General features: G+C 37.5%; 4 protein-coding genes across 6 annotated transcripts in view; all 4 read right to left on the reverse strand.

Moving 5' to 3' along the window:
• LOC127649028 (protein phosphatase 1 regulatory subunit 7-like) overlaps window positions 1–4,879 on the reverse strand; it is a 13,160-nt gene extending 8,281 nt beyond the window's left edge. Inside the window, exons 1-9 of the mRNA XM_052133908.1 lie at window positions 4,799–4,879; window positions 3,958–4,053; window positions 3,789–3,844; window positions 3,634–3,699; window positions 1,132–1,262; window positions 776–938; window positions 550–666; window positions 361–465; window positions 1–39 (exon numbers count right to left, since the gene is read on the reverse strand). The exon at window positions 1–39 is cut by the window's left edge and continues 48 nt beyond it. Coding sequence (XP_051989868.1) covers window positions 1–39; window positions 361–465; window positions 550–666; window positions 776–938; window positions 1,132–1,262; window positions 3,634–3,699; window positions 3,789–3,844; window positions 3,958–4,053; window positions 4,799–4,838 — 813 coding nt within the window. The 5' untranslated portion in view covers window positions 4,839–4,879. The remainder of the gene's footprint in view (window positions 40–360; window positions 466–549; window positions 667–775; window positions 939–1,131; window positions 1,263–3,633; window positions 3,700–3,788; window positions 3,845–3,957; window positions 4,054–4,798) is intronic.
• A 302-nt stretch (window positions 4,880–5,181) lies between these two features.
• Window positions 5,182–27,214, reverse strand: LOC127649026 (putative glycerol kinase 5). Its single transcript, XM_052133907.1, has 16 exons — window positions 26,603–27,214; window positions 26,378–26,471; window positions 24,921–24,996; window positions 24,726–24,819; window positions 18,764–18,895; window positions 18,589–18,664; window positions 15,923–15,984; window positions 15,142–15,215; window positions 14,982–15,042; window positions 14,764–14,890; window positions 12,626–12,730; window positions 11,853–11,947; window positions 11,547–11,650; window positions 9,194–9,253; window positions 8,954–9,087; window positions 5,182–7,483 (listed from the first exon to the last, which is right to left on the reverse strand). The coding sequence occupies exons 1-16, from the start codon at window positions 26,729–26,731 to the stop codon at window positions 7,317–7,319; spliced, it is 1,590 nt and encodes a 529-aa protein (XP_051989867.1). The 5' UTR covers window positions 26,732–27,214; the 3' UTR covers window positions 5,182–7,316.
• Window positions 27,215–30,282: 3,068 nt separating this feature from the next.
• Window positions 30,283–60,080, reverse strand: LOC127649549 (5'-3' exoribonuclease 1-like). 3 transcript variants are annotated; one of them, XM_052134706.1, is made up of 42 exons: window positions 59,890–60,080; window positions 58,846–59,078; window positions 56,084–56,181; window positions 55,359–55,468; window positions 55,169–55,279; window positions 54,957–55,042; window positions 53,006–53,093; window positions 52,579–52,747; window positions 52,381–52,448; window positions 51,868–51,993; window positions 49,833–49,899; window positions 49,079–49,184; window positions 48,867–48,956; window positions 48,144–48,300; window positions 47,722–47,841; window positions 47,461–47,630; window positions 47,194–47,311; window positions 46,985–47,080; window positions 46,742–46,842; window positions 46,452–46,583; window positions 44,248–44,410; window positions 43,946–44,059; window positions 43,745–43,843; window positions 43,458–43,573; window positions 42,904–43,050; window positions 42,016–42,105; window positions 41,137–41,272; window positions 40,992–41,048; window positions 40,676–40,808; window positions 40,515–40,584; window positions 40,233–40,425; window positions 36,512–36,607; window positions 36,323–36,415; window positions 36,116–36,205; window positions 35,867–35,944; window positions 34,068–34,199; window positions 33,787–33,943; window positions 33,471–33,622; window positions 32,510–32,623; window positions 32,228–32,327; window positions 31,910–32,067; window positions 30,283–31,717 (listed from the first exon to the last, which is right to left on the reverse strand). In XM_052134706.1, exons 1-42 carry the CDS (start codon window positions 59,962–59,964, stop codon window positions 31,418–31,420), a joined length of 5,109 nt encoding a protein of 1,702 aa, XP_051990666.1. In that variant the 5' UTR covers window positions 59,965–60,080; the 3' UTR covers window positions 30,283–31,417. The 3 variants fall into 3 exon arrangements, with proteins under 3 accessions (XP_051990666.1, XP_051990665.1, XP_051990664.1); XM_052134705.1 differs by having other exon boundaries at window positions 36,512–36,604; window positions 49,079–49,190; XM_052134704.1 differs by having other exon boundaries at window positions 49,079–49,190.
• Window positions 60,081–64,561: 4,481 nt separating this feature from the next.
• LOC127649359 (uncharacterized) lies at window positions 64,562–68,389 on the reverse strand. The gene is made up of 6 exons (XM_052134414.1): window positions 67,890–68,389; window positions 67,527–67,697; window positions 67,179–67,445; window positions 66,031–66,123; window positions 65,841–65,855; window positions 64,562–65,367 (listed from the first exon to the last, which is right to left on the reverse strand). The coding sequence occupies exons 1-6, from the start codon at window positions 67,945–67,947 to the stop codon at window positions 65,234–65,236; spliced, it is 738 nt and encodes a 245-aa protein (XP_051990374.1). The 5' UTR covers window positions 67,948–68,389; the 3' UTR covers window positions 64,562–65,233.
• Window positions 68,390–72,089: the final 3,700 nt, after the last annotated feature.

Below are 72,089 nucleotides of genomic sequence, written 5' to 3' on the forward strand. Positions count from 1 at the left end.
TATCCTGTTTGCAGCAATGTCCAAAGTTGTCAGCTTTTTCTGAAACAAAATAAAAAACAACAACAAAAGGAGCAGGATGAAAGACATGGATATTCAAACAACAAAATATTCTGGGACAGATAAAAATAAAACCACAGCCAGACGTGACAAAAGATCAGAAAGCACAGAAATTCACTACGGAGTGAAGGTGCAGTGGAGCGGCAGAGCATTTCAGAATGAAACCACAAACTGTTTAATTTTGTTAAAAAAGTTATAAAAGGACAGAGCATCTGGACAAATTTAAAAGCATTTTATGTATAAATTTAGAACTGTCCCCAGAATAAAGCAAATGCATCGGTGGGCATCCATGTTAGGACTTACATTGTTCTCCAGGCCCTCTATGACTTCAATGCCATTATGACTCAAGTAGAGCTCACGCAAATTGAAAAGATTCTGAAGTCCCTCCAACTTTGTGATCCGGTTACTCTGTCAGGTAGGAACAAATGTTAACATTGAGGGAAAAGGTGCATTTGGCAAAAAATGTAAATCCTTTTTTAGGACAAAAGTTACCTGGATACTGAGAACGGTCAGACTGTGCAGTCCATCAAGGTTCTGTAGCCGAGTAATTTTATTTGTGCCAAGGAACAAACTATCCAAAGCAGCAAGAGAATCCAGATTCTCGATAACCTATAACAGTAATTACAATCATAAAATTCAAGTTTGAAAAGACGTCGACAGTACACAATGTTATAGAGTAAGAAATGTAGAATATGATACACTGCAGATTTAGCCTTACCCTGATGCGGTTAGAGCCCAGTTCAAGCATCTGGAGGCCCGTCAGTTGATCCAGATTGGCAATGCCTGATATCTTATTATGAAGCAGGAAGAGCTTCTTGAGTTTTGTGAGGCAATCCAATCCCTCAATCTTCCTCAAAATGTTGAATGATACATCAAGCTGCCTGCAAATCAACAAAGGAGAAGATTGACTTTTCTAATGACTTTCTTCAAGCTGCAAATCAAATTAATTGCAATTGTCCAAAATCAGAGGATGAAAAAAATAGAAAGCCTTTTGATAACAATGATTGCTCTCTGAAAATGTATATTACTGTGAACAGTAACATTTTATACACTGATAAATATGTCTGAACTTACTCAAGCTCTGTTAACGCCTGAAGATTCTCTAGTTTGCGGATCTGGTTGTCATAAAGGTCGAATTCCTTCAATGTGCCAAGACTTTCCAAGTTCTCAATACATTTGATGAGGTTTTGTCTGAGAGAAATTGTCTGGCGGAAAAAAAGGAAAGAACTTAAATGTTCATTTATGCTTTTTCAAATCTACAATAAGTTACTTGAATGCAAATCTTATATGACAAATGCTAGATTCACTCCTTGATAGAGAAGTGGATTTTACATAAACTGTAGGGCTGCTGTTTGCATAACCTGTAGGGGTGTGACCTTATTCACAGTAGCGCCATCTTTGAAGGGAATGAAAACGAGGCTGTGAAGGATAAGCCGCGCTCTCGTTACACAACTGTCACACTACCTGAATCTCTGTACTGCTCATGTTTCAACGTTTGTCAGAAAAACAAAAGAGGAGACAAAAACAGAACATATGGCAAAGAAATTATTGGTAATCTGCTCAGATACCACACGTGCATCTCCTAGGTGTCTGTTTTAGATCTTTTCATCTTGAAAGCATCACACAAATTAACATCTGCTAAACATCTTAAAAAGATTCGATTTACAAACATTCTAAATGTCTTTGACATCTGACATAAACCAGCAGTCACCAGTTAGCGGATCCAGATTGGTTCATTCCGGACCGTGAGACAACATGAAAACAGTTGTCCCATCTCACAGTTTCTACACTTTAGTTTTGTAGCAGCGCTACACAACAACGGAGCTGTGAACACAGCAAGCGCTCAGGGGCGCAGATAGCACAGATCTTTCAGCGCTATATCCTTGAATATTTTCCTCTAGCACCAAACGCGCTCCGCAAACATTGCCTCTATCCCTTGACCCGCGACATGAGGTGCCGCATAGTAGAGCTGCAGACGCGGTTATTTTAACAACAGTAGACCAAAGTGGAGAAAAACAGTGAGCAGGAATATAGATGGATGGATACTTGCATCTTTCGCTAAAATAAACAGCAGAAAATGAAGCAAAATTAAACAATCTTCATGTGTCTGAAATGACATAAACGGTTCAGCTAAGCAAAGTTTGAGACAGGACAATTGATCGTGGTTTAGACTAGAAAAAAAAACATTCCATATAAAATTAGCTTTATTAATCAACATGTTTCAAACCTATTGATTATAAACAGAGATTTTTGTTTACATTTTACATTCAGAAATAAAATAATTTCTAGCATGGAAGGCAAGAAAGGCAACCAAAAAGAGTTCTCTGCTGATGATGAAAAACATTTCCATTATTTGATTACTATATTATTTGATTTATACTAAAAGGTGCTATATGTAATATTTTTACTGTACTAAATCATAAAATGACCATAATATGTCCTCTATGCATATGTTTCTATGCTTGTTGAAAAGTTGAAAAACTGGCTTCTCCGATAACAAAGCTTTCCATTCCAGGCAGAAATCCTTTAAAACGGATGCTGAGTTACATGTCAATATTCGCATGAGCTTCGAGTCTAGGGTGGGGCAGACAACTCTCCAATATTTTGAAGTTGGGACTGCAGAACCCATTTCAAACACTTGTTGTCAATCTTACATATAGCACCTTTAATTATTCAAACAGTATTTTTAAACTGCATTATTTGCATACATGTACATTGATTTATAGATTTGCATTTTAAGGAAAATATAAAAATGGTTAATTAAGACTTTTACATTACCCACATTTTCTCTCAGGGGTTACACCTGAACCATCATACATTATCTTTCTTATGTACTGTACATACACCGATTAGTCACAACATTAAAACCACCTGCCTAATAATGTGTAGGACCCCCTTGTGCCGTCAAAACAGAGCCAACCCGCATCTCCGTATAGCATTCTGAGATTATTATCACCACAATTGTACAGACAAGTTATCCAAGCTACGTCAGGTTTGAGTATTTCTGTAACTGCTGATCACCAGGTATTTTACATACAACAGTCTCTAGAATTCACTCAGAATAGTGCCAAAAACAAAAAATATCCAGTGAGTAGGAGTTCTGTGGACAGAAATGCCTTGATGAGGGGTCAACAGATAATGGCCAGACAGGTTTGAACTGACAAAGTCTACAATAACTCAGATAACTGCTTTGTACAATTGTGATGAGAAGAATATCATATCATAATGCTATTTTGAGATGCGGGTTGGCGGTGTTTTGGTGGCACGAGGGAAACTACACAATATTAGGCAGGTGGTTTTAATGTTGTGGCTGATTGGTGTATAGACCTATATATAAATGGTAGAAGCTCCTCCATAGTCCATTACTTCGGTTGTCTTTGGGCCACAAGGTCCTCATTCTTGCACAGCTATTAAGAGCCTTTTTGACTATTGATTTATGTGTTTTTTATTTTATTTTACAAAGTAGGCTACTATTGCTGCCAACTTGGAAATGTAAAATAACTATTCAAAAAAATTTGCATTTTTGTTTTTAAATGTCATTAGTCAGAATGGCTACGATATGATCTATACTCTCACCTTTGCCTTCTTAAGAACCTCCAGACCCTCAATCTTCCCAATCCGACAATGGACCAGATCGACATCCTAAATGAAAAATTAAGACAAAATCAAAAAACAGTGTGTGGGGGGTGGCATGTCCATCCTTACTGAAAAACAAAATAAATTCAAGTCACCTCTTCATCTGGGTCTAAGGTTATTGTGTCCATGTCAACTGGTGATTCCTCTGGTACTGAAAAAGGAAGTGATCAAGACGAGTTAAACATTTAGAAAATAAAGATCTTTTCATTTATTGGTGTCTTCACATTGCCTAGAAGTCTAATGAAATGTCTGCAGTGGTCTCACCAGTTGAAGGCGCTTGTAGGGAGTCAACCTCACCATTGAAACTCTTCCTCTTGGTCTCATCATCCCCAGATTCCTCAGACTCACCCCTCCGGTCAACTATAAATACATTATATTAAATAGTAAGGACCCATAGCACAAATCTCACTGTGCTAATGCGAAATGAATCACCAACTTGCTTACAGGAAGCCATGAAACTCCTAATAATGAAATGACGCTGCTGATGCATCTGTCTGGAGCAAATAGTGCGTGATCACTTACTTTTCGTACTTATAGTATATATTAATCTAAAAGCACGATCAACCATTAAATGAACACAATTCTGCTGTTCAAGCCCATCCCACACACACCCTGATTCCATCAGCACAAGCATGCTAGCAAACTTTGCTGATCCAGCAGCTGGAAACAAATAGAAGCATCCAGAAAAACGCTAACATTCATGGACTTTTATAATTTACCCATCTGAACGTGACATTTTGACTGGTAAAGTGAGCTATATTAGCTCACCAGCAAGGTGTGTTGGCATTGACGCCCTGCACATTACTGTACACACTGTTAAAAAGAGATAAGTGGAAAAGAACAGGATTTAAAGACACGCAAAAGAGACTCTATGGCAGTACATTCAGCTTCAATCGCCATTTCATAGAAGTACACTGTTAGAATAGCTTCAGTTAGCTGTGTATGAAACGTAAACAATCACACACATTACAGTCTGAATGAATGGTAAGAGGAAAATTAATTTGAACAGAAAATAAATTATAACACCCCAGCTCGCATTCAAAGGCTGAAAGAAAAAAGAACAATCACTCCTTTACCGCGCATTAATAGAAAAAAGTGAGCTCACCTTCCATCTCTTGAGGCTCTCCGACAGATAAGGTCGCCATTTTTCCACTAGACCCGCCTACTTCACTGGATGATTGACACCTGCATCTGCCAATGGTGAAATAGAACTTTACCCTATGCACATATACTATAAATAATTATGATTACGGGAAAGGGAAAGAATAAATGTTAGCTTTGTCACTGTCTTGTTCGTACATATTTTATCACCATTTTAAATACTTTAATTCATGCTCGGCTTTAACCTATTGCACGTTATATAAAATTGAGAGATGCATTTTAATTCTTAAATGCATGGGAAATTTACCAAACACTCTTACATATACTGGTCTTTGGAGACCCAGCACGTATATCTATCAACTGTTCTACGGAATGCCCAGATAGTGGCAAAATTTCTAAATATTTTCAAGACAACTGGAAAATAATAGAATAAAATATATCTTGATACATTTTGATGTTTTTATTTTTCATATATCAAAGAGAAAATGCAACAAATCAGGGCAAATATAGAACAGGATTCATTAATTTCACACTGAAATTTCCTGAGATATAACTGGCTGTCAAACAAATATTGAGCTACACAACATAGAGACGTAAAAACACGTAAGCTACACGTAAGATACACACAATCTGCACATAAGCTACACAAGTATAATAAGTATGCGTATATGCATAATAATAATTCACCATTGTCGTCAATATTTTTTTGCACAGAAAATCAACATGATACAGTATTATCAATATAGTACTCATTCCTCTTGTAATAAACAAAGATATAGATATCGTGTGAAAAAAAAACTACAACTATTATTACATACCTCAGGTCTCAAATGACCCTATAAACTTACTTAAAGTTTAAACCATTAAAAATTTGTTGCAATTTTCCTTTTTTTTTAAATTTTTTTTTTACACCATAAGAGATTGAGGAATTAAAACAGGTGTGGGCAAAACCCCCCAAAATTAATGAGGTACAGGGGGTGGAATGAGGTCCCAGGTCACTAAAGACCCGAGGTATGCGTTTAAGTGTTAAAGGAATATTCCGGGTTCAATACAAGTTAAGCTCAATCGACAGCATGTGGCATAATATTAATTACCCTAAAAATGTATTTGGACTTTCCTCACCCTTTTCTTTAAAATAAAAATAAAAATCTGGGTTACATATAGGCACTGGAAAGTGAACTCATACAATGGAAGTGAATGGGTCCAATCCGTAAAAGTTAAAATACTTGCCGTTTCAAAAATATAGGCACAAGACATAAACAATATGCATGATAACATGATTTTAGTGTGATCAAATTACATACTAACCTTTTCTGTTTAAAGTTATAACCAATTTTACAACTTCATTGCCATGATGATGTAATATCACCAAACCATAAAACAACTGTAAAAACTCTACGAACTCAACTGGAACAACTTTACAGCTCAAATAATACATGAGTTTCAGAGGAATTAATGTAAGTGCTTTTATAAAATTATAAGCTTCACATTTCTGCCATTAAACGCCAAACAATTGGCTCCATTCACATCATTTTCTCTGTGCCAATTAAACGCCTTGTCACTGGCAGTCCAAATGTTATCTATTTGCATAACAAAACAAACAAGCTGGCACTGAAATGGCAAATTTAAAATGTATTTAAATTAACATGTTGACATCAAATGCGGCATGATGTTTACAGTACTTTCTGTAAGATAGTGATGACATTCTAGCATGTTAATAGTTTCACAGTAATTTATTTACTACAGTTGAATGCATAAAAATGTAAAACCATTACAAAATGTAGTCCTTCAGGTAACAAGTTCTCCATGATTGCAGTATTCTACAGTTGTTTTGTATTAAGAGGTACATTTGACAGTATTTTAACACATTTAACCTATATAAATTGCCATACACTACGAATGGGTGGACAATAAGTGTTAACTCTACAACAGCATGAATTAAAAAAAATGTCAGACATAGTAGTAAGCTTCATTTACTCGCATTTTTGTAAACACTGATCACATACCCTAACAATATTACTTTAGGGTGAGAAGAATTCATGTGGGAGATAACCGAGTTACCTCAGTGAGGGCATAACAAGGATCTCTTGTGTACAATCTCCCCAATAAGGCACACAGAAAGTTAAATAAAAACAATCATCCGTTCAACAATACCGTTAAAACAAATACAGTAGTTAGATATAGGCAGTGATTGATTTTAAGTGCCTAATTGATTGAATCAATGATTGGCAAAATCAAAAATACTACATCAACCTTTAGTTTTAAAAAAGAATGAATTGTGATGCATCCTGCCAGCTATTCATAATAACACCACTAGATTCACAACTTTCAGACTTAAATTTGCGAAGTTTGTGATCAGGCAAAATGTATAAACAATGACTAGCTGTTGATGTGCTCCAGTTAAGAAATTCATGCTATTCAAGAGTTTTTCTCAGTTAGAAACGTGCTACTCTTAAGAATTGCCCCACAACTGTGCACAGGGAGTTAGTCTTCTATAGAACAATGGCTTGATTTCTAGTTAATCAGGGCTGATTGTACCAGTGCATGGACCGCTGAAGAGCCCTCTCCCAGCTCTGTAGTACAACTCTGTATTGTCCCCCCTTGTCCCCTTCTGCTTTACTCCTTTGAGGAAGGAATAGTTGGTCAGTGTTCTGAAGCTTCTTGAGCTCATCTTGGTTCCTCCAGAAGCCTAAGACAATTCAGAATAGGACAGTAGAAGTCACTCCACATGTGGCACCTTAGAGAAAGATATTCTTTACTACACATCAGATTAATCTTAAAGTAGGACTAACTAATTAAATACTCTGTTGAAATATCTGCCTGAAAAGTATGATGTGTTTTGAATAATAAAGTCCTCAGACATATGTAATAAACAATAGGGATGTGCTACGGTTGTTGAATAATTGACTAGTCAATTAGTGTGGTTGACCACATTAATATTTTTAGTAGTGGTGTTTTTAACTGGAGACGCAATTCTCTAATTAATTGAGAGACGCAACTTCTTCAAGAGTGTGTATATGAATAATAGTCAGCAAGATTTGTCTCTAATGCTTTAGCCTTAGTCTTCATTTGCTGTTGTTACAGCAATCAAAGCGCCAATACATTTCAACAGGATCACTGTCGGACATGAAATCCTCTGCTGTGAGTAACATTCCTGTTTTGTGAGGTGCCTTATCGAGATTAAAGTCTTTAGCTGATTTTGTCTGAAATGACTAAATGTTGCTGTAAATGATTTTTTCATTTATAAAGGTATGCAAAATGATATTCAAGAGAGCGATCTCTTCATTACTTTTGGGAATGTAGACTATAATAGGCAATGCAAATACCAACAGAATGTGCGTTTGCATTCTAAATTTGACCACACTGTGCTTTTATAAACTACTATGAGTGTTTTTGCACTGTTGTGCCCGTTCGTGTGGACACACACATACACACGCTGTACAGATGTGCAGCTCAATTATAAGCACAATCTTGTGCCTCCTTCCTGGTTAGCTTAATATCTTTTTCAGTTGCATTACACTTACATGCGGTTAAAAGTCTAGTGAGTAAAAACAAAAATGTACAAGCCAATGGCGATTATTTCGCCAACGTGTCCTTAGAGGGTTGAAAGCTTTGAACTGATTGATGTAATGAACTAAACGTGTGCCCTCAATATTATCATACAGTTCTGCGCTTTTAAATGTGCTGAAGCACAGCGCTTACGTTGAAGCGTGTCATTCTGTGAACACGTCAACATAACAGAGCCTAATTGGGGCAGCTGTGGCTCAGGTGGTAGAGCGGGTTGTCCACTAATCGCAGGGTTGGTGGTTCGATCACCGGCCCACATGACTCCACATGATGAAGTGTCCTTTGGCAAGACACTGAACCCCAAGTTGCTCCCAATGGCAGGCTAGCGCCTTGCATGGCAGCTCTGCCATCATTGGTGAATTTGAATACCGCTAAGGTTAAAAAGGTGCCCATTTACTATTTTAATTATACATTTTTATCCTTAACCATTACTAGTCCACTAGCCGTTTAACCAACTAGTCGATTATGTAAATTGGTAGTTTTGCACATCCGTAGTAAACAATCAGTCGCAGTTGTTTTGGAACTTTGGACTGTGAGATGGACATGTGTTTTCCTGTATAATTGCTGCACTGTAATGTGACTTGTTACTTACCTGTTCCTAGCCCTGCAACAAAAGCAGCCCCAAGGCAGGACATGTCATAGTTAGCTGGACGAGCTATCTTGCGACCCAACAGATCTGCTGTCAGTTGCATGATGAAGTCATTGGTGCATACACCTCCATCTGCCCTATAAACACATGGACATATACACACAAGTGCAATTTATGTTGGGAATTCAGACAGGCAGCTTTAGTCCATGTCATAAGATATGCAAGATTGATTGAGATCCTCACCTGATTTTAGTGATGGGAATACGCGTTTCTCGAAGCATGACATCGAAGAGCTGCTTGTTCCTGAAATATATTACACAGAATTACTTTTATTAGAAAATGACACTCTTTATCCATTCTACAAGAAATCAAACAGGTACAAGGGAATTAATTTTTTTTAATCTTCGCTTGTATTGAGACCTATGAGAGCGGTCTCATCTACAAATTTCAGTAGTTTGTCTGAGTCACTGCTGACGTTATGGCGCTTTTCCACTGCACATCAATGTTGACTCGACTCTACTCGTTTACTTTTCTGAGCTTGCTTTTCCACTGCAATTTAGTGCCACCTCACCGTGGGTGGGATTATAGGCTGATCGTCATAGTTGTGCCACCTCTGTTGCCGTGACATCATCTTAAACGCAACACAAACATTACTGACCATAAACAATAACACGACCGCTAGCTGTTAGCTACTAACTCACTGTGCTGCATAAAGTAGTTGTTGCATGGTCATTTTACGCAAGTGTGACAGTTAATCTGGCCTGGTTGTTTTAGAGGCAAGATTTCCAGCAGCTGGTCAACTAAATAAAGTGATGCTTTCAAGCAGAGTATAGAGTTAATGCACCATCCTCCATCGTGGACTCCAACAACGCAGGGCACTCCACCTCCCATTGCTCGCCAGTCTACTGCCATATATAGCGTCCATTTGGTCGAACCACTTCCACTTTCTTCTGTTTGAACCACTCCGTCTGTTGTGGTCCTTGAAGGTGCTGTGGTCACTTTTACGTTTTTTTTTTTTACTTTTCCCCACACTGTTGGTAGCCGTGTGCATCCAACAGCTGAGACACTTCCTGAAAAACTTTTTCGTTTCACGTCGTTTCGTTCGTCGCTAAAAAGAGGAACATCTGCACCTCATTTATTGACCATGGCGTGGTTTTGCGCACAGCCATTTCTTTTCACAATTCGAAAGTCGCATAAACAAATGACACAGCTATCGCGGTTGCTAACTTTAAAACTAGCATGATTGATGTCCCGTGTCGCAATCCAGTAGTGACGATTCTCTCTGACCAATCAGTGATCTGCAGGATTTTGACATCACATTTATTATCGGCTCGAGGTGATACTAAAAAAAGTACCAGTTACTATCCACAGTGGAAAACCCCCAAAAAGCAAGCAGAGTCGAGCTGTACCTTACAGTGGAAAAGCCACAAGGATGACAGGGACTGGGAGAGCATGCACAATGTCTGGATGAGCCTATGCTGACAGTTTGGCAGGCAGATTGATAGGTGCTAACTCAAACATACTACCCTTTTATTTACTATTAAATCTGGAACAGTACCTAATGTGGAGCATAATTCCAAATTCTAGTGTAAGTGCCAACACATGTGTTTCAGGACAAAGTGCAAGCCCATATTTACACTATTGCCTTATGAGCAAACTGCAAGGGATCAAGGTGAGTAGTGGGGACAAACTTCATGTAGTTCAAACGGTCAAATGTATTAATTATGGCAGATCTGGACTACAGGATGTTATACTGTATTTTCCAAGAACAACAGAAACAATAAAAGATGATCTGAGGCAATCTGGCACAATACATCTGAGCAATGACTGAATAATTTGGCATAATTTTGTGTAGCTGGAGATAGACAAATAGGATCTGCTGGCTTTTTACAGTTAATAGCTTATCTCTTGTGAGGTTGGGTCACAAGGTTAGAGATCCTTAAGGCCCAGATATACTTAATTCTCTGTTCAGGGTTAAAAAGAAGTTCTAAACATCAGAGCAACAGTATACTGTTCCCAAACATTCAGACCACAACGTTGCAGGAGGCATTTAGTACATTTAGAAGTTGTTTTAACCACTTGATGATGATTTAAAGTAATATATATATGCAGTAGAATATGTGCCATTTGTCGTTTACATTCTGAATTCATTACGCTAACATGCTAAACGCGGCCATAATGCGCAGATTACACTCGGTTATTGTTATTTATGATGACACTGATACTACTGATACTGCTCTTGGAAAATGTCTCAAAGCCAATGTTCGTACAGATGTAGGTAAGTTTGCACCAGCATAAATGCATGCCAGTGTGTTCATGTTGACTGACTGAACAACATAAACAGAATTGGCTGACTGCCTCGAAGTAGCTGGAGCTTCAGGTCACACCTACCGATGGTGTGAACTAATGGCAGTAAGGTGTTTAGCAGAAGATTTGCAAAAATTGTTGTTAAAAACCACCAAAATGAACTAAAACCCACCTTCGTTTTGGTCAAAGTTTGTTCTAAATGACATCACATTCGTTCGTTCTTTGATTTTGTATTAAGAATATCGGTATAAGTGAAAAGAAGCTTACAAGAAGCTTCTTTTCAACTCACCTGAATGCTATAGACTCTAGAATGGCTCGAACCAGGTGGCTCTTGGTTGTAGAAGGTTTTAAGCCCATAAAAGAAGCACATGCTTTTGGATCATTCAGAGGGGCCTGTGGCACATTAACACAAACATTTAAATGATCAAATATTGAAAACAAAGTGAACTTCAAAAATGACATGATCACAATAAAAAATGCTGTTTGTCTTTGTGTAATTCCTTTGTACATTTGTCTCAGAAAACAAAGAGTGACACCTTGACTAAAACAACAACCTGTATAGCAGGTACAATGTTAAAGATAAGCACAAACATACCTGAAGACCACTGAACGAGGGCACAAAATACACTCCGTCTGTGTCTTCCACACAAGAGGCTATAGCCTCGGTCTCCTTCACATCTGAAAAGAGCTCTGAAAGACAGTATTTTACTGTCATAACCAATTATCAAAGACACTTTACTAAAATAATAGAATAAAAACAATATTTGTCTGTGCAAAATCTGCCACTACAATGCTAGATTGTTATGGGTTGGTGCTGCTTACTAGCCAAAAGAGCCCACAAAGATATGGCTCCAGTCTTTCCTTCAATGCAAGTCTATGGGATTTTTTGTGCCCATTTTATCAAAAAATCTGAACTTTTCTATGCGATCAAGCTTATCGCACATCTTTCCTTACCAGCCGCAAAATTTGAGGGGTCATTTATGTCCGTAGCACAAACTGTGCAGGACAAGTTATGTGCCAGAGTTTAAAACTTAGGTTCAAGGGTCCAATATCCTTATGTTCAAATCCCTAAACCTAGGTATGAGCATTGATAACAGTGATGCTTGCTTGCCTTAATAATACAGCTTGTGTAGACTGTTCTAATTTGGCTAGAGGTGTACAGTGTGCATGGAATATATGCAATGTCAATAAATAATAAATAAACCAAACAAGCCTTATTTTTGGAGATATAAGGAATATGTGTGGGCTTGTTATTTTACAAAGTATACTTTTGTCAGTGTATACAAAAAATAAACACTAGTCATTCCTAAATGTTCCTTACTGTTGACTCTCACTCAATAGCAGGTAAATAAACATGATCCTTCTCACCTAGATCCTGTGCCCATTTAATGGCAGCACCTGTTCCAGCAGCATTACCCTCAGCCAGATAAACAACATCAGTACCAATCTTCCAGCCCACCAGAGGATAAAGGCCTGTTTAGAAAACATTATGCAAAAGAGATGTCACTAAACACTCTAACTCATTGTTTCCCCTTTGTTACTCATAATGAATCAGTGCGATGAGTTATAGTCTTACAGAGCCAGACTTTTGCCTGTTATAAAGCTTAGTCCACACTGGAGCTCACTCTGGCCAGTAACCACCCTCTTAGACAGTAAATGACATATAAAATTATCAACCGCAGCTCAACGTTTAAAGTGCTGTTTAGGGGCGTGTATATCTGAAATCAATGATACCACTATAATACACTGGTGTGAAGCTAAGTGGATGCTAATTCACTTAATGGTGCACCAGTCTCAGGCGAATGGTTGTATAGTGAACACTGAGGAAATCAGCAAATAACCTGTCTTAAAAGGGAAAGTTCACTCAAAATTGAAGATTTCTCATCAATTACTCACCCTCATGCCATCCCAGATTTGTATGATTTTCTTTTTTCTGCAGAGCACAAATAAAGATTTTTAGAAGGATATTTCAGCTTTGTGGATCCATTCAATAGGGTTCAAAACTTTGAAGCTCAAAACCCATAGAAAGGCAGCATAAAAGTAATCCATAAGACTCCAGTGGTTAAATCCATATCTTCAGAAGCAATATGATTGGTGTGGATGAGGAACAGATCAATATTTAAGTCCCTTTTTTTTTTTACTATAAATTCTCCTCCCTGCCCAGTAGGTGGCGATACACAAAGAATGTGAATCGCCAAAAACAAAAGTACAATTCTTAGGAGAAAAGAGTGCATAGGACCTTCTTGAAACTGGAGATGTATAGTAAAAATAAAAATAAACTAATATTGATATTCTACTCACCCACACCTATAATATCACTTCTGAAGACATGGACAATGGAGTTGTATGGATTACTTTTATGCTACCTTTGTGTGCTTTTTGAGCTTCAAAGTTTTTAACCCTGTTGACTTGCATTGTATGGACCTACAAAGCTGAGAAATTCTTCAAAAACCTTTGTGTTCAGCAGAAGAAAGTAAGTCAGACACATCTGGGATGGCATGAGGGTGAATAAATGATGAGATCATTTTAAATTTTTGGTGAACTATTCCTTTAAGATGGTTCTTTAATATCTTCCTCTTTAGTGTCAGTATATGAAACATACATTTTAGATTTCAAAACATTACTTTTGCAAACAGAATAAAAGTGGAAAAGGAGTTCTGCAACAGATGGTTTGGCCCACACAGTGCCCGGATCTCAACATCATTGAGTCAGTCTGGGATTACATGAAGATACATAAGTATTTAAGGCAGGTAGGAGAATAAGTGCTGTTTAAAAGGCATAGTGTGGTCACACCAAATATTGATTTAGTTTGTTTACTGCACTTTGGACGAAGTTAATTGATAAATAAAAAAACATTAAATGGAATTATTTTTTGAAAACATCTTCACTATACAACATTTTGCACAGTACTGACAGAGGACATTGTGATCTGACTTTGTGTTCCGTCCAACCTTACAAACCTATTTTGAAGCCTCATTGCATCAGCCAGCTAATTTTAAATACAAATTAATCTCATGGCGAACTGATACTGTGCATCCTTACTCCTACAGAATTGTGCAGAAAACCAGGCAATCAGAATGGAACTTGCAATTTTAGAAAATAAAAACTGCTCCATTTCTGTGTCAAATATGCATTAAATGTTGTGTGAAAGTGCGTGCATGTGTGTGCATGTAATCTGAAATGCCACATAAATAATATATACGCTACCCTACAAAAGCAAAATGCAGTTACTACACCAAAACTGCAACTGTGAAAAATTGATTTTTGTTTTGGTGTGGATTGTGAGATTATAGCAACATTCACACTCCATTTTATCTGAATCTAAGCATACTTTAGCCAAACCTGTCTGTCACGGGACAGTTCATTGTCTAAGAGACCAGATTTTGACCAAATTTTTACTTATTGTGTTTTTAGTAGCCTTTGCACAACAGTATGGTTCTGTATGAAATTATAGCAGGTGTGGGATGTGTTATATCAAGATAAAGAATTTTTTGAAAGGCACATACCAGCCACAGACGTGTGTGGTTTATTCCCGGTATTGATGTCCATGAAGGTCCCTGTGCCCATAGTGATTTTCACGTCACCAGTGTCAAAACAACATTCTCCAAACATGGCTGCCTGTTGGTCCGCCATCTGTGACAAAGAGACAAATCAGGTTTTTGGAACAAATGTGCAATCATAAATTGAAATGCTTAAAATATCATGACAATGGTTATACACTTACAACAGACATAATTGGGATGGGCACCCCAAATATGGATGGATCAGATGAGCCAAAATTGTGACTAAAATAAGAAGAGAATGTACCATTTAGACAAAAAGGGACAAGCAGGTATTCTAGAAATTGCTGAGCAATTCAGGGTGCATGAGAGGAGACACTGTACCTTGTGTTCTGCACCCTAGGGAGGATGGAGAGAGGTATAGAGAGGAGTGAGCAAATAAATCCACTCCAGCACATCTGATGATCACACAAACACACACACTGTGAGCACAGACAACATCACATGAACAAGCATCACTTACAGCAACACATTCAAAGACACTATATTGACAAACACACAGATAAGCACTGTACATCCCACATGGGATGGCAGAGGTTTTAAAGCAATGTAGCCGGATCAAAACTAGTTAAGCACTATTGACAGAATATGTGTCATGCTGTCGATTATCTAGACAAGAATTTTGGCTTTGAAATTTTGTAAAAACAAACAAAGTGTTTACAGTAATGTACTTACAATGGAAGTCTATTGGGCCAGTGTTATGGAGGGTTTAAATATGAAGCTTATCATTTATTTTAAAGCATTTTGTTTAACGTTTTTTATCTAGTGAATTTTCAGTTTTTAGGCTAAACCTATAAACAGAAACTTTAAAAAACAATATAAGGAAATCTAGTTTAAGAAGTTAAAAGGAACGTCTCTGGTACTTCAGTATTATTGATGTGGATGTGGGGTTCCTAAGACCAAAAAGTTTGGGAAATAATGATATACGTTATGCCACAGATGTTTTCAATTATGCTTACATTGAACTTAACCCAGAACATTCCTTTAACTTTGTTTGTTTGTCTCTCTCAGTATGTGCGTGTTTGTACATCAGTCCACAATCCAAAGGTAATAACCAGATAAGATAAAAGCCACAAAAATATAATAATTGGAAAACTATAAATACCTGAAAAGAATCAAATATTGCTGTTGCACTGGCATTTGAATAGTCTGTAGCATGAACTGTCCCTGCAAAGAAACCAAATACAACAACAAAACAACTCAAACTTTGAACCAAAACCTGCAGAAAAATCTATACAATCTATACAAAATTATATATTTACACACACACACACACACACACGTTCAATATTTTTGAAACACTTTAATTTTTTAACGTTTTATTTTTTCACATTTTAGAATAATAGTAAAGTCATCAAAATTATGGAATAAAATACATTGGATATAAAAAGTCTACTCACCCCTGTTAAAATGCCAGGTTCTTGTGATGTAAAATAATGAGACAAAGATAAATCATGTCAGAACTTTTTCCACCTTTAATGTGACCTATAACGTGAACAATTCAACTGAAAAACAAACTGAAATCTTTGAGGGGGAAAACAAAAACACTCACAATAACCTGGTTGCATAAGTGTGCACACCCTTAAACTAATACTTTGTTGAAGCACCTTTTGATTTTATCACAGCACTCAGTCTTTTTGGGTAGGAGTCTATTAGCATGGCACATCTTGACCTGGCAATATTTGCCCACTCTTCTTTGCAAAAGCGCTCCAAATCTGTCAGATTGCGAGGCCATCTCCTGTGCACAGACCTCTTCAGATCACCCCACAGATGTTCAATTGGATTCAGGTCTGGGCTCTGGCTGGGCCATTCCAAAATGTTAATCTACTTCTGGTGAAGCCATGCTTTTGTGGATTTGGATGTGTGCTTTGGTCGTTGTCGTGCTGAATGGTGAACATCCTCATCATCTTCAGCTTTCAGACGCCTGAAGGTTTTGTGCCACAATTGCCTGGTATTTGGAACTGTTCATAATTCCCTCCACCCCGACTAAGGCCCTGGTTCCAGCTGAAGACAAACAGCCCCAAAGCATGATGCTGCCACCACCATGCTTCACTATGGGTATGGTGTTCTTTGGGTGATGTGTTTTTCATGTTGTTTTTGCACATAACTTTTGGAATTATGGCCAAAAAGTTAAACCTTGGTTTCATCAGATCATAACACATTTTCCCACTTGCTTTTGGGAGACTTGATGTTTGTTTTTGCAAACTTCAGCCGGGTTTGTGTATTATTGTTTGTAAGAAAAGGCTTCCGCTTTGCCACCCTATCCCATAGCCCATTCATATGAAGAATACGGGAGATTGTTGTCACATGTAGCACACAGCCAGTACTTGCCAGAAATTCCTGTAGTTCCTTTAATGTTGCTGTAGGCCTCTTGGAAGCCTCCCTGACAAGTTTTCTTCTCGTCTTTTCATCAATTTTAGAGCGACGTCCAGTTCTTGGTAATGTCTCTGTTGTGCCATATACCATGGAACACAGTGGAGAAAATATCTAATGCTTTGGAAATTATTTTGTACCCTTCTCCTGACTGATATCTTTCAACAATGAGATCCCTCTGATGCTTTGGAAGCTCTCTGCGGACCACGGCTTTTGCTCTGAGATGCAACTAAGAAAATGTCAGGAAAATCCTACTAGAACAGCTGAACTTTATTTGTGATTAATCAGAGTCACTTTAAATGATGGCAGGTGTGTAATGACTTGTATTTAACATGAGTTTGAATGTGATTGGTTAATTCTGAACACACCCACGTCCCCAGTTATAAGAGGGTGTGCACACTTGTGCAACCAGTTTATTGTAAGGTTTTTCATTTTCATTTTCCCCCCACGAAGATTTCAGTTTGTTTTTCAATTGAATTGTTCACATTATAGGTCACATTAAAAGTGGAAAAATTTCGGACATGATTTATCTTTGTCTCATTCTTTTACATCACAAAAACCTGGCAGTTTAACAGGGGTATGTAGACTTTTTATATCCACTGTAAATGGAACTATGGGAATTATATTGTGACTAAACAAAATCCAAAATAAATCAAAGGAGTCCCCATCTATGTTGGGCACTTATTGACTGCTTTTCTTAATTATTTGGTCCAAGTCATCAATTTCAAAAACTTTTTTTTAATTAAATTGTAGTTTTATAATGAAATAAATTAATATGGTGGCACAATTATATTTTTGTCTACAAAACTAATTTCAAACATTAAAGCATACACCTTCAGATCAAAAGAGTTTTAAGATCATGAGAAACATTTCAGTCAAGTGCTTCAAATCTTTGGACCACTACCGGTCAAAAGTTTTGAAACACTTGACTGAAAAGTTTCTCATGATCTTAAAAATCTTTTGATCTGAAGGTGTATGCATATGTATATATATATATGTGTGTGTGTGTATATAAATAAATAAATATATATACACACACACACACACACACATATGCATATGTGTGCGTGTGTGTGTGTGTGTTATATACGTGTAATACATTATTATCTAGTAATAAAGATTGGTGTTGGACCTCAACTTTGATAATGGTTGTGGGGACATTACTTTCTTAGAATAGAGACAGCTAATGATGTAAGCCTGTCAGATCTGAGGCATGCTTTCTCTGTGCTGTCACTGACCAGAACAATATGAAAAGTCTTTAAAGTTCACATTGGTTTCTTTCAGCAACATCTCTACCACCAACTCCACCAGAGATCTGATGGGTCGTGCTCAGTGGCCATATGTACAATACTTAGATATTCCCAGCAATTAGTGAGTTTATCATTAATAAATACACACCTTTAGTGAGTTTGTATAGCAGCCAGGTGTCTATGGTCCCAAAATAACAGGTGCCATCTTCAACTGCTTGCCTTAACTGAGGAAAGAGAAGGAAAGAAGTTTGGCTAAGAATGCCTGTCCTAAATTGCAATCCAAATGCTTATTCCCATATTTAAAAAAATGAGGGCTGGTTTACCTGAGGGATATTGTTCAAGGCCCAAACAAGGCGCAATGATACATGTTGGGTGGTAAAAACTACCAGACTGGCGGCAAGGAATCGCTTCTGTCTGGTAATAAAATGCAGCATCTTCAGCACACCATGTACCATCTGTCAACACACAAAAACAATTAAACTCAAATTTGAGGATTTTTTTGGTTTAATGTCCAGGTAGTTCAGATTAAATATTTTTACTGGTAGCAACATAAAAATTATTCATTTTATTTTCAGCAACATATCCACCTTTTTCACATGTACATTAATTACCCAATATGCTTAGGATGTTTTTCCAATGCAGATGCTACAGACGTCCGCTTTACAGCTTATTCACATTATCAAGCACTAAAATATCACTAACAAGAGTAAAAAACAGTAGAACAGTCTGTGTTTACTTAACGCAAATCCCTTTCTCACTAAAGGCTGTGTGTGGACATTCGTTTTCGACAGTAAACCGAATGGATATGTGCCGTCACATACACTCACAGCATGACATGAGATACGACCCTCGTAAAAATGATAAAATTACAAAAAGGACCTTGGTTTCAAATGTTTTTTTAATCTTTGTTATCTGCCAAAATGACGGACAGCATTTGGAATTATCAGTCAATATTGAAAAGAAAAAAAGGCAAAAAAGTTACAATTAGGTTAATGCAACCTCTGCTTATTACATCTGGTTCGATGCTAAATGTTTTGGGCATTTGAGAGCTTTTGGAGGGGACTTAACTATGTAACATTCATTTTTCAGTCGTTTTTAAGCCAACTGTAGTTGTATAACAACCTCAAAAGGCAAATATTCCTCCAGAGGTTCTGCTGCTCGCCATCACCAGTAACGTTAGTCTAGCTGATAACAACAACTAAGCGGAAGTGGACCATCCAAGAGGAAGCCTCTTGCCGTAATTATGCCGCCCATAAAGAAGTCAAGAAAAAGGTGGATGTCAGAAAAAATACACATTTATATTTTTTCATTAACCATTAAGTTTAATAAAGGAAATTATTGAATTAATATATATAAATGCAACTCCATGCCAGCTATCAATTTATAAACTAAAACAGGGCTCCAGACTGTGACTAAATGGTTGCACTATGTTTCCTAACAGTGCGATTAAACGTTGCAAGATTTCGTACTGACGCAACTACAAAATTGCCCGACTCTCTGATTGTGTGCTGAAAACGCTGCCGTTTTTGTTTGCGGATGAGAAATATCAAAGGCCAAAACGCGAAAGAAAAGAGCTCTACCCAGATCAGTCAGTGCGGATCAAGGCTCAATGGACAGATCAGCGCAGAGACGTGCATTTACAGGCTCACCCGCACAGATCATAAATGGCGCTGCCAGAAGTTCATAATGTGTCTTGGATTCGGCATTGATTATTTGTTTAAAACCTCTATGAAAACCCATAATGTGTTGATGATTAAACTAGTTTAAAACATATTAAATGGCCACAAAATTCTAAATAGCATTGGAAAGAAATAAAGGAGAAATCTGTACCATGCACAGACAGATATTGTAGCTTTCAGTCCACACATCACATATATTACAAAATATTTACCATGAGATTAAATCAATATATCGTGGTAATGAGGAATACAATTTAATTTCTGATGTGTTTTTCTTATGGAAAATGGCTTAATTTGTTTTATGGTTACTGTCCATGTTATCATGGTTTTACTTTTGTTAATATGATCTTATTGCAAATACCACATCCTGATGAAAAGAATTTATGAAAGAAAACTAATTCCCACCGTGTCACACCGTGTCCTAACCAGATGCGACGCGTGATCCTTCTCATAATAGTATTTAATTAAGCCGGGTTGATGCAGGCTTAATTAAATACACAGACAAGAGGATGTCACAGACCAATGGAATGTTGTGTTTGAGGTCTCGTTCTCTTCAACCGAAGCTGTAAAGATACACACACAGACACAGACGCACACACCAGCGGCTTATTTTGACTTTCTCTCTGCTCCCCAATCACATGGAGATCGACATAAAGTACTGCGTGAGTGCTCGAACATAAAAAATGTTTAAAAAAAAATATATATTTTATCTGACTGTTGTAACATCTGCTTTTATTGTCATTTATAATCATTTTAGTGTATGAATATAGCGGTATCACTTCACCCCCAAAATGCTGGTCCCAAACATTCTCACACTGGCACCAAACGCTCACACTGGCCCAAAGTCTGGGTCCAAAACTGTCTAACAATGTCCCCAAAAGCTCTCACACCAGCCCTAAAAGCTCTCACACTGGCCTCAAATGCTGGTCCCAAATGCCCTCACACTGGCCCCAAGCCCAGGTCCATAACTGTCTCACACTTGCCTCAAACACTGGTCCCAAATGCCCTCACACTGGCCCCAAGCCCAGGTCCATAACTGTCTCACACTTGCCTCAAACACTGGTCCCAAATGCCCTCACACTGGCCCCAAGCCCAGGTCCATAACTGTCTCACACTTGCCTCAAACACTGGTCCCAAATGTCCTCACACTGGCCCCAAACGCTGGTCCCAAATGTCCTTACACTGGCCCAAACGCTCTCACACTGGCCCCAAACTCTCTCACACTCTCTCACACTGGCCCCAAACTCTCTCACACTGGCCCCAAATGCTCTCACACTCAACCCAAATGCTCTCACACTAGCCTCAACTCTCTCAAACTGACTCCAAACAGGCTCCAAACGCTCTCATACTGGCCCCAAATGCTGTCCCCAACAGCTCTCAAACTGGCCCCAACTCTCTGAAATGCTCCAAACACTATTACACTTGCCCAAAACACTGTTCCTAAACTCTCTCATACCGACCACAAAAGCTGGCCCCAAACACTCTCACACTGGCCATAGGGTTGGGCGATATCTAAAAAGTATTTTTTGCAATAACTGCCATAAAAATATTGCGATATCCAAATACATCTTCAACCCTCCACATTTGGTGAATTTGTTTGCTTTATTGATTTCTTTACATGCGCTTGTACCACATGACAGACTCACGCTGCACGCCTCTGAACAAAGTGCAAATAAGGTGAATTGTTTTGCGTTACTGAATTGACATGAACATTTTTTACAAAAAAGACATTTCTAAATTCAAATTTCACTTTAAACTAAACAACAAAAAAAAGACATAAAAACAACAAAGTGATCAAAAAATCTTTTTTAACCACCTCCCCAAATCAAAACATTTACCAACTCCAATGGCTCCAATTGCATCTTGGAATCCACAATGCATTTTGGCAGCATTCTCATAGTCAACTGTTTGCAAGAATAATGTCTTCAGACGAATGAAACAGAAAAAACAAAAAAAGTGAAAAAATGTACATGCCCTTGTTCCACGAGACAGGCTTGTGTTGCACGCCTCTGAACAAACAGCAATTCTGACACAAGCATTGAAGGCTTTTCTTTTGTCTGTTATTAAAAATACAATAAAGTGTGTTTCTTCAATGTCTTTGTGACTAACAGCATTTCTTGTCATGTGTCAATACGAGACAGGTCGCCCACTTGTTGTGAGTAGAGGAGCAAAATTACCCATGCATGAAATACATTTGGAGGAGGAACTTGCAAACTAGTTTCAACTCTGGCCCTAAACTGAAAGCTCTTCACTGACCCCAAATGCTGGCCTCAAACTCTCTCACACTCAACCAAAACGTTGTCCCCAAATGCTCACACTTGTCCCAAACTGGCTCCAAACATTGTTACACTTGCCCCAAACACTGGTCCTAAACTCTCTCACACGGGCCACAAACTCTCTCACACTGACCACAAATGCTGTCCCAAGCAATCTCACACTGGCCCCAAACGCTCTTTCACAGACCTCAAACCATCTTACAATGAGCCTAAACTTCCCAAACTCTCTGAATCTGGCCCCAAACACTCTCACTCTCACTCTGGACCCAAACAATGGCCCAAAACTCTCACACGGCCCCAATCTCTCTGACACAAGTCCTCATAATAACCCAAAAAACTCTCACACTGGCCCTAAATTCTCTCACACTGTATTTATAATTTCCATTAACTATTTACTTATAATTATGCAGGTTGGAATGGACCAAGTAAAACTCATTTGAGTAACTAAGTGCTAAGTAACTTGCTCAAGGGCACAGAAGTGGTAGAGTAGCATTTCCATTGTACTGCAGTTTCTTAAATGACCCTTCAATATCACAGAGAACTGGTCAGATCCTTAACCACTAGACCACCATCACCTTCTCGCTTGACCTCTACCATGGGTAGATACAATTGCAAAAAATGTTCTCCATTGGAACTTGTTTAAAAAGAACCAGTTTTATCTCCTACTAAACATAAGTGTGACATGTGCTAAAACAACTTTCTCATTCTCACTCTAAGCCCCTTACACAAAGTGCCCATTATCAGCCCAGTAATCTTCTCTTGGACCTCTCTGTATCAGATTGCAAGACAATGAATATGCCAAACTTCTAGATTTAGATAGGTAGTTTTCTGCAAATCATCAAAATTTTAGGATACAATTTGAGTGGGGCCTGGGTAGCTCAGCAAGAATTAACGCTGACTACCACCCATGGAGTCGCGAGTTCGACTCCAGCCAGGTCTCCTAAGCAAACAAATTGGCCCGGTTGCTAGGGAGGGTACAGTCACATGGGGTAACCTCCTCGTGGTCACGATTAGTGGTTCTCGCTCTCAATGAGGCACGTGGATCACAGAGAATAGCATTAGCCTCCACGTGCGGAGCCATACACAACAAGCAACGTGATATATAGTAACCTTTTGCAGTTTATTAATCACTGTGATTCACGTAGTGACTGGCTTTTCCTGATTGGGACTCTGCCGTCGTTATGTCAGAGCTCCTTGCTCATAACAACACAGAAACGCTTTAATATAAAAGCTCCGCAAAAAATGCAGATCGCTATTGTATATTTATGTAATATTAATGGTTATACTAATAATAATAAATCAATAGTAATTGTATTATATTTAAGCAATATCTCACATCTGTGATGCTCTGTAGTGCAGCACTTTATTTGATGAAATATAACTACAATGTATTTTAGATTGTGCAGTGAGGTTCTGTATAAAATCACTTAATTTGATAAAAAATAATACAATATCATGTTGAAGATTAATTGTTATACTTTCATTTGATTAAAGTTTTAATAAACTTATTCATTTACATATTTTATGATCAAATTGAAAAACTGCTGAAATAGAGTTCAGAAAAAAAACAGGTATCGAACTCAGTATCAGCGAGTACTAAAAAAAAGTAAAGGTACTCGTACTTATTTATTTTATTTTTTTATGCTATCGGGACATCCATATTTTAAACAGTACAAATACTCCATGTAGCTTCTCAATTCATTGATGTTGTCACAATCTACAATCAATCTCTTGTGAAACGTTTGGCTTTTGTTCTACCTGAACATGCCCTTACTACAAGCACTCCATTCTTGGACAGCAGTACAGCGTAAAATTCCCTGCATGTGCAGCATTGAGGTAATGACTGTTATGTGTAATGTCAAAGTGAGGTTATAATGATATGATTCTATGGTCCTATACAATATATTAACATGTAATAGCACATTAACTATTAATGTGAATCTAGGTTTTGATTATTTTGATCCAGTTGATTAATTTGCTTCTATAATTATTTTATTCAGAATACTGAGGGGAGGGGCTTCAGAAATTATTTATTCATTAATTTACTCAACCTCATGTCACTAAAAACCTGTATGACTTTCTTACATGGAACACGAGAGGAGACATTTTGAAAAATGTTGTTGACTATGCTCTTGTTTTTTTCCATACCATGAAAGTCAATAGGAACTGAGGCTGTCAGTCCGTAACATTCTACCTTGCATATTAATTTTTGGGTGACATATGCCTTTAATGCAGAACATCCCCAAATACAAGTGTGAATCATAAGGCAAGTTTGAAATGAACAAATCTATGAATGCTGATGCTAGATGACAAAACTGTAACAGCTTCACCTTCATAGTGCAGGACCTGTTCCACGATCTCACCAACTCTGTTGCCCTCATATCCTGCCAGGTGATGAAGTTATGAAATGGCTTCCCTGTGTTCCTGCAGATGAGAACAGAAATTAAAACACCTCAGTCAGACTACAGAGCAAGCTGCTGGGCAGTCATATGTAATAATGATCACCCACACAGACATTCACTAACCTGTCCCAGTTCATGAATGTTGCTCTCTGGGTTGAGATGCCAAGACATTCCATTTGGCACATTTGTAAGCCTGAGTCTAAACCATTGATAGAGAAGAATGATTCATTATATCCCCGAATTAACATAATCCCAACACTATAGTCTTGTAAACTTCTCATGGAAATCCATATACCAGAGTGCACAAGAACATAATACAACAAACATATAAAAAGGACACACTTAAAGCTAAAGTGTGTAATTTGTGCACCACTGAACAGAATTGCATAAATAAACATTTGTTTTCAAACAGCTTTCCAAATACACCCTCCTTCTGCTGTTAATCGAACTAACAGCTTCTCACAGCCCCAATTTATGCAATTGGTCAATAATGTTGTTGTGTCAGATTGAATGGGTCAAAACATGTTTTTATAGTGCCACATATTTTAAAGAAAGATAGCAATAGCATGTTTTTCCAGCAGATCATTTCACACAAAGTAGTTTGATGCATTTAAAATGATGAAAAATAATAGATAATGTTAGGTAATTCATTTGTGAACTACACCTGTGGTTACTCTGCTAGGACACCAGAGTGAACTTGAATATTACTGACTTCATACATCCACTAAAAACTGTATTTAGGACAAGTTGGTTTAAAAATAGAAGTGAAGTAAAAGCTCAGATAAGTTAGTTCTGACTTAGAATTGTTTGTTTGCTATTCCCACTTTGTTCGATAGGGTTATGTAATGCAGTGAAATGTATACATTTGAATTTTAAAGGGATAGTTCACCCAAAAAATTGTATTATCTCATCATTTACTCAAGCTCATGCTATCCCAGATGTGTATGACTGTCTTTCTTCTACTTAAAGATTTTTTAGAATAATATCTCAGCTCTGTAGGTCCTTATAATGCAAGTGAATAGTGGCTAGAACTCCAACAAGCACATAAAGGCAGCATAAATGTAATCGAGTGGTTAAATCCTTCAGATATATATATAAGTGGGAGTGAGAAACAGATCAATATTTATGTCCTTTTTTTACTATAAAGCTCCACATTCACATTATTTTACTTTTGTTTTTGGTGAATCACATTCTTCTTGCATACAGCCACCCACTGGGCAGGGAGGAGAATTAATAGTAAAAAAGGACATAAATATTGATCCGCTTCAGAAGACATTGATTTAACCACTGGAGTCTTACGGATAACTATTATGAGGCCTTTATGTGATTTGAGCCTGAAAGATCTGGTCACCATTCACTTGAATCTTAAGGACTACAGAGCTGAAATATTCTTTTAAAATCTTTGTTTGTGTTCAGCAGAAGAAAGAAAGTCAGACACATCTGGGATGGCATGAAGGTAAATGATTAGAGAATTTTTACATTTGGGTGAACTACCACTTTAAGTGTCCAAATACTTATTGGGACCGCTTTATATTTAGGTAAGACCAGAGAGAGAGAACAAAAGCGACAAGAGGTCTGACCTTGAACAGCTCCTTTCACTACCTTGACAAACCCCTTCCACAGCTCTTCAGGATCCATCTCCACCCATCCAGACTGAGGATACAGAAGGGACACCTGTGACAAGTAAGGTGCTATCAGATCGTGCATGATACCACACATGATACCAGTCATCCCACTAGAATACATTAGCATAATCCTTGTCAATAAAGGTCAAAATTCATTCAAATCAACTTTCTGCCATTTACCTTCGTGGAGCATGTTCCTCGGATTTTGGCACTCTTGTCGTAAACGTGGCACCTGATGGAGGTTGTCCCGACATCAACAGAGAGAATAAAATTATCTCTTTTGACGAACCCGTTTCTCTGAGTCCCCATTGCACAATGAGCCTATTCACAAAACCGCAGAAATAATTTAGACGCCATGGTAGCAAGCAAGTCAGTGAAGTTTCTGAGTTAATGTTTCCTCTCCAAACTTCACTATACTGCAGCAGTCAAATGATCCTGCTTTCAACTTTGCTCCGTTTCATTCCACCAAATAATTTGATTGCCCAATTTCGGGCAGATTTCTAAGAAGATAAGAAAGCCGATTTGCTCCACAGCGACTGAATGAGTTCACTTTATTACTTTAAAAATGTAATGCTGAAACACAATTATCGAAACCATGTGTGGGACTGCCAACTTTTCCCAACGCTCTCGTGTGATTCCCAACGCGCCCTATTTTAAATCGGCAAACGATACATCTCCATTTACAGTACTTTCCGAATTAAGCCGAATTATTCAGTACTAAACTATTAAAGTTCCTGAAACCTACTGGGAGCCGCGACGTAAGGAAACAAAATACCAGAGGTCGAATAACTACAATAGTAAAAGAAGTACGTCACACATCAGTCGATAGGGGTGGAGAGTTCTTAAAGAGACAGCGCATCAAATATGAGAAGAGAGGCTTGGCGCTGTTTGACAATGAACCGGATCTCCAGTAGTCAGGAGAAAATAACAACTAATGGGAACCTGCTAACCAGCCAGTTCCTGCCTCCCTGTGTTTATTGGTGGAATTATTGGTGAAGAACTACACTACCCATGACCCTGAAGAGAAAGAGCCACCAATCAGAGCGTCACAGCAAACAAACTATGCCAAAAGAGCTCTGCAGCAACCACCCACTTCAATAAGCTCGTTTGAGATGCCAAACAGCTCAACTTGAAAGTAGACGAAAGTAGATGACAGCAGTCAGTCAGGAGAGGAGTAAAATAAGTGTTGTCATGTCATACAGTTCTCACTTCTGGTAGTGGATCAGCCACCTACGAGATCAAAGATATTGCGTGATTCACATTTATATGTTTTGTGGCTGATAAAGTGGATGTAATTTTAATTCTGCTTCTGTTAAATGAAAATGAATATGATGAACCACTTACCCAATGTACCTGTTATTTAATTCCCCTCAAAAGCTGTGTCTTTTTGCCATCAGTCATTTTAATCATGATTAAGCGCATAATTTTTCATGGTTAATCGCGAATTGAAATTTGACACTATACTGTATCTACTTTTCCTGTCAAAATGCATTTATATTCAGCTTAGGAAAGAAAACAAATCAATATGTAACAACAATATAATGCTTTATTAACAATTTCCAAACAAAGCCTTCAACAGTATAAAGATAGAAATGCACTAAAATAGCACCAATTCAACGTTTCCCAAAGTCTAAGTGGGAACGACACTTTGAACTCCACATGAAAAACATCTCATTTTATGCTTTGGTGATAGTTAAGACTTGACGTGCTTCTGTGGTAATTAAAATGCTCCTTACTTAGGCTGAAAAATACTTGATCCCATCTGGGCTTGTTTTGTACATCAAATAGTCTTTCCCCATCACTTTATCACTGACTGACAGCATTGGGAGGGTTACTTTTGATATGTATTCCTCTTCAGATTACATTCTGTAAAATGTAATTTTTAATGTATTCCATTAGCTTACTCAAGGTCAGTAACATATTCTAAATACTTTGGATTACTTCTCCAGCACTGGCAGATTTTTTCACTTGTTTTGATTATAAAAACTAGTACAGTTAGACAAAATACACATGTTAAAAATAAATTATCTGAAAAATCAAAATATCTTCTGCAGTGTTGTTTCTAAAACATGATAAATCAAACTAATCTTGTTTTAAAGATTTTTAGATATTTTTACAGGAAAACAATACAAAAATTATTATCAAGAATAAGATTTTTGCCCTAATATCAAAGGTGTGACTAGAAAAAAATAAATTATGATCCAACGTAAATTTTCTTGATAAAAAAATATGATCGTGTCTGGTAACGTGCATGTAAAATGGTTAGAAATAACATTTTAGCTTAGCGTAAAGCTGACAATTTACACAAGATATATTTCTATTTCTTCTGCTCCAAACTTCAAACGTACTTCTCTGTCTGCTCGTATGAATGTAACACATCATAAGAAAGTGTTTCACTGATGTTCAAATGCAATTTGGGTCACATCATTTATATGTATAAATGTTTTCCATCTGAAAGGACTAAATGACAATAAACTACAAAGTAATCTCTTCAGTAATCAAAATAATTTTTGATACATAATCCTATTACATGTATTCATTACTCCCCAACCCTGCTGACAGGAAAGCGCTGTTGTGGGTGTTGTGGTATGTGCGTCAGTGTAATGTCTCAGAGCGACACATTATACGGGTTCCGCCCTTCCAAAAGTGTTTATGCTGGTTTATGCTGTATTAACGGTAAATCGTGATTAAGAAAAATTAACTCGTTAAACTTTCATTAATCACTTGTTAACACGTTAATTCTGACAACTCTAATAGTATAAATAAAAACATGTATTTTAGATATTTTAGAAATATGATAATCACATATCCCAAACAGACATCACGGTTGTTTAAGCCAATGAGCATTAAGCTTTGTGGTCAGCAAGTCGTTTTCCATCATGCTTGCAGTTCATGCAGCTGAAAAAAAAAAAAAAACCATTTTTTGACATTTGTCGCCAGGATATCACAGTAAAACGGACAGATGTTGTTAAAAAGCGTGCACCTGCCGGTGATCATCGCTAATCTCAAAAGAGTCCAATGGCCAGGGTTGGGAGGGTTACTTTTAAAATGTATTCCACTACGGATTACAGAATACATGCTGTAAAATGTCATTTGTAACGTATTAGATTATTCAAGGTCATTAACAATCTAAACACTTTGAATTACTTCAGCACTGGCAGAGTTTTTCATTTGTTTTGACTATAACAAGTTAATAACAAGTGATACAAAAAATCTGTCAGTATATTAAGACAAAACACACTTCAAATAAATTATCTGCAAATAATCTAACCACCGTATACAGTGTTGCTTACAACAAGATAAAGTACATTTATGTTGTTTCACAGATTTACATGAATTTTTTTTTTTTTTTTACAGGAAATCAATATAGAAAATATTTTTTGCAGTACATCTTTGGCCTAATTTTAAAGATCTTACTAATTTATTATCTAATGTGGAATGTCTTGATACAAAAAAAAACGTGCATCATAACAGGTGTCGTTAAATGGCTAGACATATCATATTAGCTTAGCATAAAGCTAAGTGTTCATGTGCCAATTTACACAAGATAAATGGTTTCTGCTGCTCAAAACTTAATTCAAGACCCCACAGTATGTAGACAACAACATCATCTTTGCAGCAAATTTGTAGCAAATTGTCCATTGTCGCCAAAGGACAATTAGGTAACAATGAAACAGAGGTTCACCACTACCAGCTAAGAGCTGCAAATTTCTGTCAAATTGAAAAAATGAATGGGAAAAATACTTCCAGAACCAAGAGGACTTAAAAAGTGGGGCGGGCACTGTCGTGCACTTTTCTACACTCTCACATCTTTCTTTTTTATTATAATGAAATAATGAAGACCAGAGGGATTATGATAGCAAAATGTTTATTATGATAACAAAATGTTCATTTTCAGCATGCCACCTAATTAGAAGGTGCACTAATTTTTTTCCAAGTCATTAAATAAACAACAAAATTATTTAAAAAATAAACGTGTTTACGTTTGTAATTTCAACATATTAAAACTTGGACAAAAAACATCTGCTGGGATACAAATATGTGGAGATGATGAAAACAAAAGGCCACCAGCATAGCTTGAAGGAGAAATATTAATAATTGCTATTTACCCATTTGTAAAATGGTGCATATAAAATCCATGGATCTTACACAAAATTCATTTTAAAATCATAGAACTTTAACACCTCGCCAGGAAATAAAAGGTAGGCAAATATAAAAATAAAACCAGTTTGAAATGTCCATAACCCACATGAAAAGACATAAATCAAGCAATAAACAACATCTTATTAGAAAGGCAGTTGTGTTCAAATTTGCATCGCCCTCCTGACCATGTTAAGCCCTATATACAGTATACAATAAAACACGTTATATTTGCTTAAATCTGTGTGCACTCTGATTGTGTGAACATAATAGGCTGGTTTTAGCACCTACTGTAGATAAGTAGTTCTAAAAATCTTTAGAACAGCACTGGACTTAATTCGAACCTCTGGCTCCAAGGGTTCATGTTTAACTGCACTCTAAAGCTATGTAATCAAAAAAATCCCAGTACAGATGGTACATTGCGACAGTTTGTGCCAAATTGTATTACTTCCGTGTACATAATGTTCCTACAAAACTAATTATTGCACTTTGAACATTTAAATCCAGTGCTGGGAAGTAACCAGTGATCATAATAAAAGCTAAAGGATTTGATATTCAGTCAAAAAAGAGCTGAGGTAAACATAAAACCTCTTTCATGATCAACTATTCTATGATCATTTGGTGCAATAATTAATAGCAATAAAAGTTTTCCTCGCCACTACCTCTACTCAAAACTAAAACAAATACAAAACAATTTTAGAGCCAGAGATGTATAAATTATGTCTCTACAAGCATGATTGAGTCATGAAAACAGACAACGGTCTGTTTTCTTTTAATCTTTGTTTTCATAGCGCTCTTTTGTAATTATGATCATTTGGAAAGCTAATGAGAGACAGATAGCATGGTAAAATAATTTCAGTCCGTCACTTTAGCAGCCTCAAAGTTGACTGCGAGTTTCCTGTTTCTCCTCTTGGAGGCTGAGCCAGGCGTGTGAGTGTTGGTGCTTTGCCTGGGTGTCTTAGGTGTGGTTGGGGTGGGCTTCTCTGCAGGCTCATGGGTGTGTGTCTGGGTCTTGTAATCTGATGGGGGCACTGAAGCAGAAGAAGCTGGTTGATTGAGTCCACTGCCCTCGATCTGACCAGCATTGGCAGAGCTGGTTGACAGCTGTTTTACCTCTTGGTTCCTGGATTGGCCTGAAACTCGCTTCTTGGTCACCTAAAGACATAATATCATGTTATAGCTAGAGCAGAGTCCATTGTCAAGAGAAACATCTATCCATCTAAAAGGCATCTATGGTGTAGCAGAGGCAAATATGGACAAATATTTAGTTGACCACCAATCAACTTTTGCACCAACATTCATATTTAAAAGCAAATATAAGGCTAAAGAAGCATAAAACTTTCTTGCCTGGAGGGGAACAAACTGGTTATGAGATCCGCCGGCTGCAGTGGATGCAGGGGGCCATGCTCCGGGGAATGTTCCTCCATAGAACGGCTGCCCCTGGTGAGGAAGTTGCATACCCCAGTGAAGAGGTCCAAAGCCTTGTGGGGGCATCAAAAGACCACCTGTGTAAATAAAACAGATCAAAAGTAAATTGACATACATCTGCATGAGAAGAACAAGATATTTAATTGAGATTTAACAGCATCAGAACAATGCGATTACTCAAAACCAATCTCAAGGACATGCTTTAGTGTATAAAATGGGAATACAAAAGGCAAACACCTGGTGGCTGACTAAACATAGAGGGATGAGGTGCGAGAGGCCTCATCTGCTGAACTGCAGGGAATGTGGAAGGAGGCAGTGGGAATGAACCCAACGAGATCTGCAGAAGACCAGGAAGACTTCAATCAGCACGGACTAAACTAATACTGAATAAATATCAATACAGACTGTCTTACTGTATTCTGATCATATGAGAAAAGACTTGAATTGCATCCATAAACAACATTCATCACTGTTTTAATGAGCTAGTACATATTTGACAATGCATTCAGTGACAGTTACCAAGCGTTGAAGGGCAAAGAGCGCAGCTTTCTCTTTGGCTTCAGTTTCAGAATGACACTGAGGACCGTGCACCAGCAGACCATTCGATAACTTCACCTGACACACTGTTAGACTCTACAGAACAAGAAAGAGAACGAATTAGATGAAATATGAAAATATGGGTGGGGAGAAAACAAAAAAAGGTAAAGGCTTATGTCTAGTGACCTTAAAGGAACAGTTCACGCTTTAACTTAGCAAAAGTGAAAACAGTGGCCTGGGTAGCTCAGCAAGTTAAGACACTGACTACCACATCTGGTGTTGCAAGTTTTAATCCAGGGTGTGCTGAGTGACTCTAGAAAGGCTTCTAAGCAACCAATTGGCCCGGTTGCTAGAGTGGACAGTCACATTGGGTTAACCTCCTCATGGTCGCCATAATGTGGTTCTCGCTCTCAGTGGGGTGCGTGGCGAGTTGTGCATGGATGCCGCGGAGAATAGCGTGAAGCCTCCACACGTGTTAGGTCTCCGTGGTAATGTGCTCAACAAGCCACTTGATAAAATGCATGGATTGATGGTCTTAAATGTGGAGGCAACTGAGATTAGTCCTCCACCACATGGATTGAGTCACTACACCACCACAAGGACTTAGAATGAATCGGGAATTCCAAATTGGGGAGAAAAAATAAAGCAAATGCGAAAACAGTGCAAGTTCTCACTCAAATGCTTGAATGAGCGTCTCTCTTGCACTCATGAACAGGCAAAGAAGAGCTATGGTGGAAGATTTTAAACTGTAAAACAACTTGAATTTCGGATCGTTTCTCACCAAAACCTATCACACAGTATGGGCTTGGTTATGTAAATCAACCAAAACTGATTTTCATTTTTTATTGTATTTTGTGTCCATTTGTTCCAGTGTATTCTCAATGCAATATTAGATTGCAAGGAGATTAAACAGACAGAAGAGGAGCTTGTGAGACTGGCTGACCTGTCTGTTGTGGACGAAGGCAAACTCTGGAGGTCCCATCCCTAGACCCATGCACACCCGGCCGAGCTCAGCAGCTATGCTGGGCAGGATGGGAGGCTGGCCTGCCAGAGGAAGTGCTGGGGCCTCAGTCTGAGGTGTGTTTATCCGAGCAGCTGTGTGACATAGCAGACTCAATTATGCACTATGCACATTTGATATACAATGGGCAACATCTCAGGTATAAGATTGGATAAAATTAAAGTCCAGTTCATGAATATTTTATTGACTCCACCTAAATCTTGCACATTGATTGTGATTGGTGGATATTCTGAAGTACCTAGCTTTTTGCTGGAGCGTCTTTTGCTCTGTTGTTGCTGTTGGGCGGTGGAGGTTTCTGAATTCTGGCCTCCAAAGAGTGTAGTAGAATCAGGGGCAGATGAACTTGTTGCAGAGTTGTCAATTTTCAACATTTCTTTCAACACCAGAGTTCCCTTCTGCTCAGAGGAAAACATATTTAAATTAAAATCATCATGCTTTCAAAATCATCATGCTTAACTGCCCCATACTTTACAACCATTCTATAAAATACTGTAGTCACAAAAAACACACTTTGCATACCATGGCAAAGGAATGTGGAGAGAGAGGCTCTCCAGATTGGCTCTTGGGCTCTTTAGGTGGATGGTACTGGGTGGGCTCAGGCTCCTTTGAGATCATCAGATTGGCTATTAGCTCTTCAAATTCTGTGGATACCTGTAACCAAACAATACGTGTAAGATTAAAGTTATATAATAAATAAATATGTATCTATTTTGGCAATCTGCTGTCCAACAGGCCACAAACAGGTAAGAGAAAAATGTATCTCAATAATTTACAAAATATAGGAAATAGAGCTGTCGGAATTAATGCGTTAAAGAATACGATTAATAAAAAGGGGTAAAAAGTTGATTTATCTTAATTGCCATTAACACATTTAACGTTAATAGAGCATAAACTAGCATAAACACTGGCTGGAAGGGTGGAACCTCTGTAATGTGTCGATGTGTCCACCCGGAGTCATTACACTGACACACACAACACATAAACTAGTGCTTCCATGTCAGTGATAAAATGATGGAGAAAGGAGCTCTTTACTCTATTAGATGTATGAAACAAGTCCATATGGGACTTGTGATTGAAATCAAGTATTTCTTGGCCTATGTAAGGCACATTTTAATTAACACAGAAGATGGTCAAGTCTTAACTAATCACCAAATGTAGAATGAGATGTTTTTATTTACAAGCGTAAGTTCAAAGTGGCACATGATACTGGTGCTGATGCCCTGACCAGAATCATAAATGCGGCTTCAAAATTGCTATATCATTGCAGATAGCCATTGTCTGCCGGCTGATTAATATTGTGGAGGATGAGACTTTATGAGATTTAATTCCCAATGCAATTAATATCCAACCTATGGGGATACTAGTTCTTTCAATTAGTCAAACTTCCACTTAGACTTTGGGAAACATTTAAATGTTTCTTGAATTGGTGCTATTTTAGTGCATTTCTATCTTTATACTGTTGAAGGCTTTGTTTGAAAAATGTTAATAAAGCATTATATTGTTGTTACATATTGATTTGTTTTCTTTCCTAAGATGGAAATAAATGCATTTTGACAGGAAATAGTATATATAATGTCAAATTTCAGCACTTTCTAAATCTGCAATTAATCACAATTAAAAAATGTATCGACTGACAACAGCACTACTATTACATGTGAGCCTCAAGGAACATATAAAATCATTTTAAAAAGGCATGTAATGACTCTTTAAACAGTAAAAAATTATGCGATTAATGACAATTTTAAATCGACTGATAGCACTGATCACACAATAACATTATAAAGTTAATGTCCGGTAATGCGGTAATCCGATATTATATTAAAACGTACATTTTCTCTTCTCTAGGCACCGAGTCACTGGGAGACAAAAAGAGCAAATAAACAAGATGATTTTTTTATATTAACAATAAATTGTCTCAACATAGTCCATGTTTCATGTTTGTTCTATATTAGGCTACACTGCATTAATAAATATGCATTATTTGGATGTGCAAACATAGGCACATTCCTAGAATGCCTATGCATACTTTTAGGATATTTGGACACCCCTTTGTGGTAAAAATCACTGTAACGCATTGCCTCTCGTCGAATATTGATTGAATTTATCTATTTGATTCAGAATGCCTCTGGTGACCAGAAAATGTACAATGGCAAAACTACACAAACATATCTGTGTAATTAAGTATTGCTTAATATTCATGTTACAGACGTGACCGAAGAATATATAAGTAAACTGACTTGTTAATCAGCAAGCTGTTATCTGTTTGAGTCGGGATACGGCATGAAGCTATTGAAGAGTGAATGTATTTTATTTTATACCTTATCTGAAGGCCCCTGTGGGAGAGCAGCATTCAAATTTTCATTTCTCTTCAGCAGTCTAATATTGCCACCTGCAGCCTGCAAAATCAATAACATTTATTAGGTATAGCATATATAAGAGGAAATTTATCATAAGACTTGACTTTGGATCACTCTATATTACAAATAGCAACTGATCAGCTGATGATACTACAGGTAGGTGTTGTTTGACAGCTGATCTATGCAGTGCAGTGGCGTACGAAAGCTTACAGGTTTGTTGGATGAGTCGTTGCCTTGGCTCTGTTTACTTTGTACCTCCAGTTGCCGCTGTTGTGGCTCTGATCCACTGCTTTTCCAAGCCTGTTACAAATAACACCAGGTAATAATCATACACTACAACTAACAAACACTGCAAATAATAAACACACACTTGCAAACAGACAGTATGTGGTACAGTTAGATTGAATAAAGACTAACATTGTTTTGCCAGTGAGCAGGTGATTTCTGGGGTATTCCTGAACTCTGCAGAGACTGCCACACATTACTGAACTCCATCTCTGTACTAGAGCCCTATAGGAACACACAAATGTGTTTCAGGTGTTTTAAATGTATTATATGCATACATTCACACAGACACACAGACACACATTTAAACACAGTCTGTACCTTGTGTTGGTTTTTCTGGTTGAGGGCTTTATGAGTAGAGTGTCTGTTGCCCTGTGTGTCAGCCCTGAGATTAAAACTTTGTCGGCCATTCTGCTGCTGTCAATAGGAAATTCAACATTGTTAGATAATTCACACACAGAACAACATACTTCCCTTTAACAGTGTATGTAGTTTCTGTGAATGTTGAAAATGTTGCACAGACAATAGGGCTGTGAATAAATATAGATTTTCCAATGCATCTTAATTTGAACAATCTCAGTATTGATTCTCAAACCCCAGGATCGATGTATTTGCCAACCAAAATGTGATTAAATCACTTGCATATGAGACCACATTTCAGGCTATGTGACCAAACATCTGTGATGAGCCACTGGCTGGTAAATGTTTAGATTTCACTCACCAGTGATTGAGTAGTAGTGGTGGTGAAGATGTTCAGCACTGAGAATATTTGACTGCATGTTGAGACTAAAAGTTTGGTTTGACAAATTCGGTGTAATGCGTGTCCAAATACGAGATCCACGCAATCCATTTGTCATTAAAAAATGTCTCTTTTAATACCTTTTCTTTTATTTACACTCAGTTGTGGTAAAAACAAAACAAAAAATAAACATTTGTTGTGCTGTAGTAAAGACACCTCCACATAAATTGGCACCTTTAGATTTGTGAATGAAAGGGGCAAGGGCTTGCACCCCTGTAGCCCCTATTCTGGGCATGTCAGTGGGTCAGAAGTTTACATACACTAGGTTAACTGTGCTTTTAAGCAGCTTGGAAAATTCCAGAAAATGTCAAGCATTTAGACAATTAGATTCTGATAGGAGGTGTATTGAATTGGCGGTGTACCTGATGTATTTTAAGGCCTACCTTCAAACTCAGTGCTTCTTTACTTGACATCATGGGAAAATCAAAAGAAATTAGCCAAGACCTTTTTTGGTGCGAAAAGAGCAAATCAATCCCAGAACAACAGCAAAGGACCTTGTGAAGATGCTGAAGGAAACAGGTAGACAAGTATCTATATCCACAGTAAAACAAATCCTATATCAACATATGCTGTAAGCTGCTCTGCAAGGAAGAAGCCACTGCTCCAAAACCACCATAAAAAAGACAGACTACAGTTTGAAAGTGCACATGGGGACAAATATCTTTTTTGAGAAATGTCCTCTGGTCTAATGAAACAAAAATTGTACTCTTTGGCCATAATGTCCATTGATATGTTTGGAGTAAAAAGGGTGAGCCTTGCAAGCCGAAGAACAGCATCCCAACCATGAAGCAAGGGGGTGCTATGCTGCAGCAGGGCCTGGTGCACTTCACAAAATATATGGCATCATGAGGAAGGAAATTTTGGGTATTTTCAAGCAAAATCTCAAGACATCAGCCAGGAAGTTAAAGCTTGTTCGCAAATGGGTCTTCCAAATAGACAATGACCCCAAACATACCTCCACAGTTGTGGCAAAATGGCTTAAGGACAACAAACTCAAGGTACTGGAGTGACCATCACAAAGCCCTGACCTCAATCTGATAGAAAGTTTGTTGGCAGAACTGGAAAAAGTGTGTACGATCAAGGAGGCCTACAAACCTGACTCAGTTACACCAGTTCTGTCTGGAGGAATGGGCCAAAATTCCAGCAACTTATTGTGAGAAGCTTGTGGAAGGTTACCCAAAACGTTTGAACAAAGTTAAACAATATAAAAGCAATGTTACCAAAATATTAACAAAGTGTATGTAAACATCTGACCCACTGGGTATGTGATGAAAGAAATAAAAGCTGAAATAAAACATTCTCTCTACTATTATTCTGACATTTCACGTTCTTTTTAGTTTTATTTACAATTTTTATTGATTCCATACAACAAGCCAAACAGAAATAATAGAAAATGTGGAATGAAATGTAATGAAATTAAATTTAGTCCCGACATTATTGCCGACATGTTCAGCATCTCTCGCCACATTTACTGCACCTCTCAGACTAAAATGACTTCCAGGCTTGCGGCCTGTTCGGAGGCATCAGCTAGAGCATGTAAGTGTCTTTTAATGTCTCCAGCGCCCGAGGATTTTGAATTTTTTGACATATTGTCCTCCTAGAACATTTATGGAATAGAGTTTATCGAATCTCAATGGTGTATGTCATTAAAAGTGTTAAAACTAGCAAAGTGAGCAGAGCTCGCTGTTCACACGATCCTCGGTGAAATGATTGACATTTGACATTCTTAAATGGTGACCCTGACAGGAAATTTTTTCTACAATTAAATGTCAGGAATTGTGAAAAATGTTAATATGCTAAAACGTTTAAATGTATTTGGCTAAGGTGTATGTAAACTTCTGACTTCAACTGTATATATTATTTGTAATTATTTAAATATACCTAAGCATTGAAAAAACAATACTAAAAGTGGCTTTAGAATCCAATGTATTTTTTATTTGCATATTGCTGAACATAAGCCAGTCATTGGCATACAGTTCACAACAATCCATTTTGAAATTGAATTTGTCAATCAGTCTGAGATTTATTATGAGGGCTTTTCTAAGGACCCGTCAATGTACACCAGGGATAAACAGATGGTTTTGGAGCGTCTCACTTTAGTTGCATCACGTCATATACATTTTTGGTCACTGTGTCAAGTTAAACGTAGTTTAATACTCATATTGAGAAATCACATATTGAGATCCCCAAGTTCTGATTTGCGCTCCATCAAGATGTGTTTTGAACGCAAGAATGTGTTCTCATCTTGTGCTATCTGCTGAAGGGTTGGTTTGTTCTCTGTAAAACCTGTGAGTTGCCAATACAGCTGAAGTTTCGCTTAGTGGCCACTGGAGAAAACGGGTGGTACTTCCTACTACTGAATTCCTCAGGAATCTTCCTTATTACGGTCTGGTGACATGATTAATTGAGAATTTTTTTATATATAATTAATTGCATTGAAATAAGTCGTTAAATCGACATCCCTAGTATTTATTGATGGAATACATGGATTTGTACATTTTTAAAAGCTAAAATTTGACCAAGATTATGAAAATGAATAAACTGTCAAATATTTCATAATGTATCTAGTTAGAAGTTCCCAGTATAATTAATAGCATCAGTGAGATTAGAATTTCTTTCATATATAAGTAGACATTATAACTGAAATATACCCATATGAATTTAATCAAAATCAGAATTGAAAGCTTGTGTTTTGTAATTTAATCAAATGAGGAAATCTGTATCATCAGCCATAACAGGCAGCATCAGTAAGCTAAGCTTAAACATATCATTTTAAAACACGTAATATTTTAGAGTTATGGTTATACTTTTTAAATAAAAGTTAATTTCATTAACACAGTTTAATAGGTTCATATATTTCTTTTAAATCTCATTTTCCCCCTTTCTGCCATTTTTTTAAAAGTTATAATCTACAGGATTATAAGAACATTATATAGAAAAGAAAACAATTGGGAAAATAGGACCAGCTAATGATGCGAGCCAGACTCAAACTCATGTTGCCCACATGAGAACCACAACAACATGTCCAACCATGAGGTCAAGGCTCCAACATAGCATATCTGAAATATTTATTCATGGTTCTACCTGCTAAGCTTTCATTTTAAGTATATTTAAAATGCGAGTCGAAATTATTGTTGTGGTAATTGACAGCATGCCACACATGTCGTCCACAGACCATCACGTTGAAAGAGTGACTGGTTAATTTAGATTGATGGCCACAAGAAGTGAGTCTGTCTTAATTACCAGTGTAGGTATAAACGGTGAACTTGGCGAGTGGTTAAGACCGCATAGCTGGCTCTTTTGTGCGGGATGCGAGGAAGAGGGCTGTGGTTTGACAACGGCAGTGAGTTTGTGTGAACCCTTTTCCTTCCTGCTGCCATGACTCAGGTTGATTAAGGCACTGGGGGGCAATCGATAGCCACGACCAGGAGAGCACCTGCACACAACACAAATAAACTAATTTAGTACAATGTCTATCACACAGACACAGGTAATGTCAGGTCTATTTAAAGTAAAACCTTGTACCTGATAGTGAGTCCTCCAGCAAACTCCTCATCAAACAGGACCTCATACAGAACTTCAGCCTCTCGTTCAGCTGAGGGACCAGGACAGAGAAAAACAGAGGTCTCCAGCAAATGCCAAAGAATGCCCAGAGAGTCAGACTGGGTGTTAGTTTATGCTTTTACCTCCTTTGATACCAATGACAGTTCCTCGAAGGCCGAGTGGAACAGAGAAATTCTCTCTGACGTTGACGACACGGTCAAACAGGTAATATTCTGCCTCAGGATCAGGAACTACACCATGCTGCTGCTCCAACGGCTGTACACACACGCACACATTTCCCTATGCACTATACACTCATTTAGATAAATATTATAATTTGGATGGATATGTTTCATATGATGGTGACCATATTTGGAATCTCCAACACAAGACATTTATAAACTAACTTAATTTCCACTCAAGCTGGCTGACTCTGCATATACTTTGACATGCACATACCCTGAAGAGCAGGTAAGGCTTCACAGTGACCCGCACTTTCTTGTTCATCTTCTTTGCCTATCACCCAGAGAAAAAAGTCCCAACGTCAGCATAAAGTCTGAAACTGTGATTCTTGAGGATCTAGGCATTTGTATGCGTTCCTCACCTTGGTTTGCTCCAGCTCCTCCTCAATCTTCTCCACAATGCCAGCGTCTAGGATCTGAAGATCACATGACGATCGGGAGGAAGAGCTGACGGGGTTAGTTTTAAGCCAGGTCTGGATCTCCTGGATCTTCTCAGCCCTGGAAGAGAAAGACCATACACAATCAAACATTCATCATTGCCAAATCACTTGACAATGATTTTCAGAGGGATGCAGGTGAAAAAAGTCCATAAACTTACTGAGCACTTTATTAGGAACACCAGTACACCGATTTATTGAAGTTATTAACTAATCAGCCAATTGTGTGGCAGCAGTGCAAGGCATAAAATAATGCAGATAAGGGTCAGGAGCTTCAGTTAATGTTCACATCAGCCAACAGAATGGGGGAAAAATGTGATCTCCATGATTTCAACAGTGGCATGATTTTTGGTGCCAGACGGGCTGGTTTGAGTATTTCTGTAACTGCTGATCCCCTGGGATTTTCACACACACAACAGACTCTCTAGTTTACTCAGAATGGTGTCAAAAACAAAAAACATCCAGTAAGCTGCAGTTTTGCCGACAAAAATGCTTTTTGTCAAAATTGATGTGAGATCTGGCAATGTATTGGGACCATAGTGTTTCTAATAATAAGCTCAGTGTATATAGAACAGTACAGTTTTTGGTAATACAGCAATATTAAAGTAGGACATAGATTCTGCTTATTAATGCTTTTTTGAACAGATTTAGGTAGCAGTGTCACTATTAGGTAGTACTGCCATGACAATACTGAAATAAGTTACAATTACTCCATTATCATGTTTTGGACAATTATTTGTGTGCCTGGCACATCCTAGACTGACTAATTATATAATGGAAGAACAGATTAAAAAAAAAGCTCACCCATTCTCATCCTCTCCTGGCCAGATGTCATCTTCATAAAAGAAGTCATCGTGACTATTTCTCGCAACAAAGTCAAACACTTCTGAAAATCTGTGACACAAGGATGCAACTTTGTTAAAATATAAATTTAAATACTCCAGGGTACAACCACACACACACACACACACACACACACACACACACACACACATCACTGAGAAACATTTTGTGGTTAGGCGAATATAGCAGAAAAGTACTTTCTAAATTAAGTTAAAGCATGAACTTGAAAATATCAAGTAATTTCCACATTTGTACTCAATTCAAACATTTTAAAAATGTATGCTCTAGTTTTTAAGTAAATATTATTTTTGATTGTTTGTTTGTTATCTTTACAATGCTTAATCATATACCAATCCTAAAGTAGAAAACCTTGTCATATATGAAATTAAATATGTACATTTCTAATGAACCTGCATGGTTTAACTGTTTGCAAGTTTATTTACAATATTTTTATTGTTGATTTCTTTACATTTTGGAACTTCTTGTTTTGTGAAGATTGAAGTTCATTTTCTACTCAATTACCCTTTCATGATAAAAAATAAATTCTGTTGTTACCGTCATTGTGTTTTGAGGACCAAGTGTCTTGTTTGTGTGTACAGCTCTTGATCTTGTTTCTAACGTCATTAAAGCCTGGGGATTTTCTCTAAGAGAATAGCACGAATTGAACTTCCCAGTGGAAGGCTTCCGAGTGCCATGTGGTACATGACTAAGTACTTTAAAAAAAGCAATGTTAGTACATTGCTGAAATAGTTGTACACTTTAAAAGCATGGCTTAATTCGGTGCTACATTGCTTAAGTAAAATTATATTTAAAGTAAAGCCCACTCCTAAAAAATGTCTGTGTACACACCTTTCTAAATATTCAGATAACAGTTCCTCTACAGCAGCAGAGTAGAGCCACTCCTTTTCTGTTCTCTTGGTGTATCCAGGAACTTCCTCATTCTTCTTGTTGAACTTGAGATTAAGGCCCACATTCACTTTCTGCTCCCCATGAGGACTAAATGGAGGGAAGAAATAGCATAAGATTCCAACAGATAAAAACAAGGACTCACACATCATCTCAAAATTAGGCCAAATATTATTAGACAAGACTGCGTCTAATTCTTTCAGATCCTCATCCAAATGGTTAAGGTGAGCTATAGCCTCTGCATACATAGCTGAATAAGCATTCAAATATATAATACAGAAGTGTCAGGTAAGCTTTATATAGTACAAATACTGTGCAGACATTTGAAATAACATGTACAGTCTTGTAGTTCCACGAGACTTGGAAACTCCTTGTTCTCATGAGAATTACATTTCAATGTAGGATTTGTAATCCGTAAAATGGCAGAACATGTTAAAATTCGGGAACCTTCTTACACAAAGCAAGCAACATTTATTCTAAATCTGAATTGCACTGACTTCTTCTTGGATCCTCTTCCGATGAAAATGCTACCGGAGAACCTTGAGACGAGGTAGCTAGTGATTCCGAGGCGGGAGGCAAGCACATACCCGGGACTGTACTTCACAGAGTATTTCTGAATGAAATGCAAAAGACTATTGGTAAAATATTGAATATAAACATTATAGAAATCTAGACAAAAAGTCTAAGACAATAAAAATAACATCAACAAATCAAGATAACTGGAGACTTTTATGGTTCAGTTGCACTGTGCAAAGTGGGGAATCTGTATTAATTCAAGCATTACGTGCTGGTTCTGTATTAAGGCATCAAGTTGAGGATCACATGGTATAGAGAAGACCACTCTGACTCGTCCCTCACTGATGACATCACTAGAGTCTTGCACCTACAGCAAACATCATTACATAATTGAAATTAAACAATTATTTAAAAACAATTATTGACAGAATATTGTAACTGGTCTGGAGAGATCATTGGTGGTACATACATCTCCTATTGCACCATAATATGGGTTTCCAACCATAAATACTGAGGTTCCTGGGGGGAAAAGCTCCTCCAATGTCTTGAAGTGCGCCACTGAAGAGTCAGAGGCTTTGATATCCTGTAGTACAAAAAATACAAACTTAAAACAGAAATCAAGACAGAGGGGAAATGCTTAAGATGTGTCCACTGAATCAGCTTTTCTTTGTACAAAAGGTTTTTAGTTAAAATTCAAGATGGTTTTTCAAAACAGCACCAACAGTTCTACTGTATAAGGCATTCATATGGACAGACTAGATGAGTTTTTACCTTCACAATGGTCTGGTATGGATAGGGCAGGACCTGTTTGGCAAACTGCTTCTCCAAACGGACCTTTCCGCTCTGACCGATGACATACTTCCTGCCTGTCAGCAGCTGGGCGTATACTACCACATCCGTCTCACTGATCACAATGCCTTTACGCTTGCCGAAGCTGAAAAGAAGAAAACCTTTAGCATTTTACACAAACATACGGACACTCAAACAATACATGTACATGCAACCTCACTGAATTCAGAAATATTCAGTGTATTTCTAAGATAATGAACATGCAGAAATAATGTGCACACATAGGCCATTCAGACGAGTTGCTCTTAAAGGGGTCATGACATGAGGAACCAATTTTTCCTTGATCTTTTGACATATAAGAGGTCATTGTTATACTGAAAGTTTCAGAACTTCTCCCTCATGGTAAAAATTGTATTTGTTGAAACCATGCTGCCAAAATGACTTGTTTTCTACTTCCTCCATATTGTGATGTTATACTGTTAGACTTTTGCACCTGACCGCACATCAACATCTACTTCACCTTTTCACTTCTGTTGCTCGCCCAGTAGTGGTAAGCAATGAGATGGCAAGCAGAGAGAGCAGGTCAGTCAAGAGGAGTCATAACAGTGGGCATGTACTGTCAAGTCTTAAAGGAAAAGCAGCTCCAAAACGGAGCGTTTCTGACAGAGGGTCAGAATGAGGGTGGAAAAGATCATGTTTTACAAATATAGGAATGTTGTGAAAAAACTTTACTAGTAATTAGGAATGTTCCGATTCCATCTTTTTGAGAATGAGTACCGATACTTTTTTAGTACTCTGATACCGTTTTCTGAACTCAATATCAGCAGTTTATTTCAATTTAATCATCAAAATTGTGTTTATATAAATACATTAATTAAAACTTTAATCAAATGAATGTATAACAATTAATTTTCAACATGATATTGTAATATTTTTATCAAATGAATTAATTTTATACAGAACCTCAGAGCAATCTAAAATACATTGAAGTTATATTTCATCAAATAAAGTGCTGCACTACAGAGCATCACAGATGTGAGATATTGCTTAAATATAATACAATTACTATTGATGTATTATTATTATTATTATTAGTAGTAGTAGTAGTAGTAGTAGCAGCAGCACAGTGAATATTACATAACTATATAGGAGTTCTGTCATACTTTTTTCATTTAAATTGAGCTTTTATTTTGAAGTGTTTTTGTGTCGTTATGACCAAGGAGCTATGACGGCAGATTCTCAATCCAGAAAAACGGGTCGCTACGTGAATCACAGCAATTATTCAACTGCAAAAGGCTACTGTATAAATAAATAAATATGTAGTCTGTAACTGACTCATGCTAAAAAGTGAATTAGTGCTTTGCCGGCTCTCATCTGCTACAAACAAAGCATGTGATGCTCATAATAGTGTTTTCAGTGTATGAGCCAAGGATGTATGAGCAGTTTGTGTCTCTATGCCTGAACAAAACCTGCTCCACACATTCACAGGCACTAACATTTAAAACGCTGCACGTGCAAACAACCTTTTTATCTCATTAAATCGCAGCTTTTGCTGTTAAATAATCTCACTAGGACATGACGTTATTTTAATTTGTAAGATGAACGTTTACATAATGACATTTGTACATCAGATGATATTGTTTTTTGGTATCGGAGCATCTTTACGAGTACAAGTACATGAGTGCGTATCAGACCCCATTACGATACCGGTGCATCCCATCTTGAAAATGTGGTGCTTGCCCGTGTAAAATTGTTATGTTAGAGCACTGTTAAACAGATTCTAAGTTGTTCTCAGTGTTTTAAGCACATTGTTATGCGCTGGCTGGTTGCTTACTGGCACAAATCAAAAGAGCCCACCCTGAAGTCATTCTGGTCCTTAGATATGGCTCAGGTCCCTCCTACAGTGTAAATCTATGGGACATCTGTTTTATTGGCCGCCAAGTGAAAACCATAAAAGCACAAGTCTGATCACTTAGACAAGTAATAGCATGGTTTCAAGTATCATCCATATCCAATTACACAATGATGATTCATCGACATTATAGACATTACAGTTTAATCGTCTGTTAATGCCTGATCTTCTGTAAAGCTGCTTTGAAATATGTGTTGTGAAAGGCGCTATACAAATAAAATTGACTTGAGATGTATTACTACAATGCATTATGTGAATGAACAGAGTTACATACTGCTCTGTGAGGCCTTGCACCTCTTTAACCCACTCCTTCTGCTCTTTATCAGTCAGATTGTTCACTTTAGCAGGGGGAGGGGTGTTCCCCAAATACAGCATCTGTGATCCTGTGGGTTCCTCTAACGAATACCTGCAAAGCAAAAAAGATACAGACAATGGATTAAAAGACAACGTTTGTTTGAGTTACATGTCTGTAAGGAACATATCACATCCGAAAATGTTCTGACAGGGAATATCCGACAGGAAATAAATGTCTAGAAATAGCAATACAACAAGCTACAGACTTACTTGATTTCTCCATCTGAAACAGCTACTACTCGAGCTTCCGTTAGATGGGGCCAGTTCACAAAAACAGGCTTTCCCAGAACCAGTGCTGCAACATTATCTACCTGCACCACAGTGGAACACAGATAATAACACATTACCATCAATTAAGCAGTTTTTAATATACTCCTTGAGAACCTTAAAACCTAACAAAATCCACTAGAAGTCAAGTTACGCAGCCTCCATTTAAAGGTACAAACTGTTCACCTGCTTCATCTCCTGGCTGTCTAAAATCTCCAGAATCATGCTCTCTCCTCTGCTGCTTTGTTGAAACACCATCACTCCACTTTTCTTCTTATAAAACTGTGAGAGAGACAGATAGAGCAGGATAATCTGTTAATCCTGTCAAAATCTGACAATGTAGCATTAATCGCATAATTTACGGCTATATGCAGTCAGAGCTGAGACTGGTTTACTTTATGCCGGATGTGTTGTAAGGTGGGGAAGCCACAGAAATAAAGAGCTCCTCGGTCAACCCTGCGCCCTACGTGGTCCAGTGACACACGCCATGCATCCATCGGGATTGGTGTTTGCCTAAAAACAAAACAACAATGCACAGTCGATGTGATGCCAACAGACAACTATTGAATTCATTAAGGGTCAAATAAGATAAGTAAATGTTTAAAACAGATGAGTGGGTGCAATATTGTAGATTCATAAATAGAGTGGGTGACGGGTCATACCTGACATGGCAGTGGATGATGTCGGGAAGTATTTGGGGTAATGGCGATTTGAAGGCATAGCCCAGCTCTTTATCAAAGCAGTAGACAGCACACTCGGTATGTCTGTTCCTGGCTTTCTCCGACGGGGTCATTTGATGCGTATAGGGCTCCATCGCAGCTAACAAGCATTTCTAAATGTAAACACAGACATATCATGAAACTCCACTTCCACAACCCAACATTTATAGATATTTTGATTATAATAGTTCAGTATTAAAGCACCTCATCAATAAACGGGATGAGCACCACAGCTTCCCACTCCTGCTGTTTGCCGTTCAGGTCTGTTCTGAAGTCTTGTGGGTAATACTCAACAATGGGTGAGCTCAGTGATGTCATAAGGTGCTGTAATGAACATAGAGCCAGTAAGTAGGAAACAACAAGTTTCTAACAATGACTTAAAGGGATAGATCACCCAAAAATGAAATTCTCTCATCATTTACTCACCCTCATGCCATCCCAGATGCGTATGACTTTCTTTCTTATGCAGAACATATTTCAGCTCTGTAGGTCCATAAAATGCAAGTGAATGGTGACCAAAATGTCATACAAATCTGGGATGGCACGAGGGTGAGTAAATGATGAAAGAATTTTGGGTGAACTACTACTCCTTAAAGACTAGACAGAATATCACTGATGTGTGTTACCTGGTAACACTGTGGAAGTAGGTCTTTGCTGGCTGCAGGAAGGACACCCAAGAGCTGCTCGAATGGCATGAAAGGTTTGGCCAGGTCAAAGGTCAAAGTGAGACTAGAGAGGTTTCTCATATCAGAGAGGAAGGGAGCATAGTGGTATGGGTAATACCTGTAAATATGTGAGAGGACTTAGATAAATTAACACATACACAAACTAACCCACAGACACATAAAAGATGCCTGTTAAAAGACAAACAACGAGTTTTGTTGTGGTATTGGTTTGGCTTTTTCCACTAATAGGCAGGGGTACCCCTACTTTTCTGCTCCGATAATTCAACATGATTTTAAGAATGTGCATAAGAATCAGGAACAAAAACACACAGAGAGGAACCAGACATGATCAAAGCTGACAATATATTGTAATAACAAAAAACTAGGTTTGTCAGAGCAGTGGCCTTATGGTCAGTTTGAGTGCTTCAACATGCCGAGCAGTATTATGTCTAATAATATAATGCACTATACTAATCAATAAAAAACAATGGCAAAAAGAACTAACAATAATAATCTTTCAAAACAAACTGTTTGCAGAAGTTATATGACCAATTTGCTTATTTTATGCATCAATATTGTGTAACTAGGTACTAAATTGGGCACTTGGCACTAAAATGTAAAAGGAAACACAGATACAGTTGTTGTCAAACGCAGATGGTCACACACACACACACACACCCTTACCAGCTCCAGGACTGAACTCCATGGTAGTAGTAGTGCAAGATCCACTGGATCCCTTCAACGTAACATTTAGCCTGATTGGCCAAAAATTCACTGCCAAGATGAAACAGAAAATGAAACTTCATATTTTGGACTGTTTGATTTCAGATGTATAGCAATCCACATATTTATCTATCCAGTCAATTTCTAATAAAATAAAAAGGAAAAAGACTCACTCTGAAACGACTTCAACATCCATTTTGGTCATGTAATAGGTGCGCTTATACTGTCGAAACTCTGTTTCAAACATGTCATCATCCTCACCGTCCACATCTGTGCCTTCTGGTGCTTTGTGGGAGAAATGAAGACAGTTAGAAATTCCTACTCTTGAACTCATGCGATAGCTTTTTTGAGAAACAGATGAAAATGTAAGCAATTATTCACTGAAAATCTTGCCCTCCACCTTAGCTCTCAAAATGTATCACCACTTAATCATGATGCGACAAGTTTGATTTCAGTGACACCAACCCTGCATCCAAAATCATGTACTGTCAGAGAATGTACTGTATTTGATGAAAGATGAAATGGTGCTTATTCATTTAGCGCAGAGAACATAATGTATATAGGACATGTGAGTTGTAGTTAATTCATCAATCATATTACGATCAATTTAAGCAATAGTTTTAGTGTGTTTGAGTTTCATGTCACTAATGTTTGTTTTGTCTAATGGAAATCTGATCTGCATTAGTTCTGCCTTCAGAAATGTGGAGAACTTTGTCTCAAGTAAACTCTCTCTCAGCTGACTGAAACTTAACTTTGACTCTTGGTCTTCACTGAACATTGCCCTACAAAACAATGACAGAATTCTAATTTTTGGATGAATTATCCATTAAGGCTCTTAATCCAAACCAAGCACATACATGTGCTTTAAAGCATAGGACAATTCCTTTTATAATGCGTGTGTGTGTGTGTGTGTGTGTGTATATACACCTCTTCCTGAAGTGCCGTTAGAGTCTTTGACTCCAAGTGCAGAGAGACAGAGGGAGCCGTCTGAAGACTGAGAACATACAGAACAGACATATTCAGAGCAGTTACACTGATTATTATAACATATAGAGGATTACACAATGAACACATAGAACAGCCAGCACTGCTATTGCACAAACCAAGAATAAGATGCCCATTCATCAAAGGCCTATTCAACATGAGACAAAAGAAGCAAAAGCAGAAAAACCCCATTCATTTTGAAGACCAAAACAGAATGAAAATCATTATGCGACAATTGCAGCAGCACGTTATTGTCCTGCATGGTTACTTCGAACACCACCTCTCTAAAACAGGGATATGCTTTTCATCTTTTGAAATAAAAATTTAAAGGAATATTCTGGGCTTATTAAAAGTTAAGCTCAATTGACAGAATTTGTGGCATAATGTAGATATTCATAAAAATAAATTGACTTGTCCCTTTTTTTCTTTAATAATTAAAAAACAAAAAGCAAAAATCGAGGTTACAGTGAGGCATTTACAATGGAAGTGAATGGGGCCAATTTTTGGAGGGTTTAAAAGGCAGAAATGTGAAGCTTATAATTTAACAAAACCACTAACATCCATTCTTCTGTTAAAACACGTGTATTTTTAAGCTGTAAAGTTGCTTTAATCCTCATTTTAGGGTTATAGGGTACAGGTGTCATGTCGTCATGGCAACAAAATTGTAAAATTGGATTTAACTTTAAACAGAAAAGGTAAGAAAAATAATTTTATCACATAAAAATCATGTTAACGCACATACGGTTTACATCATGTGACTATGATTTTGATATAGTGAGTATTTTAACAGTTACAGATTTTGACCTAATTATTTCTATTGTAAGTGCCTCACTGTAAAAGATATTTTTGCTTTTTTAAAGAAAGGACAGACGAGTCTAAATTTTGCTTTTATGGTAATCAATATTATACCACAAATGCTGTCGACTGAGCTTAACTCTTGTGCGCTGTTGAAGACTTTTTTTTTACCCGTTTTCATTTCGTTTCTTTAATAAAAATGGTACCCTTATCGGAATGGTACAAAACTTGGTGACTTTTCCTCCACTAGCTGTCTGAACGCACAAAAACAATCTGGACTTGATTTGATAACTCTAAGGGGGTCGCAAAAAAACAACACTTGTGATGTTTGGGTCATTTTTGGCCCGCCACAGGAAATGAATGGGAAATAATACTTTGTTACACAACCAGATTTGACTGTGTCATGTTTGACTGCATATTAGAATATCATTGCAAAATCTGACACTTCAACACAAGTGGTTAAGAAAATATGCTACAATTTGACAAATAATATTTTTTATAATGTCCAAATATATATACACAATGCATAACTTCTGATAATATCTATAAATTAAGTTTGTTAGAACATGAGCTTTTAGAGATCACCCAATGCATGGAGCACTTAAGTCATTTACTGGCCATAGTTGTTATTTCATGTAATTATTATAATATTTTTTTTATTAAATTCCAACATATGATACCAGAGACCCCCAATGCATGACAAATTGTGATATTTTGACACTTTTAATTTACTGAAATGAAGGTTTTCATTGAAGTGACTATAACATAATATGTGCTTGTTTTATATCAAAATGAACGCTGTAATTTAGAGCTAAATAAGGTTTAAATACCATAACCCCCCAATTCATAACTTTAGTGTTTATACTTTAGTAAAACAAGTGTTATTACATATCTTAAAAAAAAAAAGGGGGGAAAAAAGGAAAATATAACATGTATTGACCCGCAAGCATCATAAGTGTGACTCACAAATGAACAGTGCACAAGGGTTAACTTGTATTGAACTAGAAATATTTATTTCAAAAGGAAATTCACCACCATGTTTTAAATGTGTACGGGAAAATCAGAATGTAAAACATCTCAGAAATAATGCTTGACTTGCTCATGAAACAATGTCCCATGTGACTGTTACTAGGGAGATCAAGTTAGAGGCGAGTTATTCTGGCTGCATTCTGTTAGTGATCACCTTATTCTTCTTCATGTCAGCCTCCTCGGCTGCCAGCCCAGCTGCCTCGTTCAGGTATTTGTTACCCACCTTACTCTCAAACCACTTCAGATCCACAAACACCTCGTTGAAGTGGTCACGGTCAAACTAAGATAAGAGAGGATGGCATCAATTGTCATAATATTGTTAGAAATAAGAGTAAAGACTAGAGAATGTACACAAGTAGTATAATAGATTATAGTATACTGCAGTACAGTACTAAATATTATACAAAAGAACTGAATACTCAAGTGTGGCACAGGTCATTATAGCGTTGTATAGTATTGAACTTTGTTTTACCATAATTTGTGTTTGCTAGCATTCATAGTATAGTAAAGAACAGTATAGTGTTGTATAGTAAAGTTTAGTATAGCACAGTACAGTACAGCATAATTGTATGACAGACTGAAACATGCTTCAGACTTCTTGCATTGTGAAAGTACAACTGTGTGTGTATCATTAATAATACATTGTGAAAAATGAATAGTGACTCACATCCGAGAGCTTCTCCAGGTACTTCTCAAAGTGGGCAAGGTTGAGGTGGCCATTTTCATTCAGGTAGCCTGTTCAAGTCCATATAATTCCATCAGCACACAGAATCGAATCTTATTATAGTAACATATCTCCAAATCAACATAAACTATTACCCACAAATACAAACATGCTTTGTGATTGGCAGGCGGACTGACTCACCCCCGATAGTGGGCAGCACACTGATGTAAGTTCGGTAGAGCAGTGGCAGTGCATCATGGTTGATGTGCAGGTGAGGTAGATGAGGGATGAAGTCATTCCCCACCAGGAAACCCATCAGAACCCAGTCATCTATGATCCGCTCCAGGTCATATTCAAATGAGATCTTTTTCTGATGGATATCATATAAATGCAGAGTTATGACATTATTGTGAGTAATTTTCTGCGACAAAAAACAGGTCAGTTTGACAGTTTTTTTTTTTTTTTTTACACCTGACGTCTCACAACCGTGAGGCAGTATATCATTTATAATGATTTATAATGAGGTGTCATATTTATCTAACATTGTTATGGCATGATTTAGGTTTGCAGGCGTTCAACATGCTATGTGTGCAGAATGCGTGTGCATATGAAGATGGTATATCCTCACCCTGAGCTCTGAAAACTCATAGTCAATGTATTCCCTCATAAGCGAGAGGTGGAGCAGGTGAAAGGTCGTCTCCTCAGGAGCTGATATCCTGCAGGCCAGACAAAACCCATTTATTGCAAATGATCACAAGAAACCATTAGCTTACATACATAGCCTAGAAATGTCACTATTAGACCTGTTTCACACCGTACACAAGCGGCGTTGCAGTGTGACGCAATAATATCTGTTGCGTAACAATCTGTGGTGCTATACAGAAAAGAACATAATTTCTTGATTACCACCATTGAGTATTTCCTTAAAAAAATAAAAAGCCCATAAAACAAAAATTGGTTATCAGGAGTGAGCTATTGAAAACCCCCATTTTTGGTTAAATTTGGTGAATTTGCACACGCAATGCTTAAATGAATAACTACACACAAATGCACTGCACACTGTCTGCGTGTTTAAACATTCCAAAATGTTGCATCTCTCAATTCATCCCTTTAAAAGGGACCAGAGATAAAAATATTAAAATCACTAGTTGTTGGACAACTAGTGGATCATCCCAACCATTTGTAGGATGTGTACGTTTATATGACTTCAGTCTGCAGGTTTTACATCCATCGTTTAAAGTAACACTCCCAAACAGTCTATTTCAGTCACTTTTTTGGTGGATATAAGTCTGGTATTTCGAATTTCTTTGTTATATTTTCAGCCCGTTTCACGTGAATGAAAGTTCACTTTCAGTCCACGAGCGTAAACTACATTTACATTTATGCATTGGACAGACGCTTTTATCCAAAGTGACTTACAGTGCACTTATTACAGGGATAATCCTACCCACAGAAACCTGGAGTTCAGTGTCTTTCCCAATGGTGACAATGGTGATGGCTGTGGGGATTGAACCGGCATCCCTCTACTTACCAGTTCTGTGCTTTTGCCCAAAAAAGAGGTAACATTTTGGTCTGTTCTCACCAAAAACATTGTATCGCTTCAGAAGACATAGAGTAAACCACTCGATGAATCACTTTAGGCTGCCTTTATGTCGGCATAAGGGTGCGTTCATGAGTTCACTGGTTCATATAATCCTGGAGCGCATTAAGGTTTTGGCGGATTTAATGTGATGTCCATAACAAAAGACCTTGAGCACAGGTCTGTAGACTATCTGACTGTAGCAAGAAATAGAGAGATAATCCTGGAATAATAATTAGTAGAGGCGTAATTAAATATTAATGGTGGAGATGGGGAGGTGGAGGAATGCTGGACGAATCCGAGGGAAGCAGCTGCTTATATATCCTTGGGATATGATTGGCAGACCAAGATGTACAAGATTCTCATGAACATATTTGGTTATTTATTAAATGATGATAGGATTGTCATTTTTAGGTTAACTATTCCTTTAATCGTCATGAAATCTAATTTACATGAGAAGGGGTATGACATTTACTGTATATCCAAACATGCTGTTTTATAAAAGTCTGTACTGCAAAAGGCTGTGTTGATAAACAGGTTTACAGTGCATTTTCAACGTGTTCTCTGTATTCTCTGCAACAACAACAAAAAAGGCTCATAACAAGACTCTAGGAGGTAGCTACGGTATTTATGCAGGTGGCGCGAATGCTGTAACCCATTTACGTATATACTTGCATTCAGAAAGTATTCAGACCCCTTAATGTTTTTCACATTTTGTAATGTTGCAGTGTTATGCTAAACTTCTTTAAATTATTTATTTTCACATCAATCTACACTCCATACCCCATAATGACAAGGCTAAAACCAGCTTTTTGAGAAGTTTGCAAATTTATTACAAAGAAAAAAAACGTCAATATCACTTTGATATAATAATAAAGCATTTTATCATAAGGCTGCAACATAACTAACTGTGAAGGGTCTGAATACTTTCTGAATGCACTGTATACACTACAATGCTACACTATAAACACATCTCACTCCACCACACTAGCACACCCACCTCTTTTGTGACTTTTTGCCTCCGAAGCGTACCTCCTCTCTGAGGAGAGAAAAATTAGGCTCATGGCTGGTTAAACCAAGCATTATCTACAAATAGAGAGAGAGACAGAATGAGAAAGACAGCTTAAAATATAGTCAGAAATAAATATGGTATGACACAACAGTGACAGTAATGTATATACTCAATTAACGCAATGATACACATTTACTCACCAGGTCAGCATCCAGACCGTATAGGCAGTGTCTAGTGTTTGGGTTATGATCCGGCTTGGTGCTCTCAGAGCGAATGAACTCCATTATCTTGTGCTCTCCTTCACCAGGGGTCTGTATATAAGCAGGGATCAGAAAAACATCCAAAAGTACACAAATACACAGTATTAAGCTCTTAATTTCTTTAACTCACCTCATGACCAGACAAATACACGTTTACTCCCTGCCATGTTTTGTCTGTGGATAGCTTATAGTGAACAAAATATTTAAGCTGCTCTTGTAGCCTGGCCATGAAATCCGTTCCTACAGTTAAAAAAAAAAAAAATATACATTTCGCTCAGAACCTCCCATAACAAAACATCAGACAACCTATAAAAACCACCCCATTAGTGATTTCAAATCATTGTTAACTTCATAAATGTTAATGATAAAACTACAGTGATTATATGACTAACACTGCAGGACGAACTCTCACATTTAAAAGGGTCATATCATCGAATGCCACTTTTGACCCGAATTACATTGTGACAAGTTCACAAAACAAACAGCACTGAAATGTGACACCCTTTCCTAACATTGCGATCCTTCAGAAGGATATACAGCAGCAGGCATTACAAACAGCTTTCAGAATTATTTTTCATTAGTTTTTCTTGTCTTTAGAAATAACAGTATATATCTTACTTCCTCTATATTGCTCTATTGTGACTGGGCATTTATGATGTCAGTAAGTTACAGAAGATGCTTTCGATTGTGAAAGTTCATGTATTTTTTCATAGTAAATTTAATTATTTTATTTCAAAAGATCAATGAAAATTTGACTCCTTATAATAGGACACCATTTAGATACATTTCTTATGGATGGTCTTGTTATGAAATGATAGACAAACTGAATGAAAACAATTGAATGAGGACACAAACCAGGCGTGATGCAGTTAGAGTCAAATCTGGCCTCTGTGGGTAAAACTTCGCCTTTCTCCAAAGCCTTCTTGATTTTCTCCTCGGCTTCTTTTGCTGACCTATACAACACAAATAGAACACTGAAACTCAAATTGTCAAAGTAAAAAATGTGTAGGGTAAATTACAAACAAACTACATATTACTAATTATATAAAATTGTAATCAGATTACCAGAGTTTCTGCAGGTTTTATGAAGCTAAATTTAAGACTTTTTAAAGACCTTTTTAAGACCACCTAAAGAAAATTTAAGGAATCAATGTGCATTTTGTTTTTATTTAATACTGCCCCGAAGAAGCTATGTGACAACACATCCTCACCCACATTAAATATGACAAAATAGAAAATGAATTTACACACATGATCCTGTTTAGAAGTTGACTTCTAATATGGCGTGTTGCTTTCTCTATGATCGATGACTGTTTGTGTAATAATGGTTCATGAATCCCTGCTTTCTCCTGAGCAGTGAAGATGTCCACTTTTCTTAAGAAAAAAAACCCCAACTACAGTAAAATTATTTGGTTTCTCTGCATCTTCTGCACATTTGAATCCTTCCCAACAGTGGCATTATATGAGGTCCAGATTTTGACAATTGATGGACTAATACACAACTATTACAAAAGGTGCAAACAATTACTGATGCTCAAGATGGCAACATAAGAAGAACCAAGGGGTGCAAACTTTTGAACAGTATGATTTGTGTAAATAAGAGTACATTTTGTGTAATGTAGATTTTGAAAGTCAGAACTACATTAAAAAAAATCCCTTAGAGGCTATTTGTATGCATTCTGAAAGGGGTGTGGAAACTTTTAAAACAAAAGGGTTTTGCAAACTTCTGCACTTAACTGTATACACAATATAGTTTGTGAAAATTTACTTTTTAACTACATTTTAGCTTTTTTAAATGTACAAATTCCATGTAGCCAAACCTAGCCGTCATATTGTATGTGTAATTATGGAATGACTTCAAAAATGTCACACCATTGTAACCACGAATTCAAAATACAACCCCCACATCCGAACATATAAGTGCTTGTACTATGTAAACAGTGCAGTGTAGCTGTCTAAATGTGACATTGTCTGATTTATCTCCGTGCTCGTGGGAAATGAACATTCCCACAGAAAAATACTTGCTTACATATTCACGTGCTGCATGAAGAAATAGATCGGCTTCTTTTAGCTCGTTGTTGAAAACACGTTTTGTTTTATTGGTGCATTTCTACTTGTGCTGACTGACAGGATGAAAAGAGTGCGCCACGCATAAGACGTCATTCCAGATACATTTCAGCAGAACGACTAAAATGAAAGTATCATCAAATCAACGTGCAACGCTGCGAAATTGCTTCTCTTCTCTGCAAACAATACTAAAGACAATAGCGAGAAGGAAAATTAGTACATCAAATTTAAGTAGAAAAAAATCAGTGAGCCTACCAGCTGAAACCAGGACATAAATACAACTTTTAGAGAATTGTCGGGATACGCCTCCTCAAAACGAGACGTCTGGTCACCCTACTTAAACGCAATGAGAAAACAATCCCTCATACAACATTTAATGCCATGGCCGTATGAATTAACGACTCGTTGCTCCGATGTAAGACCTTTTTAAGGCCTTATTTTGCAGAAGGGCGAATTAAGACTTTAAGACCTTTTTAAGACCCGCGGAAACCCTGTTAGAAAGTTACTTTCTAAATCACGTTACCTCTCAATTTCAATATTTCTTTCTTGTTCATTGTTTCACACAAGTCATACGAGATGCTATTCTTATGATCTGAGTTACTGTAGACTGTCAGTTCTAACCAGTCTGGCCATTCTCTGTTGACCTCTCTCATCAACAAGGTGTTTCCGTCAGCAGAACTGCCGCCCACTGGATGTTTTATGTTTTTGACACCATTCTGAGTAAATCCATTCTAGAGACAGTTGTGCGTGAAAATCCCAGGAGATCAGCAGTTACAGAAATACTCAAACCACCAACAATCATACCACGGTCGAAATCACAGAGATCAAAAATCTTCCCCATTCTGATGGTTAATGTGAACATTAACTGAAGCTCCAGACCCATATATGCATATCTGCATGATTTTATGCACTGCAGCCACACAATTGACTGATTAGGTAATCGCATGGATGATTGTTGGTGCCAGGTGGGCTGGTTTGAGTATTTGTGTAACTGCTGATCTCCTGGGATTTTCACACACACAACAGTCTCTAGAATTTAATCCGAAAGGTGCCTTGTTGATGAGAGAGATCAACAGAGACTGGCCAGACAGGTTCAAACTGATAAAATCTAAGGTAACACAAATAACCACTCTGTACAATTGTGGTGAGTCATCGTCTCAGAATACTATTCTGAGATGCAGGTTGACTCGGATGTGGCAGCACGAGGGGGACCTACACAATATTAGGCAGGTAGTTTTAATGTTGTGGCTGATCAGTGTATACTTATAAGTAATTAATTTAATTGACAGTCAGTAACTGTAATCTAATTCCAAGAATGTTAAATGTAATAATTTATTCTACTTTTTTTTACCAAAAAATATAACTAGATTACAGTAATTACTTTGTAATTGGATTAACCCAACACTGTTCTGTTCAACTCAATATAATACAGAGAAATAAGAACAATAAATATTTTATGACCTGCCTTGAAAATGTAATAATTACATTGCTAAAATAGTCTTTATGTGCAGCCGTTCTCTGTACATGTAGCCTCAACTCTTTTGCCATACCTGAATCTTCTCCCACGCTGCTGGTTCATCTTGGCCCTGGGTGCAACACCATCCACCGCCATATAGAAAAATTTCCTGGGCTTGATAATGCGGAACAGCACCTCCAGGTAGTGGAAAATGTCAGCGAAAATCTTCTCCTCAGAAATACGGAAGTGTACGTCCTCATCATTGGGGTGGGAACATTGGTGGATGATTCCATTCATATCTAAATAGAGGTTGTCAAACTCTGGGATCTGTGATAAGAGAGAGACATGGCCATAATTGGAGGGACTAGAAGTGTGAACTCCTGACTTGAAATAAGTAAAGGAATGAGCAATATGTAAAGTAAAAAAAAAAAACTTGTTAAAAGTCTGCAAGTTTGATATTGACACTGAAATACTATCTGATATAATAAGAATTAATAGGTCTAATAACAAGTCAACGAATCCTCTGTCATTTTATTAGTGTTATGTAAAAAAGACATATAAAAACATAAAAGGTTATTAGGCCATACAAGAGACACAACATTACAAAACTATAGATTGGATAGCTAACTAAAATGAGCTCTAATTCATACATGGACCATCACATTTAGATGGATACTATTTAAAACATAAAGCAACTCAAAATCAATGACAGGCGAACTATATTGGTAGAATGTTACCAACAAGCAAACCATAATAGGCTATGACTCGAAACAAACTGGGCTGTCAAAATTTTTGGGTAAGATATGTGTTGGTGGGTGTTGGTGTTCTTCATCAGCAATTTTTTGCATCTCTTTAAGCGACTTGCAGCTAGAAAGTTAAGAACGCGCCTGCGATGCCCCAAAATACTGTCTAGGATGTCAACCAAGTAGGTTTCGAGACACAGTCATTATATTTTCAAACCACAGCAACAATACCAGTAAAACAAAAATATTTAGTTCGTTCCTTATATAACATATTTATCGGTGACTATAAAACTATTGCTTTAGCGTCTGTTTAAGTGAAAGGTTTGTGGAGCTGATCAGAGAGCTGTAAATGATCTCTTGCGGCCCTGTTATATTTAGCCACTAAACTAGCGCACCTGGTGTTCTTTGACAACTTCACTCAGACACGGATAGCGCTCTGATATCCACCGGTAAAATTTCGGAACTCCCATCTTCACTACAAACACTTAAAAAAATTAATGTAGTGAAAATCTATAAATAATCCAATTATGAGCCGAGTTTCATAGATTGATGATGCTAGCTCTGTCGGTTATGTTTCTGTATGAGCTGTTTCTGTCCAGTCAATAAAAATGTCCGTGTGGAAACGCACATTATGTATATATTGTAACACCGTTCCGACACTACTACGACCATATATTATATAGAGATGTCTATGACTACGACATTTGAAAGATTGTACTCTAATGGAAAGAAAAGAATGAAATTAACTAAAACATATATTTACAATCTTAATTAATCTTAACCTAATTAATGTTGTGATATTTGTAAGAAAATACACTAGAACTGTACAACCAACACAGATTTCCGGCAGAAATAAGAACTTCCCATGGGATAGTGATGTAGGCCTACTGTGAGAAAATTCGGTGACATTTTGGCTTTCAAACGTTTGAAAAATGTAACAAACTTTTATAAGTGTCTTTACGTATCATCATTAAAGAGACATGTTAAAGATTTCATAAGTCATACCTGGTTAGCTAAATGACTTTTAGTTAATTATATTGACATTAAAAAAATATTTTATTTTACCAAAAAAAAAAAAAAAAAAAACTCCACTATCTGTGTTTAAGTTCATTTACCGCAAATGAATACCTCTTAGTGTGAGAATGTAATACTAACCACTTAAAGGGATAGATCGCCTACACATTTAAATTCTCTCATCATTTACTCCCAGATGTATATGATTTTCTTTCATCTGCTGAAAATAAACAGATATTTAGAAGAATATCTCAGCTCTGTAGGCCCATACAATGAAAGAGAATGGTGGCCAGAACTGTAAGGTCCAAAAAAGAACAAAGGCAGCATAAAAGTAATCCAAAAGACTCCAGTAGTTAAATTAATATCTTCAGAAGCAATATGATAGGTGTGGGTGAGAAACAGATACTAAGCAGATGATTCAAGTACTCCGCCAGCAGCGTTTTTGAATGCGCATATCTTAACCCAAGATTTTGGCAGCCCAGTTTGTTTTGAGTCATAGCCTATTATGTTTTGCTAGTTGGTAACATACTGTAACATTCTTCCAATATAGTTCGACACCAGCATCACAATCAACCAATCAACGTTCTCCATCCCCGGCCTATTGACACCACTGTTGCTCATCACAGTTGTCCAATTGTATCTTCAGCTATATGACCCAGTAATCTCCTGGTGACAAGGTGAGCTTCTGTCTTGGGGAACCCAATGTCTCACATCATGCTTGTCTTTACCATGTCGATCCACTTCAGTGGAAAGCCCATCGCTAATCACCCTGGATAATATTCCTGTGGAGTACAATCGGTTCCTGGATGTGTTTTAGAAGTCAAAGGCAGCTGCACTACCCCCACATCGCCCGTGGAACAGTGAAATCGACTTGCTTCCTGGTACATCTCTCCCTCGAGGTAAAACATATCCACTTTCCATACCTAAATCTGAAGCCCTTGATACATTGATAAAGCTCTAAATATTGGCATTATCAGACCATCATCTACTGCTTCAAGATTTTTCTTTGTAGGAAGAAGGATGGGGGCTAAGACCCTGTATTGAATACTGTGCCCTAAAGTCAAATTCTGCTTCCCACTTACATTGACCCCTGCTGCTCTAGAACAACTCCATTCAGCAACCTTCTTTACAAAACTAGACCTCAGAAGCACCTACACTCTCATCCGAAAATGTGAAGGGGATGAACGGAAAACTGCATTCATCACCACCAGGGGGGACTATAAATACACTGATGCTGTATGGTCTTTCCAACTCACCTGGATTTTTCCAGTCTTTTAGGAATGAGATCTTCCTGGACATGACTAATCAACTTTTGATTTTGTACATTGTACATGATCTGTCAGGTTGGAAAATGAGAAATTACCAAAGAGGTCACCAACAATTCGTGAAAGCAGAATAATGTGCGTTTCATCGAACCACTAGCTTATTCCTTGGCTATGTAATCGGGATGTTTGTAGAGGTGACCACAAGGTGCCTGCAGTTTGCGATTGGCCTCAATAAAAAATGGTCAAGGAAATACAACGCTTTTTGCCAATTTCTACCACAGGTTCATAAGAAACTTCAGTATGGTATTCTTACAATATAGTAAAGGTTGATGCCTCCGAGGTTGGCGTGGGAGCCGTCCTCTCTCAGCGCCATGGGATACCTTCTAAGCTGTTCCCTTGCACCTTTTTTTCCTATAAGCTTTCTTCTGCAGAATGTAACTGCTGTGGGAAACTGTGAGCTTCTAGCATCAAATTGGCTCTGGAGGAGTGGAGGCATTAGCTGGAGGGAGAAGTTAATCCGTTTGTTGTCCTGACTGATCATCGGAATCTGGAATATGTTCAGGAAACACACAGACTCAACCTGAGGCAAGCAAGGTTGGCCCTGTTCTTTATGTGCTTCCATTTCACAGTCACATATAGGCCAGAAACAAAGAACACAGAAGCTCACCAGTTTGAACTCCCTAATAGCTCTTCTATTCCAGACACCATTTGATCTCCCCCCAATGTATCGCAGCCCCAATTAGTTGGGAGACAATGGATGCCCTGCAAGAAGCACTCCACTCTGATCCCAGTCCACCTAACACGCCTCCTGCCAATACCCATATCCCAGCCAGAATTCATCCTCATCTCATGCAGTGGGTCACACCTCCCTTGGCTCCGGTCATCCAGGCATCACACAGACCATAAATTACTTTACCCAGAAGTTCTGGTGGCCATGACGATGTGAAGGATTTCGTACTGTCCTGCCCCATGTGTGCTCAGTCCAAATACCCTGAATGTCTGTTTGAATATGTTTTCAGGATATATGGCATCCCTGAGGACATTGTTTCAGACAGAGGACCACAATTCATATCCAGAGTCTGGAGTATGTTTTGCAAGCATCTTGGCATCAATGTCAGTTTGTCCTCAGGCTACCACCCCAAATCAAATGGACAGAAATTCCAAACTCCAAAATTCTCTGGTACATTCCTCGCTGCGATTGACCTCATTCCAATGTGTTCTAGGGTACCAGCCACCACTGTTCCCATGGGAGACTGAGACTAGCGGCGTATCTGCCTTGGATGAATGGTTCCGAAGACCACTCATGTTCAACTCCAACAAGCCATTTGGACTCAGAAGAGGTTTGCAGACCGTCACCACCACCCAACTTTGATATTCTACCCTGGCCAATGAGTCTGGCTATCAACCTGTGACATCAAGCTCCAACTGCCCTCCAGAAAACTCAGTCCCAGTTACATCGGCCCATTTAAGATTTTAGTGCATAAACCCTGTCACATATCATCTAATTACCATCCAGATATTGGATCTCCTCTACGTTCCATGTCTCCCTGCTGAAGCCTGTCTACTACAATCCCAGGCACCCACCCTCTACATCTGCCGAAACCCATCCCCCAATATATCTTGGTGGAGAAACGGCATATACTGTACAGGCTCTGGACTCCAGACATCAAGGAAGCTATGTCCCTGAAGAACGGTCATGGGTCCCAGCTCACAACATCCTTGACCCTTCCCTAATCGAGGAGTTCCATCTGGTTCACTCTGACTGACCATCCCTATGCCCACGTGGTCATCCTAGTATGGATCGCCCTACTCTTCAACCCTGCAGTCAATGGCCATGTAGGCAACCTCGGGCTTCAGTTGCAGCTTGTGGAGAGGGGGGTACAGTGACACCAACCTTACAATCAGCCAATCAACGTTCGCCATCCCCGGCCTATTGAAACCATGCACCTGTGGCTCATCACAGTTGTCCATTGTAAAATACTTTGTTTTCACTTGTAGCTTTAAGTATTGAGTGCATGCTCCTTACTGAGCCTGTACCTTTTCTACTATCTTGTTTTGCCATTGCCTGTTTTGGGATCATTGCTTTTTTTCTTTTTTTTTTTACTGTGGATTTGTCCTTGTTACTTACCTGAATTCTTATGTAAAGTTTCTGGCTTTGCACTTGGGCCTCTGCTTGCTTCAAAACTAATGATTTCAATTATTTAAAATGAGACTTTTTGGCACACAGCAGTGTGTGACATTATAAATAGTTTTACTCCTTTTACCAAGTATTTTTAAATTGTAATTAAGATCAATTAAACATTATAAATACTACAACTTGTACTTGGGACTTAATGTCACTGAATTGTAGGAATGACCCTAATACATTCAAAATAAATGTATTATAGCCTAACTGTTCGTTTAGTGGTTATAAAGTCACTTAGAATAAATAAAAACACCAGAGACCACTGAAATCATTGCCAGATTCAATGGCAAAAAATATCAAAGCAGCAGGCTTTTTCTCTTTATAAGTGACACGGATTAATTGAAAACATTTTCTGTATGTATTTGGTTATTTCAGCCGTCTGTACTGAGATGCAACAGAACAAGTTATATCACAGTAGGTTCTGTGTTTGAATCTAAAAACATTCCATAATAGTTAGGGTTAATAACCTTTAGGCCTTCACATTGTCAGCTATGGCTCACTGTCAAAAGGCGTAGGACAGATACACACTTTTCAAAAGATTTTAAAATGCTTAAACAAATGTAAATTCCAAAAAGTGTTTATACATTTATTTAGACATTAATGTTTATTTATTAAAAGTATACATTAGTGTATTTATTGTTGCACATTTATGCATTTATCACTTTCGAGGACTGCTTCTAAACATTTATACTTTGTTTAGAGGATAAAAAGAGTTTCATGTGCAAGTCATTAAAATCCATCCCAATAAAATTGTAAAATCAACTAATAATTATTTAATATTTTTACATTCATTAAAAATATGGGACGTCTATTATTTAAGTTGTATTGATTGAAATAATGTATTTAATTTTTTACAGAAAATCTATTAAAATGCAATGAAGAATAACTTCATGAGAGAGAAGACATAATACAAAATAGCAAGTTTGATTTGGTGAACAAAATATTTTGCTATAAAGTTGGATATCACATGAAAGCAGGTGGGGGTGTTGTAACAGGGTAGAATCTCACAATTCCATTTGAACCAATAAAAGAAAGAACATTTTGAAATATGTTCATAGTTCATACGATATTGTTTATCGTGATCATTTTAAAACTTAAGCTTTCAAGGTCATTTCACACAAACATTTCCTTTTATACAATGGAGTGATTTTATTACTGAATTTTCAAATCACCTAAAGTCTAGACTTCCAAAGAAAAGAGAGAATTGACTCAATGGTGACTGTGACCTTTGTCTTTGTATCAATCCCACCCATCGCCTCTAATCATGGAAACTGATCATCTGTGATTCAATGCCACTAGTAGGGAGTCTTCAGCAATGGTGGGACTTGTAAGATGTTTTTTTTGGCTCTGTCCTTCCAATGGCACTTCAAGAGAATGGGCTGGGTAGTGGATAATAGAACCTAAAACACCTATAGGGGAAAACCATAAAATGATGTCCACATCTGATTAACAATAGAAGCACAAAAAATATGGAGGTACCTGTTAAAATTGAAAAGCTTAAACAGGATTAGTTGCAATACTGCAAAAGACATTTAGACATTTTTCAGAGAATGTATTTGTAATATATTTGTAATTTGTCTTAATGTACTGGGATATTTTATTAACTTATAATAACTTGTTTATAGTCTAAACCCATGCTGAAGAAGATATCCAAAGTATTTAGATTACTTTACTGACCTTGAGAGATCTAATGAAATGCATTAAATATTACATTTTACAGCACGTATTCTGTAACCGGTTGTGAAATACATTTTAAAAGTAACCCTCCCAACCCTGAGGGTAGGTCAGTAGGACATGACCTACGATGTCTGTTTCTTGAACCTTAGTTTAGCAATTGCAATCATATACACAACTATTTGGTAAACAATGTGAGACATCTCACCTCCCGGCTGTTGACCTGAAGAGCAGAGGAGGAGCAAAAAACAAAAACATATTACTTATTATTTGCATAATATTTCCATATATAATTTCCTTATTATTATATTAAAATCATAGTGGTTTGTCTTTATGGCAAGTGTGAGCAATTATTATGATTCAACATGTGATATAGCACATGATGACAGTTTACTCACCATGTCGTTTGAAGATAAGGAGGCTTATAAAGGCAAAACCAATGAAGAGAAATATGACCAAGACCGGAGCCATCACTCTTAACACACCAAGCCCTAAAAACATTCAGCACATAGTCATTTTAACTGCATAAGCAAAAATGTGTTCATTTCAGTGCATCAGTGTAATTTAACTGGTCAGAATAAAATGAAAATAAATAAAAAGTTACAAATATTATTTAATATACTTGAATCAACCTGCCTACATTAAGTTCGACTACATCAACTAAAGTAATTTTAACAATAAGGTATAAAAACCTCCTTAAATTAATAGTCGCCCAAAAATGAACACTCCCTCATTTACTCACACTCATGCCATCCCAGATGTGCATGACTTTCTTGCTTCTGCAGAACACTAATGAAGATTTTTAGACAAGTATCTCAGCTCTGTAAGTCCATTCAATGCAAGTGAATGGTGACTGAAAGTTTGAAGATCCATAAACCATATAAAGTCAGCATAAAAGTAATCCAGACCACGCCAAGGGTTTAATCCATATCTAAAAAACTATAATTGTGTAGTGATATAATATGTGTGGGTAAAAAACATAAATATTTAAGTCCTTTTTTAATATAAATCTCATTTTCACTTTCACATTCTTCATTTGTTTTTGGTGATTCGCTTTATTCATGCATATCACCACCTACTGGGCAGGGAGGAGGATTTATAGTAAAAACTTACTTAAATATTGAACTCTTTCTCACCCACACTTATCATATCGCTTATGAAGACATTAATTTTAACCACTGGAATCTTATGGATTTCTTATATGTTGCTTTTATGTGCATTTTGGAGCTTCAAAGTTCTAGTCACCATTCACTTGCATTATATGGACCTACAGAGCTGAAATATTTTTTTAAAAATCTTCATTTGTGTTCTGCAGAAGAAAGAAATTCACACATTTGGGAGGGTAAGTAAATGATGAGATAATTTTCATTTTTGGGTGAACTATCCCTCAGGAAACAACTGCAAATGTACTTTTACCATTTATGATATAGCGCTGTATTGACATATCTGTAATGCTGCTCTGATGTATCAGTAACTTGCATGTGCAAAACGTTTCCACAGGATAGTCACACAATTACTTTTACAAATAACCATCATAAGAGTTTACCCTCTTGATTCTGGATGTCGTCATTCATGAGTTTGATTAACTCTTCACATTCCTCTTTCAGATGAGTGTACTCCAGACTCCCGTGCTCAGCTTCAAGCTCCCATGTCTGCTTGAGTCCACTCGCCTCTGGCTCCAACACTGTCCAAGTACCAGTTTCTGAATCTAAAGCCAGATAATCTTTGCCATTCAGCTGAAACCGGTCGGACAGTCGGAAGACTCGATATGCTCGCAGCTGACATTCCCTCAGACGTATGTACGTGACATTAACTGTAAAAAGTTATAAAATAATGGTCACGATCAAGTGGCATCATGATAATCTGCTTTAATTATTGCACAAATACTATTTACTTGCTGTTGCACGCTCAATCTCCACGATCTTCCTCAAGGCTTCATCGTTAATGACAACAGGTTGATTGTCAAGCTGTCCCTTTAAATAACTGGCTGACGCACCGTTGACGAACACCTTCTCCACGACCGTGCCGTTCACCAATACACTGCGCTCGAACTGAATTACAATATCTAACAAAACAAACGCATAAAAAGATTTAGAGCATGGCATGGGGGGAAATGGAGCCCATACAAATAATAAATAAATAAAACATGGGGGAAACGGAGCATAGAATAAATAAATAAATAAATAAAAACGGAAGAAACACAACATCTGTTCTTGGATGGAAATTGTAATTCTATAACAGGATGAAAAAGACTTACCCTTTGGAAGAGCCCAAGATAAATCCACAAGAAAGGCGAGTGTTAAAATCAAGTGCATTTCTGCGGCGCAACTGTTTGTTTTGAATAAAGCGATACTTGTTTTCTTTCAGTTTCGTTTTCTTTTCATTTACCCATATGTTGAAAAGAAAGACAAGAATCGTCAAGACATCGCTGTGTTTTGATATGGCTTGTACATGTAGCTACTAGACTGAGCTCTTGCTTCTCATTGGCTGGTATGAAGAAACAGAGAGTGACCGTCTTCTCGCCTCAGGGTAACTGTTTTGAAGTTGAAGAGCAGGAATTGCAGGGAACTCTCCATGTTAACACGATTTGTGTCTGGTAAATAAATGATATTCTGAGAATGTTTTTGTGAACAACTTATGTTTATTAAAAATTAACCAATCAATTTGGTGGATTATACTGCAGCTCTGAAAAATAAATAAATAAATCAATTATGAGACCACTGCAAAATTATCAGTTTCTCTGGATTTACTATGTGTTTGAATCAATATTTGGTGGAATAACCCTGACTTTCTGCTTTCATGCATCTTGGCATGATCTCTACCTGTCTTTCACAATACTTTTGGGTGATAAGCAGCTCGGCTTTGTTTGATGGCTTGTGACAATCCTCCTTCCTCTTGATCACATTCCAGAGGTTTTCAATGGAGTTCAGGTCTGGAGATTGGGCTGGCCAAGACAGGGAAAAAAACTATTCTTAGTGATGGGGAACCTTCTCAGAGCAGAAGGGAGCAGGTTTTTCTTCCAAGATAACCTTGTACGTGGCTTGATTCATGCGCCTGTTACAAAGACGAATCTGCCCGATTCCAGAATTGCTGAAGCACCCCAGATCATCACTTAATTTCACAGTGGGTGCGAGACACTGTGGCATGAAGGCTTCTCTAGGTCTCCATCTAACCATTAGATGACCAAGTGGAGGGTCGGCCCTGACCATGAAGGTGCTGAATTGGAAAAATTATTTTATTAAGTCCAGGGCAGTGCTGGAAGAACATTGAGAAGAGCAGGAAGAGGTAGTTTAAACAAAGACAGAGAGGAGAGGAGAGCAGACATTGACATCCATTGGCATTCTCTGAGAAACTAAACCAAAAGTTTCTTTGTCTCACTGAAAATGACAAGAAAATAAAGGGTGAAATCCCACACATCAATAGCATAAACTACTTACAGCACAACATTAAAGCTTTTAGAGCAAACACTCTAGTTATATATCTACAAAATGGGCAGGAATGGCAATCAGATAAACGTTTCTGACATTGTCAGTGTTAACTATTAATCTGTAGACCTTTCCCAACCTTTAATAGTCACATATTTCTGCAAAAAAGTGACAGAGAGTGAGGGAGCAAGACATAACCATATATGGAAAAAAAACAAAAGCAGAGCAGGGATTTATGCTGCCTAAGCTGAGAAAAGGAAGAGTATAGAGGATTTATAGTCTTTCAGATATAAACCCTAGTCAACCTGCAATATACAGAAATAGGACATAAATGTACTGATTTAAATGCCACTGAAGAAACCATGAACTCAAAGGTTACTTGTTTTGTAATGTGTTTTTACAGTCTTGAACAGGACAGTGAAAGTTTACAGTTCTCTCACAATGAATATATTAAGATCTTATAATACGTTTCATATATTCATTCAGCATTTGAAGCAATGTACTTATAAGGAATGCTACAACACAAAGGATATTATAAAGAAGACAAAGTAAAACAGATGTATAAATAGGCAAGGGGTCATTAAAAAAAAACTATCCATGTGTTATACAGTAGGAATGTTCAAAAAGTACAAATTAAGCTCAACAGACAGCATCTTTGTGTAACGGTTACCCTGTCTTGTCTCTCTGTTGCCCTTTGTTTGTGATTTTGTCACTTTTGGTATTCCTTAGTTTTCACTTTTGTCACGCTTGTACCTCCATAGTCTTGTGTTCACTGTTCATTGTTTGCACCTGCCCTTGTTAATTTGCCTTTGGTTTCTGTTAATCACCTTGTTATCTTGTTTGAGTTCTGTTCTTTCATTGGCCCCTTTTCCCATGTTTGTGTATTTATACCCCGTGTCTTTGTTCAGTCTTCGTCGATCGTTGTTTGATGTTGTCCTGGCGTGTGCGGCTCTCCCTAGTGCCCTGTTCGTGGCGACCTTGGTCAGCTTACTCAGTTTATGTTTCTTTTTCCCCATCGTGGGTTGTTCGTATTGTGTTTTCTGGTTCAATAAAACTCAAACTGCGTTTGGATCCGCATCTCCTCGTCTGCCTCGTTAATCATTCATGACACTTTGGCATAATACACAACATTAAAATTCACACGGTAAACCTTGTAATCTGGCAAGTGCCAGTAAACCACACTAAAGTCATGTTAACACTTATAATGTTTATGTTTTTTGGCTATACTTATGAAACAATGTTTCTTGTGTATATTAATGTTCATGGACTGGCCCCATTCACTTACATTGTAAGTGTCTTAATGTAACTTCAATTTTTGCTTAAATTATAAAAATTTTTTCTGGTAATCAACATTATGCAACAAATGCTGTCAATTAAGCTTAACACGTTTTGAACCCGGAACATTCCTTTAACCCTTTAATACCTACCTCGCATCTTTAGTGACCCGGGACCACATTCCACCCCCTGTACCTCATCCAATTTTTGGAGTTATGCCCACACCTCTTTAATATTCCTCAATGTTTCTCTTCTGAATGGTGTAACAAACAAGAACGACGATTGATTGCCCATAATTCACCACGGGAAGATGTAGCAGCTGGGAGTTTACTGCTTCCTTCACTCCTGCAATGATATATTTCATGCTGAATGTAATAAAACAAACAAACAAGAAACGGCAAAACATATAATTTTTTTATAACTGCTTTACCAACCAAAATTGTATAGGGTAATTAAAGACCATATAGCTATCTATTATCTGTAGTGTCTGTTTGTTGTTGTTGTTTTTTGCACTTCTATAAATAATATTTTTATGATAATTTCATATATATATGAGTTTGCTATCACAGGATATCTATTTCTTTGTTTATTACAAGAGGAATGAGTACTACATTTATAATGTAAACTATCAGTTTCCCATATGCATGTGTACACACATATTATACATGTTATTTCTTACTCAAGGTGACGCTGCTGTTTCGGTAATTGACTTGATTTATATTTGACATTGCTATTTGATGAAGAAGTAAGTGGAAGTAAACTATAGCAAGTGTAACACATGAACAGTAAATGGAAAATGGTCTACACTTATATAGTGCCTTTTTAACCTTAGCTGTAGTCAAAGCATTTTACGCTTTACACTGCGTCTCGTTCATCCATTCACACACACACATTCACACACCAATGACAGCAGAGTTGTCATGCAAGGCTCTAGCCTGCCATTGGGAGCAACTTGAACAGTATGACATGACTATTCTCATTTGGGTTCTGCACCTATTTAGACTCAAAAAGTGCCTGAGAAAATACTTCACTTATGTGTTGTCTGTAATGGAATCAGGCCCATTGTATGTCATTCAGTATTTAAGTTACAAGACTTTTAGAAAAGTAGCACAGAGGTGGCCTGGGTATTGACGCTGACTATCACCCCTGGAGTCTTGAGTTTGAATCCAGGGTGTGCTGAGTTATTCCAGCGAGGTCTCCTAAGCAACCAAATTGGCCCGGTTGCTAGGGAGGGTAGAGCCTCATGGTCACAATTAGTGGTTCTCACTCCCAATGGGGCTCCACATGCTGGGAGTCTCCGCGGTTTGATGCACAGTGAGCCACATGATAAGATGCGCGGATTGAAATCTCAGAAGCAGGGGCAACTGCGACTTGTCCTCTACCACCCGGACTGATGTGAGAAACCGCGCCACCACGAGGACCTAGTAAGTAGTGCGAATTACAAATAGGGAGATAAGGGGATAAAAAAGAAAAGTAGCACAGAACAGTGCAATATGGAATTAAATAAAGATAGTAAATTAATCAGGATGTCAGGTTTTGTGTGAAGAACCCAAGTGCAGACAGCCAAAAACAAAAATGCAAAACAAAAAAAACCACACAAAAACAACAACAACAACAACAACAACAAAAGGGTAAAGACTATAGGCAACAGGGCAGTAAACTAAAACTCCCATAAGAGGACTAGAACTTCCCAAAAATCAAACAAAGAAACCAAGAACTAAACATACCAACAGGAAAACACAACCAAACGCATTGAG

Source organism: Xyrauchen texanus, chromosome 9, assembly GCF_025860055.1.
Source record: "Xyrauchen texanus isolate HMW12.3.18 chromosome 9, RBS_HiC_50CHRs, whole genome shotgun sequence".
NCBI lineage: Eukaryota > Metazoa > Chordata > Actinopteri > Cypriniformes > Catostomidae > Xyrauchen > Xyrauchen texanus.

Coding starts and splice junctions, on each gene's coding strand:
- LOC127649026 (XM_052133907.1), bottom strand. CDS start 26,731: ATGGGGACTCAGAGAAACGGGTTCGTCAAAAGAGATAATTTTATTCTC. Junction 15,216..15,922: donor CAATATTTGATTCTTTTCAG/GTATTTATAGTT, acceptor TGTGATCATCAG/ATGTGCTGGAGTGGATTTAT. Junction 11,651..11,852: donor CCTCGTTCAGTGGTCTTCAG/GTATGTTTGTGC, acceptor AATGTGCCACAG/GCCCCTCTGAATGATCCAAA.
- LOC127649549 (XM_052134704.1), bottom strand. CDS start 59,964: ATGGGAGTTCCGAAATTTTACCGGTGGATATCAGAGCGCTATCCGTGT. Junction 56,182..58,845: donor CAGCGTGGGAGAAGATTCAG/GTATGGCAAAAG, acceptor TGTGTTGTATAG/GTCAGCAAAAGAAGCCGAGG. Junction 34,200..35,866: donor CACAGGGGCCTTCAGATAAG/GTATAAAATAAA, acceptor GTTTGGTTACAG/GTATCCACAGAATTTGAAGA.
- LOC127649359 (XM_052134414.1), bottom strand. CDS start 67,947: ATGCACTTGATTTTAACACTCGCCTTTCTTGTGGATTTATCTTGGGCT. Junction 67,446..67,526: donor GATTGAGCGTGCAACAGCAA/GTAAATAGTATT, acceptor AACTTTTTACAG/TTAATGTCACGTACATACGT. Junction 66,124..67,178: donor CGACATCCAGAATCAAGAGG/GTAAACTCTTAT, acceptor GAATGTTTTTAG/GGCTTGGTGTGTTAAGAGTG.